We start from the raw sequence: 60,948 nt of genomic DNA, 5'->3' as shown, positions 1-60,948 counted from the left end.
TTATGACTTAATATCACATGATTAAGACTTAGTATCTCATAATTATGACTTACTAATATATATTTTCCAAGTGGTGGAAATAGGCTTTAATACTATTGTAATAATACTGAGTTTTTCTCCTTCAATAATCACTTTGTAACTTTGCTGAGACATTAATCCAAGTGGGCACCACTCGACTGACTAATTATAGTCAATGTTTAACTATAGCTAAAGTTGTTAATAACAGCAGGAGTACATAGCTGACACATGGCAACACCCAAAATGGCCTTACACTGACATCTAGTGGACACACATACAAGCTACAACACGAAAACTTGCATTTTAGATTATGAACATGTTGGGGCGTTTTTTTTTTAAGTCTAAATGAGCTTAGAGTCAAAGTGAATTCATTCTGAGATAAATAAAGGCTTCTTCTGGCATAAAAGACAATTCAAAACTATTGTGTGCAATCATTAACACCTTTAATATATTGAGCATGAACATACTGACTCAAACATTCATACAGTTAGAAGCAAAAAAAAAATATTGAGGGCAAATCCACAAGATAAAATAAGATCATAATAACAGGAGGTTATATATATACATACATATATATATATGTATGCTGTGCAGACAATGTACAAAATGATATTTGTGAGTCAGGTTAAGCCAATATGATAGTAAAATACACATTATATGACAATACATACTGTCTTTTTTGAAAAATAAAGAAGACAAATACAGATATTTATATACAGGTACACAAAGATACTGCATTTTGGAGCCTTGAATTTTCAAAAAAAGGAAGTACAATGGCATTTTTTTTTTTTTTTTTTTTAGTCTAGAAGCAAGCAATATATATACATATATATGTATGATGTTTGTATTTCTATACGCAAATACTTGGTGAGAAACAGGCTCTGACTGACGGTTTAACAGAGAGGAGAGAGTGTGTCTCAATTCAATCAGAGTTCATCTCCATTCGGCCTACGTGTGAGTCAGTGTCCTGCTGACTCACTGCTGACGATGATGATTTACAACTACTTTGGCTCAGTTTTCGCGGAAATGTGTCTCTCCACTCTCCAGTAGTTTGACAGTTGCTGTGGCGTCCATTGTGGTCAACGTGTCAGTATCGAACAAATTTGGTGGGTCGTTGTGTTTCGAGACATTCCGTAAATACGGGAGAGTTTTTCTTAAAGCAAATTTCATTTAAAAAAACTTCAATGTGTGCCTACTTTTGTGCATTTTTTGGTTATTTTTTGCGATACATCTGTCACATTTCTACCAATATCTGTCAATCCTTTTATAGTTTATGGATATAACTTTTTTTTTTTACACATAATTTTCTTTTATAATGAAATACCTGTTTTATGACACTAGTTTGAGCCCAAAAAATGACGCACGAGTGCACGAAACTGAGCCAAAGCCACAAAACACCAACTCAATCCGCCTCTTCTACTTCCACTGCACTTAAGGCTTTACTACGTTACACAGAAGGCTTTGCAAAGGCCATCAGAGATGGATGGCGCTAACTGACAACTTCTAACTTGTAAATAAGGCTCCAGTCCAACATCCAAGTTGTAAAATACCAAGTTTGATGACAGGACAAAGAAAATGGGGGAAAAAAAATTGACAAGAAGCTTTCGGAAAACAACAATTTCCAGGTTTACGCACAATTTTCAACGCCAAACAATATTTACAATCACAGTACTTCCTATTCTAGTTTTTTCCTATGTAAGAACAATTATTTTTGGTTGTAAATCGCCACAAACCATTTTCCAGAACAGTTAGTGTCCCTTTGGTATCCTTATAAAGCGTCACAAAATGGCTTTATTTTTTGGGGGGTGGTTTGTTTACGCCAAGTATTCCAAAATTGTCATAATTTGTTGTTATTTGACAAAAGTGACTTGTTTAGAAGAAGTGCTGAGTCGTGTTTTTTAAAAGATCAACAATCAAAATAAGAGCTTGTTAAAAAAAGGCACTTGAAGATTTCACCTCGCCTCGTGCGTGTATGATTTCGTTCAGTGAAGTGGTGATTTTGCCATGGATTCCCTCATTTTAAAATACACGTATACAATAGCTGCCTTCGACTGTTTTACTTCTGCGTTTCGATGCCACACATAAACCACAAGACAGAGAGAGCGAGAGAGAGGAAAGATGAAAATTGAGTTAAATTAGTGTGAAATTCAAGTCAAAAAAGAAACAAACAAATAAAATAAAATAAAAAAATCTTAGATTAGGCAGTGAGTAATTCTGCTTTGACACATGTCAAATTATTTTTAAATAAAATATTATTAAAATAGATGAGTTACTACTTATTTAAGTTGCTTTCCATTGAAATAAGCCATGATAACGACTTTTATCATGCAATATAATTCAGTTTTTTAAGAGCATCCGTATATTTGGGCTAAATTTGTCATCATTAGTGTCATTTTATGTGAATATTGTTGACTACGCTTTGGCATCACTTTCTAGGGAATAGTGCAATTCATCTTAATTAAAATAGGAACTGGGCATAGTGACATTAAGGCAATTAAGGGCGGGTTTAACTTTGGTTTTCGGTCACGTATCAAACACCAGTTCCCACCACGACACTATTTTATGTTTGTTTTTTTTGTTTTTTTTAAGTCCCTTTAAAGTTTCAAACAGGTGAGTCAGTTTTAAGGCACCGTCTGAAGTGTTTTTTCTTCTGCAAAACAACAGGAAAACAACAACAACGCAGAAATATTAAGGAGAGGAAAAGTGAAAGAAGAAACAAAGCTGGCTCAGTGAAAAAAAAAGCAGCTGGTCTTACACATCACCTGTTAGAAGAATAATCTATGATTTGTGTGTGTGTTTCTTTCTCTTTCTTTACTGTATATACCCTGTCTGCAAAGCAAATCAAAGAGTTGAAATGAACTTAATCAAGATGCATTTTCAAAAAGGACAAAACAGCAAAAACTAAAAATAACACACATTTTCATCCTTCTCAAAGTAGAAAAAAAACAAGGGATTTTTCAAAGGCGTAGGTGCATTTAAGACGGCAGAGGATTAACAGGACGTTTTCTTTCTCTTCACTTTCGTCCAGGTAAATCAGTCTAGGAGCAAAGTTCTGGGTCGTCTTCTCCTCTGTGTCGAAGATAGTGGTGTGACAGGAGGAAAAACACTATCTTTAGTCCAATTAAACACGGATCCCCCATTTTAATGTGGCTTGTCCGAGGCCACTGTTCAAAAATCAATGACAACAAAATTCAAAGGTCAATCCGTGAGTTCATTGTTGTTCTCCATTTTGGACAAATTGCTGAGAACTAGAAGTGGGAAGATACAGAAGAAATCATACATCCAACTTTGCCAAAAGTAAAAAAAAAAAAAAAAGAAAAGAAAAGAAGAAGATTTCCTTTCTTCCTCTTCAGACTTCTCTTCCTCGACCTCAAACCAGCTACCCAGAAGCAAACTTGAGGAGAGACATCCTATTTCTCTCCTCACCCTTTTCTGGGCCACAGTTTCCTCTCTTCAGTCTATTCCATTTCATGTTTAGAGACGGGAGTCTTTCCTCGACACTGCAGTTCATCTGCCCGGGTTCCTACTTGTTCTCTGAGTAGTATGCATTCTTATAGGGCAGCGTGGGGGAGGAGACACCTCTGTTCCCGATGACTGGATGGTTGTTGACCTGCGGGAAAGAAACACATGCATAGTATTTTAGTCTATTAATACAACTAGATATTTGAACTTTGGCTTGACATCAAAACGGCATCATGACACGTCCTCATTCCCTTTAGCATGTGGACGTCTATTAACTTATGCACCGAGGTGAGGGAAATTCATCGGATGTCGCTGAAACAAAGTCAGATATCAGAGGCTTGGCGTGACATGCATCTCATTTTCTTCCTGTTTTTCCACGATCTCTCTTGTATGCCTCATTCCGCCTTTGGACGTTAAAATGACTGTTCCTTGCGTGTGTTGCCAGATGTGTATGACGGTTTACGAGACACAAACCTGGTGTGTAATAAGAGTTAGAACATGATGGAGTGTTGGCACATGAGAGACCACCACGATGTCAAGCATGGATGTAGCCAGTGTGTTGTCGAACACATACCAAAAAACAGAACGATAACACTGCAGCCTTTGCATTTTGCAAACTGTGTTCAAAGAACCTCATGCTCAGGTCTGGGACTGTTGACATACAGAGTTTACACGCCCATGATGCAAATTTTTCCTCCGGCCATGACTTATTTGCTCGATTGCGTTCTTCTTACCTGTGTCTGTTGACTAAAGTTGAGGAACTGCTGCTGTTGCACCAGCAGGTCATTGAGGTCGAGACCTGTGGTCATTTGGCATGACAGAGGTGACTCATCAGGGGTCGGTAGCGCCGTCACCCCCAGCACAGAGCCTCCTACTCCTACTCCTACTCCTCCTCCTCCTCCTCCTCCTCCTCCAAGAAGACCCTGATAGACACAGGCGGGCTTGGAGAGGATCTGATTGCTGCCGGCCGGCTTCATCTGCTTGCAGGGCGCTGGCTGACCGTGGTGCGCTCTGTTTACAGGCACAGACGTGGAGGCGTTTCTAAACATACAACTGCTAGAAGGTGCCAGATGTGACGGCTCCAAGTCAAACGGCAGACTTGAAGTCTCAGGAGTCCTGAACATTGGCCTGCCATTTACGGCGGTTTGGGGCACGTGGACGGGCGGAGGATTGTTTGGAAGCGCTGATATTTGGTTGAGGCAAGCGCCCATCTGTTGGCACCCGTTTGTTATAAGCTGCTGCTCCTCCAGCAGCCAGGGCTGCATCTGAATGTCCTTGTTTTGTGTCTGAAGTGTGTCATGACCCTGCAAACAGCTCGATGGAAGATGATCTGCAATAAAACCGGATTCTTTTGAAATATTCTGGGTGTATGTTTGTACAAAGTTGTGCACTTGGTTTGAGCCGGGCATGGAGGAGCTCCACTGCTCGCCCTGAAAGTTAAACGCGGGATTTAACTTTCTGTTTTCTTTTTGTTGGTCCAGGAGGCCGACCTGTGGGTTGAACATCTGCCCGTGGTTCTGAGTTTGGTTAGAGTGAAGCTGATTGGTGTGCTTGAACGCCCCGGGACTGTTTCCCTTGGCAGCGACCGGTAATGTCCTCAAGTCATTCTGCGTTTGAGCGCAAGAATCTGCCAAGGAGGAGCTGAAGGTCAGTGGAGCACCAATGTGGCCAGGACCAACTGAATTAGGAAGCTGAGAGGCAATCTGCTGAAAGGTAGGGCCTTTTAGTCCTGAAGAACTGACTTGAGGAAGATCCATGTGAGTGAGTTTCATTGTCTCCAGGACTGGCATTGGATGTCCAGTCATCACCTGCCCACTGTTTGCCATCAGCTGATTCTGAGGCTGTAGAGGCCAGCTGAAGTCCTGCTCTGCACTCTGCACAGGATCTTGGCTTTGGAGGTCCAAAGTGGAGAGGGAGGCTGGGACAATATCATCCAGCGGATTTGCCAGCTTGAGCCCAACTTCCTTCTGGAGCTGTTCCTCTACGTAGGACAGGATGTCGTTGCTGAGAATGTCGTTGAGGTCTTCGCTCACGTCGGTTGTGTTGGTGCTCATCCTCAGCAGCGTGCTCTCCCAGCTCTTGAGTTCGTCAGGCTCAACGTCCAGGCTGTCGATGATGTTGTTGTCCCCGAGGATCTGCTGCAGGGTCTCCATCATGTCGTGAACTATGGCCTCCGACTTAAGCAGACTTGGCACGGGCTTGGGTGCAGTGTTCTGCCAGATGTCTCCGGGGACACTGAGTGTGGCGTGGCTGTCCTTGAAGGCGACATCATTGAGGGAGGTGATTGTGGTGCTGCTCTGCTCACAGTAGATGGACTGGTCCTGGCTCAGCATGCATCCCAGGATGGAGTCACGGCTGACGAATGAGCAGTCCAATTTCCTCTGCTTCGGGTCGGAGCACTGGTCGGGGCTGTCGACGATCGGGGTCATGTCATACAGCAGCGCCTCCCCAGCTGCAACGTTGAACGGCAGCTGCAGACGTCTGCGGCTCAGGTGCTCTTCTCCTTCTTCATTTCTGTAACGAAAAAGCACAAGAAGAGGACTTTTTTTTCTGAGTCCAGCGTCTCACAGAGCTGAAAAGCACCCTCCCCGCTCTTTGGTTCTGAACTTACGTCAAAGCTTTATGCCGGGCCACAATGAAGTCTGGCTTCCCTCCTTTAAAGACCAATCTAGCGAGGGCTTGGACCCAGACCCACGCCCCATTTTTTGTCAGCAGCCTGAAGACGGTGAAACCGCTGTCTCCTGTTTTCATCACTGACAATGACACAAAAACAGTCATACATTTACTGTATATTCATTTTTCCCTTGGTCTAAAAATGGTCTACAGCTGCTTTATCTTAAAAAAGAAACCACACTGAGGGACATTTGTTTTCCTTAGGTACTCACTTTTTAAGTGGTTGTCAGCACAGTGCATCATGTCTGCAGCATGGATGAAATGGTAACCTGTACCTCTTGTGCAGAGCTCTGTTTCGTTGTAGCCTAAAACAACCTTCCCTCTGTGGGAAAAGAAACAAAACATTTATTTTAAATGATTTAAGTCGATGTATCTTTGGCTGACGCTGAGCTTTTCCTTGAGTTCTTAGGTTACGGGCCTGACCTGGTATCGATACCCATGGGTGTAAAGTCCAGCTTGTGCTTGGTCTGGAAAATGAGCATCTTGGTGCGAATCTCGACGATGGACGGCGGCTGCAGCGGTATGGCGATTGAGAACAGAGCGAGCTGGGGAGGAGCCTGCGCCCCGTCCTCGACCATCTGGCTCTGGCCGTGGAGGAGCTTCAGGCGGCCGTGGAAGTTCAGCGCCTGAACACAGACACACAAGTTCAGTCATAAACACAAATGAACAAGTGTATTTATGCCGTGCATGCAATACAACACTGTCGCTTTTATTTTGAAAAGCCTGGAGTTTTTATTATTTACATATGGATGCACGTATCTGCGTCTGTCTGCACAGCTGGCCCCCTATAAATGTCGACTCACATTAAAAAAACAAGAAAAGTTGATTCTGAATGCCGCGTTTTCAACGAGAAATTGACTGCTAAATGTTTATTTACAGAAGTCGAAGGTAAAAGTTCAGGAGTTATCATTATCTCCCTCCCCGTTTATTATCTTATTATCTAGTCTAGTATCTAGTCATTTGATCTTTTCAATAGAGTCAGTTAGTTATAATTGAATAAAATCTGCATGTTCCTTCATGGTTATTGTGTGTGTATTGTGTTTACACCAAAACAATACAATTTACTGCTTTTTTTATTAAAAAAGAGATAAAATAAATTAATATTGAGCAGAATTAATTCAGCCCATTGGCCTGGCCCTCAACAATATTTTATGTTTCTCATGTTTGGCCCCAGACTTTATCACTACCACGTTGGCATTTAAGCTAGCGGACTTTATCTCTAAGGCTTTAGTATTTAAGCTAGCGGACTTTATCTCTAACACTTTGGTATTTAAGCTAGCGGACTTTATCTCTAACACTTTGGTATTTAAGCTAGCGGACTTTATCTCTAACACTTTGGTATTTAAGCTAGCGGACTTTATCTCTAACACGTTAGCATTTAAGATAGCGGACTTTATCTCTAACGCTTTGGTATTTAAACTAGCTGACTTTATCGCTAACGTGTAAGCATTTAACCTAGCAGACTATAACACTAACGCGTTAGCAGTTCAGCTAGCGGACTTTATCTCTAACGTGTTGGCATTTAAGATAGCGGACTTTATCTCTAACACTTTAGTATTTAAGCTAGCGGACTTCATCTTCACAAACATCACAATGTGAAAACATGAGGGTTGAATATCACTTATTCATATACCAGAATAGTTTCAGCTTTTTAAACAAATGTGGCCCTTTACAGTGAACAAATCTCCCGGTGTGTGTTTGTGTGTGGGGGGAAAAAGCGTTGTTTGGGAGTGTGTTACCAGGAAGCCGGAGGAGTTGTCAAGCAGGCAGCGGAATCGACAACAGAAGTTTCTCTCTAGAAAAGAAGAATTTTCTGGAGGGATGGCCTGAGGATCATAGGGCATCAAGCCGCTGCTGATTTCTCCAGAACTCAGCTCACCTGCTGAAATAATAAAAATATTCACCATCAAGGTTTTTAAACAAAGGCTTTCTGAAGGTCAGCTGAAAAGGTGTCTGGACTTACTGGGACTTGCTGGAGCACCGTTGGACTTGCAGAATTTGGGCTTGAGGGCAAAGTGAAGCTGTTGCCTGAACAGAGTCCGGTCGTCTGTGTGGATCAACTCAAACACACTCTGATGGATGACGTCCGACTGGAAACAGGAGGAAAAAAAACGTAAATAACGACACTGTTTCCATGGTGTTTAAAAATCGAAACCTAAATCAACAAATATACCGGAACAGCCTCCATAAAAGCTGTTGGATAATAGTTTATAGCTGTGCATACATAATAACACAACAAATATTGAATTAAGTTACTGTTTACACTGCTTTCTTCGTGTGGTGTGTTCAGATGTGCCTGCTAGACAAACGTGCAAAGGATAATTTATTCAAATAAAAGTCATTAGAAATGTTACACTCTATTCTTTGATTAAGTTTGAATGAAATTCAAATATTCCAGACTTTAACCAGACTCTGAGTTCTAAAATTCACTCCTGTCTTCACTCGTGTGAACAAGATCGTAGCTAAGATGAAATACTGGGTTCACCGCCTGCATGTTTTGGCACATATTGTTTAAGACTGGCCTTTCTCCAGCTCAGCCTTCGTTTGGGTGGCAAGCTCCATCCCTCCCCATGTTTGTTCTGGCGATCCGCGTTCGTGGGTGCGATGATGCAAGTGTACACACACACAGGCAGCGTGAACAATGCTCGGGTGGATGAGTGCCACTGACTTAAGGCTGGGAACACAGAGACGCCGTTGTGCTCAAGGACCAAGGTGCTGAGCGAACCACACCTCACGGCTTAGTTCTGTTTCTCAACCGTTGACAAACAAAGCAATCACAAAGCCCGCCTTTGTTCGGCGGGCGCTGAAAAATGGCCTCTCTGGGGCTTTTGTCGAGCTCAAAACAACCCTGATGTCAGAATGTATGAGCATGAGAGGTTTGTGAAATTCTGCTTCTGTCCACAGCAGGGAAGTTCGTTTCACAGTTCACTTCCTTAAGACTAAAACAAACGATGAAAAATACACACGGCCGTCCACAAATCGGCTTCAAACGCAAGCTTCGCAAGCGTTTCCCCTCCGATTCATATTCAGTGTTATCTCTGGCGTGATCTCACTTGTGTGTTTTTCAACCTTCTTTCTTCTTGTTTGGCTGCTTTATAAATAAAGTTTATATTAGAGACAAACAGTAAATGCAGCTGCTAAATCTTTTTTTACCAGCCTCTAAGACTTTGCCGATGAGAATCCTCATTCCAGACTACATCATGAAAAAAGCTCTGTGTGTGTGTGTGTTTGCTTTTTAACCCTCGACTGCAGATATTTTTAAACCCGGATCAAACAGATGTGTTTATAAATGCACAGCCAACAAAGCAGTTCACTTTTGCACACACACACACACACACACACACACACACACATGCATGCACAACAAGTAATACTATTCTTATACATTAGAACCTCAAAATGCTCCTTAAAGTGTGCACGTGTGTGTCTGTTTGTGTGTTTTTGTCGTCCGGTGTTGATATCTCTGAAGGACTATCAGAGGATGTCGGAGTGTCCTTGTTTTTAAGCCACGGGCGGCGTTATGACATGTTTACAGATAAGAATCCAGTGCACAAATATGAACCGAAACGTTTCATGAGGGACGCGGGAGTTCACCGGGTCAACCAAGTGGAAACAGACAAGTTATTTCTGTGCACACAGACTCCGCTTCACGTTCACATTGATTTTATCAGGTCAGAAGCAGATGATGTCTGCTTTAAACTTTCCTAATTATCTCCAACATTAGCTGGCTTAGCAAGAAAAAAAAACGTGTGGTTGCAGTCTGTAGTTTATTATCAGCCTTTCTCTTGGACAGTTTCACATTATCGTTTATTGCATGATATATTTCCATGTTTTTTTGTTATTTTTTAGTGTATCTGACAATTCCATTTGTTCATTTTGACCTGCACAGTCCATGAGAAGCATCGTGATGCTTTTTACTCCACAAATAAACGTAAGCATAAACTTCTGCACCAACCGAAAACATTATTTTTTACCTGGTGGAAGCCGAGGAACTCCTGAATGGTGGGCGACGTGTAGAAGATGTAACCTTCGGCCGTGATCACCAGCACGAAGCCATTCAGCGCCTGAAAAACCAAACAGATATACTTTATATGTTGCTGTTTAGTAGTCAATTCTCTGCGCTTGCCGCAGCCACAACCACGCTATAGACGCTGGCTGGCGCTCATTGAATCCAAAACACATGTATTTTGGTTTCATCTGACCAAAGAATGTGCTGCCAGCATCTGCTCGGCTTCTTTTCGTGCTCTTTGGCAAGGTTTAATTGTGCATTTTCGTGCAGTGCTGACAGGTTTTCCTCTGTTATTGGTAGCGCGGCTGTGCCTGTTGCCTCCAAGCTCTGCTACAGCTGTGTTCACCTCACAGTCTCACAGTCTCTTATTTGTTTCCCACATTGGACACGCGGTGATCTGACGTGTTACCTGGAGCAACAGGTCTCCCTCGGAGAAGCCCACTCCATCGATGGACGTCACACGGGAGGAGAAGGGCGAGGAGGAGGAGAAGGGCGAGGAGGAGGAGGAGGAGGAGGAGGAGGAGGAGGAGGAGGAGGACGTGGTCGTGGAGGATGGAGCCAGCGTTTTCTGGACGTTTCCCCCGAACATCAGGCTGCTGTCGGCAGCCCAGTTGGAGCCGTTCTGGGGTTTTGCCATGGTGACTGAGAGAGGGAAGAACAAAATTCACCCGTTACACATTTATTTGACTTGTTGTTCATTTTGACTTTTGCACAATTGCCCTAAACCAAGAAAAACAGGAAGTGAAAGTAATTTCAGACACAACTTTCACATGTCTACCACCTTATGTACTTTCCGCACTCATCACATTTTCTCCAAAACACCAGTTCAAGAACACGGTGAGAAAGAGGAACCACACACATCTCCGCCTCCTACTATCAGGGTGGAGCCGCCTTGACACTTCCTGTCGTCTAACAACTTTTCACTCAGCTCATCGTCCTTCTCTTCCTCTTCCTCCTCAAGCAAGCACTTCTTATCTTCACTGCTGCACTTTGAGAGAGCAGCAGTGAAGCGACAAATAAATAGATGGCCCAAAAAAGCGCCAAAAATATCCTCTCAAGAGAGGAAATCAGCTGGGATGATGATGGATCAGAGAGACAGGGATGTTTGTGGAGTAAATTTTGAATGAAACCAACATTTTCCCTCATATATTGCATCTTTCATGTAATGTTTTGGGTCCTTTTGTTACTTTTTCCAGGTAAAAACTTGTGTTTTTCATTTAATCGCCTGATTTGCACAGGGTTCACGGGGTAAACAGTCCGTATAAGGTGACTGCATCATGGAAAGGAGTGACCTGGGGAATATTTTTAGTTTTTATTATACTTTTTATTATATTTTTCCAGCTGTAGACAACAGGAACAACATTCAAAACTATAAAAATGTATTAAATTCATGTGATCTGAACGAGGATAAGTGGAAGAGAATATATACTTCTTGGAGAAAGCATCGACCATCTTACCTGACAACTATTTTTATAAGTTTTTATAAATTTGTGGATTAATAGACGGGGGATCGTGAAAAACATCAATTACAATGAGGAGTGACGGTTTTAGAGGCTCGAGTTTTATGAGTTCAAGATTTAGACTCCGTAGTTTCACACACACACACACACACAGAGTGGATGGAGGCTGGCTCAGCCCAGGCTAAACAAGGATAACAGGCAGAGCCACAAAATTACCCGTTAGCCTTGGTGTGTGTTTTTCCCCCCTCTGATTTTTTTTTTTTTCCTGTGGCCTGAGCACAGCAGGGTGCCAGGGATTTTGGGAAGAACGAGGCTCATGTACAGCGGTCAGTGACGGAGCCTGGATCGATCTGGATCGAGCTGGTTCTATAAAAAGTAAGAGTTTTAGGTTGTACAGACCTTGGAAATTAAACAAGCAATTAAAACCAGACAAAATTTTGCTGGTGACACAACCGGGATTTTTATAAATATTTCCTTACACCAATATGTTTTCCATCATTTTTGAGTCTAAGGATGCTTTAAAACGCCAAGAAAACAATTGAAAAGCACAAAAACTGGATTTTTAGACCTATTTCTCACAGTTTTTCCCTCTTAATTTGTGCCGAAAAAATATTGTGACCATCCTATAAAAATAGTTCATCTGGTTCCACCACCACTAAGCTTTTAATTTCTTTTTTATTTTTTTACTTGTGGCTTTTCCTTGTAACTTTGGGATGCTGAAGGCATTTTGTTGCATTGACAACGATGAGTCAGACTTGAGCGGAGTTTGGGCTTTTAAAAAAAACAGACAAAAATGAACGCAGTTAAAAAAAAGGACAATGACAAAGATGTAAAAACCACAAAAACAATGCTTTTCCAACGGTTTGGTAAAAACATTCCTCCAAGTTCGTGTGGTGACTTCACTTTAAAGTGCGTAAAATCTGCTGTCACAATATGATCGCTGGCATATGAAATAGTGGAAAAAGTGTGTTTTATTATTAATAAATAAATAAAAACCGCGATGTCTGACAATGAAAGCTTTTATTTCACGTGTCAGGGTCCGGCCCACTTTCACAGCAACAACAACACATGGCACAGATCCAGTCAGGAAGACACACACTTCACCTTTGTCTTGCACTGACTATTATTAAGAGCCTCACAACCTCACGTGAACTCGACATGCTGCACATCCTGAGGTGTTTTTACACAGTTACTACTCGGCTCTGCTCTACTCTACACGCTCTGGTATTAGTCACGTCGTTTTCCATGACGTCATAGTTCATCCTCAACGTGGGCGGAGTCGTCCAAAGGACGGCTGCGCGAAACTGCTGTGACGAGCCGAGCCGAGTAGTGCTAGAACTGTATCATGGAAAAGCGCCATGAGAGAATTCTGTCTGTTATAATTTCTTGAAATGTCTGGCACAAATAAATATATAATCAGTATTGGTCGACACTCGAGGTTGCGTTATCGGCATCGGTATCAGATATGTAAAAAAACGATAATGTGCCATTCCTATTAAGAAAAGAAGGATATTAAGCACATAAATCTCCAAAATGTGAAGAAAAAAAACTGCCAACTGCTTCTTTCAAAGATAAATCCAAGGGAAAGACAGTTTGACATGAAAGGGATAATCTGCCATCTTTGGGAAATCCCCTTATTCACAACAAAAGCTTTAATACTATTCCCCACAATGTCAAACTACTCACTTTTTTTGACACCCCAATAACCACATAAACTGGTTACTATGATCAAATAACACCGTACATAGACTTTGGACATGCTCAGCGAAAGAGAACCACTTTGGTTTCAGAATTATTAAAGCACTAAATTAGTCAGAAAATTTGAGTCTGGTACAAAGAAAAGTGGTGGAACAACTAAACCAGATGGGTTGGTTTAACACATTAAAAGCACAAAGGAGGGAAATGTAGAGCTGTGGTTGGAACTGGGCACAGAGTCCATCCAGCACGGCGGCTGCCCGAGGAACATCAGGTGGTAAAACGTTTCAAAAAGACTAACGTTTACAGAACGTTTGCTATCAAAGGATGTGGAGGGAAATGCAAATGCTGTGGGTGTTTGACCCACATTACCAGCTAAACTATACGGGGACCCAAAAGACACACACACATCAAATCATCATAAAAAATATGACGGGAACACATAATCGCGAGTTTTGGAACTGTTGGTTTTTAGAAAAAAAAGAAGAAAAAAAAAAACATCAAAGAGCCAAGAGAAGATAGTCTGGTTTTCCAAAAAAGAAAGTCAAGAGGCACATAAATTAAGCGGTTAAGCAGACAGAAAACCAAAAAAACAACGGCAGTATTTTCTTTTTTATTACACTAAGATGCCCTCGTGCACTGATTTACACCACTGTCTGTTTTATTTAGTTTGATTAACGGCGCTGTAGCAGTGCATACCACTCGCATTCCCAGCGCTGCTTCTTTTCTCTGGTTGCACACATGTTGGCGGGCGGCCAACCCCGAAATCTCAGACCTCAGAAACTTCTGTTACTGAAGCTGCGACGGGGAGTTAAAGGTCCAGTGAGGAGGATATTACAGACAGGCTGCATTTACCGTCCCATAAATATGTTTGTGTGACGCTTTAAAATGAAATTCATTTGGTTTTCAAAGCGTTTAATGTGTATTTTAGGCAGAGGCCGCCATTTTGTGCCAGCACAGATAGAGAGTTTCAGAGTTTCTTTGTGTCTCATTGCTCGTTTCCTGTTGCTCTGAATTGCATTAAGATATCTTTTTAACATCTTATCTTAAGCCCACTAGCACACTAATGGATAATTGGCCAGAGTTCAGTTGACTGCATGGGAAAAGGTTGACTCCGTCTTTTTCTCATTAATGTGTGTTAAGATCTTTAGTCAATGAATAAAATTAAATATAACATGAAGGAGAAAGCAACAAATGTATGTACATGTATATTATTATTAATACACAGTCATTTAAAACTCCATAGATGACCTTAATTCATCAAATTATAACCAGCATGTCAGTTTTTTTTAGTATATGATATTATGTGTTATTAAGTGTTGATTCTGGTGCATCTACAGTAGTTTTTTTTTTTTTTTTTTATGAATGTGAACTGTCATCCACAACAAAAGACATTAATCAGGACAATAATTGGTCGATTGGTTATGGATTATGAGGTCTAACTGAGCTGTGAGCTTGTGTCAAACCTGGCCTCTTTTAACCCGACCACATTTGTCCTCACAAGTAGTGTATTTTTCCGTAAATGACATCTAAGACATGATTATTAATCGATTACTAAATATACCGCCGACTGTTTTGATAATCGATTCAAAAGCCGTTTATCCTTTATTTACTCGTAACAGATACGTCTAATATTAGTCACAGACACACACAAAAGGGGAATGTTTGAGCGATGTGCTCACAAATAATGATCGTTAATCTGCCCGGTAATTAACCAAAAACACAACAGGCTCTTCAGATACTGTGCAGCGAGCTGTGTCAACACATGCCAGCTAAAGTAACAGCTTCATGTTAAAACAGACGTCTTCTCATTTTTAATCCCATGCTCCTTTTGCTCTCCCTCACCGTCTCCTCTCCTCTCGGGGAGTTTTCCCCCCCTCGTGTCCTGCCAAGTGTTTTACGGCTCCCACAGCGTGCACGCGCGGTGCTCAGCCTTTCATCTGATTTATGAAGCCACGCAACTGTGCCAATCGATTTCACGCAATCTCACATTTCACTGATTCAGAATGCTGAATCCTCCTTTTCTTTTCTTTTCGCAGGCCAGGCCTTACAGCGAGACTTCACAGACCTGGTGAAGGTGCACACTGTCAGGCACTTTCCAAATGTTTATTTAGCTCTTTCCCAACAATGCCGTGACTCATATCAGCAGCTCTGTGAAGATTTCCACCCATGGGAGCATCGTTAGTGATACAGTTATGATTAAGTGTGAACTACAACAAAAGACAAGCACTGCTAAGGGCAGTAATAACAATAATATTAAGTAACAATGACAAAACAACCGTCACACTTTTTGTTTGTAGACGTACAGAATAGTGGCTCCTGACAATCTGAACATTCAAAAGGTTAGAAAAAGGCATATTTAAGGGAACTTAAGTCGCAATTACGATGGTTAAACCATCAGTAGGAATTCCATGTTATGGAGTTACAAGGAATTTGTGTTAACGCCATTTATGTTTTATACTCTTTGTTTATCCCTAAATGTACAAGTGCTTATGCTTGTATATCAAACAGTCGAGTATGACTTACATGAGCAGGAGTTTGATTCATTACCTCGGTCTGTCTGACTGATGCGGTGCACAGCCGTGCAATCACCTGGCACAGCGATGTGCAGTGACACCTGGTCTGACATCGCTTCTGTAACCCGACCGCACACACACACACACACATTCATTCGTAATGCAAGAACCGGCGGACAAAGAATTGTCGTACAGCGAATCATCTTACGGGGGAATATAATATCCGACACCTGACGACTACATTTAAACAACCGCCGCGTGATATAAAAGTGACATTGACAGAGTCATGAAATGTGTCAAACGTCCAAACAGAAACTGGGCTCTTTGTTGACTAAATGATACACTTTCGCACAGTTTGCACGACTGCACAATAATTGTGTCAATACGCGACATTGGTTTATATGCATAAACAAACAACATGTGGTGTGTGCGTGTGGGTTGTCACCAAATATTGAGTTAAGATATAGATTACCCAAAACTAGACACAAGAATTTCCAATAGTGTATGTCTTTGTCTTTAGTTTCACAGTTGCCTTTCTGTGGTTTTGGTGTAAGTGTGTGAAGGGGGGGGGGGGGTTATGTACAGGCATGCCCAGAGTGAGGGAACATTGACGCACACGAACATACACTCATAGCCGGAGGCGATCTGGTTTAGTGGTTCAGCATTTCAGTACGAGATATTTTAGTACGCAGACGAAACCCGGTGAGAAAGAAGTTTGATTAATGAAGCGGAGGAAACAAAAGGGATATAGTGAGCGAGTTATAAATAGAGACAGCGTGCCAGACACACAAAAAGGCAGACAAAAGAAACAAACACGTTCAAGACGAAAGCTACAATATGTCTGTCAAGAAAACAACAACAGCTAAACTTAAGCGGTCCGGCGTAGGTGCCTTGAGGGACTCCCAGGCTCTGCTTTCTGTCCTAGTTAAAAACAAAACAAACATTACCCACTACATTTATCCCCCGGAAACCCTTAATGCAGAGGTTTTAACAGGGAACAGCTGACTTTCACCAACTGCCAGAGTGCTCGTAAAATAGGAGAAACCCCCAAAACGACCACAACTCCTCCATCTCCTCCTCCTCCTCCTCCGCTCCTGTGACTTCACATCGAAGACGAGAGGCCCTGAAGCTCTAAGTCGTCCCCTCTCTGGCTTCATTTGGAGGCTGTGCGCTGATCAAAAAGCTTGTAGCGCTGACAGAGAACGGCACTGCCAACGCTCAGATGGTTCGATAGTAACATCACGGGGGCTGTAAACGGCCTAAAATGCCTCTACAGCACTTGTGTTTATATGTGTAGGTGTTTGGCTGTGTTTGGTCTTGCTCGTGCCTTCCCTTAAACCAACGGAGGATTACCCGATGATGAAAAAAGTAATCATTCATTTCCATTGTGTTCTTTTAGATCACAATCTTGACAAGGGAACGTTTATATAAATGCCCTTTCTTCTGGGTATGGCACACCAAAAAAGTGCACTGGTTGAACCCATAATCAAACCCACAGTACATGAAATCATTTAAGGCTGGCCCAAACCTTCAACCCACTTCACCCCCTCCCATCTTTTCGCCCTCTTTCTATCATATTTGCGAACCCCCCCACCCCCGATTCTCTCCATCTCCCTACACCCACTCTGAAGCACTTTGTGGTTTCTCTCTACTTTGAAACCCAAGAGCTGAATGGAGTCATTGTTCTTCATTGCTTTGGACCGCAGGATGAAGGAGGGGGTGGCGGGGAGGGGGGGGTGACAGGAGATCAGCATCACAGACACTCATGCTCTCTCTCTCTCTCTCCTCCTTTCACTCCCAGTAGTGCTCGCTCTCCCTCGCTGCAGGTTTGGGCATGATACGGCGAGAGGACTTGTGCAAAAAGCACAGAAAAGGCCTTGTCTGGTGTGGAAGAGGAGAAGGGTTTCAGATTCACTGTTCCCTCCGAGTGCTTCTCCATGTGGTCCGCGGCTCTAAATCATCCCTGTGTGATTCTAACATGTATCATCTGCTGTCTGATGTGTAGTTTCCTGTTGTTTTGGCTGCACTTTGATCAATGACATTTCTCGGAGCACAAACCACCATGTAATCCGCAACCAGAAAAGAAAAAAAATAATAATAATTTAATTAGATTATTTGCCCTGAATTGAATTTACAACAACATATTTTGAAATATTTGTAAATCAACACATGTACAACATGAGTTTCTTTTATTTGTAGAGGAATTAAAAACAATACTTTTACAAAAACAGGTGAATTCTGTCATTGATTTATGGAAGTTTACAGTAGTATTTGCAAGGGTTTGCTTACAGTATGTTCGTCTGTTTTAAATTTTTTTGCATTACTTGTGTTACTCTTCTGTCACGAGACACCTTGAGACTTTTCCTTAACTCCAGTTTATCACGGAAATGATTCGCAGGTGAACTTTAACTCTACAGGTGTAGGTTTCATGTGGCAATAATATACTCTGATGCAAGGTTTGAGGCTTAAAGCTCCAAAATGATGCACTGTTTTTTACCAATAAAGTGAAATCACTGGAACAAATCTCCCTAAAACTGATCAATCGACTCAAGCTGCTCTAAGACTCTAATGTTTCTCATCTCACTCTGGTTCCTTTTCTCCGTGGTTTTCGTAACCTCGCAACTTCCTGACAACCACAAAATATTACCAAACTCACGGTTGCAGCGTCCCACTTTCCCCCTTCTGTTCACGTTAAATAACTACCTCGTTTTATCCCAGAGTCGTCTGTCAAATGTGTCATAATTAGTGTATAAACGCAAGGTCTGGAGTCCACGGCTGTCACCAGACTGCGGGGTTAAGATTAACATTGATATCTTCAGGCTGTGTAGTAACTTTCAGCGCTGCAGGTCTGAAACTGACTGATGACTCCTGCTGTCAGTGGTTTCCTGGAATCATTTGCCTCACACACACACACACACACACACACCCAGAGGCCTCTTCCTCTAGCCTTGTGGGGACAGTTGTTAGTGTCATAAACTGCGCAGCCCCTATCGCCAACCTTGACAGTTTTAATAAACAGCAGATGGTTAATTGTTGCTAAATTACAGAAACACGTAGTTTCAATTTTCAAAAGTCATGTCAGCCAAATAAAAAAAAAAAGTGTGTCGCTCTGTTGTTGAAGCCTGCCCCACATTAGCGGATAATTTCCCCGATTTCAGGCCCCAATCTGGGTCTCCCGACAAACGCGGGTGCCTTCCAATTTTAGGCTGATTTGAAGAGATTATCTGGCTCGCACCTTTTTTTTAGTGCAAATCTACCAGGAAGAAACAGCCGAGGATTATGTTTGAGCTGAAAAAGGCTGAAATTGTCCAGAAAATGATTATGTGTGAGGGAAATAAGAGTAGAAGAGGAATCTATGGAATAGAAGTCCAACAGAATAAAAGAAAACATGTTATTATGACATTTGTATGATGTACATCCATCACGATATCAAATAAATGACTTCCCTTCTGACATTCAACAGAAAAGTGTTTGTTTTCATATGGAATGACATAAAGTTCACGATGAAAAGTATATTTATGAGGCTAAATGAATGTATAGATATCAACAAGAGACAAAAGTAACTCAACCACACACACACACACAGGGAATTACATATTCAGTCAGATTTGTAATGTATGTGACACAACATCCTCCAAAAAGGTCACAAGCCCACACACACACACAACTCCAACACAAACCCAAACACACAGCCCTACGACCCTCAAACCCTTGACCTTCTCGTCCTACAACAATGCCGACCTCTGACCTCCTCGCAGGCTGGGATAAAGCTGAGTCTGGAGGAGACGTCTCAACGTTTACATTCCTCCGTCTGAACAGCAGGTCACGACCTACCACACCCTCTCTCTCACACACACACACACAGGTTTGCTCAGCTATTCTTCTGAGGACACTAAGCATTGACTTCCATTCATTTAAACAAAGCCTTATCCCTAAATTAACCGCAATTCACATCTCGGCCCTAAACTAAACCAGTTCCTCAGGTTCTGGGCTCCATGAGGACTACTGGTCCTGATATGGTCGGTGTTTATGCCAGAAGTACACACACACACACACACACACACACGGATCATACCAATCACTCAGTAAATGGAGGGTAACTTGACAAGAACAGAGGGAATTTAGAAAATAAATTCCCAGCAACTTCCACGATCAGAGCACATGGTAAACATTATCAATAATGAAATAATAGTTGCAGTACCCGCGTGGTTCTTTGGCTTTATTTTGCCCCCTACAAATAATTGAAAAGGTTGAGATTATCTATTTCCATTTTCAGTTTAACCTCGTCTTCCCTGCTCGAAAATGACATGCTCAAACTAAATAGAGTGTATCTCTGCAATTACAAGCTTTATGTGACTTATCCTGGAATCAAAATAAAGATAACACTTGTGAGATTCCACCAGAAGTGTCAGTGTCACTGTAGATGCCGCTGTGTCAGAGCAAATCCAGATGGAACCCAGGATTAATGAAGGATTTTTTTTTTCCTCCCTCGCCTAAAAAAATATTGAATTTTAAAGTAAATATCACCTTTAAAAATATGCAGTAGGAGCTTAAAAACTCAGGGAAGTCATGTAACAACACGTGGACATTAGCTGTGCGAGGTCTGATGCTGCTGAAGTGAAGCAGAGTAAAATAACAGAGGTTTAATTTAGGTTTTTTGTTCTGTTTACCTAACACGCTGATACTGCGGTGCTACTATTCAATGTTTACACCGTCACGGTGTTTTCGGCTCCTGCTGGTTTGATCGCCTGGTGTTTTAACTGTGTTTGGTGAACATAAGAATGGTTTTTATGAGATTCTAGTCGAGTTTCTGACCTTTCTGTACCGGGGGTGTCACGGGTAGAAGAGTTTAAGAGATCAGATTATTTCAAACATTTGTTCAGGTAACAATTTTGGCCTCACAGAGCAAAAGGGAGTGAACACGGGAGCTGGCAACACAAGACTGTAGTTTCTCTGTGGAAATGGGAAGAAGAAGAAGCGGAGAGAGAGAAAGGTTTGTGCTTCAATGACTGCCGACATGGAAATAAAACACACTACCGAAGACTTCTATGGTTATGGAGAACTTTGAGGCCCCAAACCTTTTGGGATCTAATCAACTTTTCACTTTCAGTGAGCGAGTTTCTGGCAAAAGCAGAGAATCGAGATCAAAAAGAAAGAAAGGTTGGAAGGTCTGATGGTCAGTACAGTAGTTTGTGAGGAACAACTGATGGAAATACGGCTAATTTACTGTAGCTGTTGCTCACACACACACACACACACACACACACACACAGCCTTGCGTGCGAACTTTCAACCTCCGGCATCCTGAGCTGAAAAAAGGAGAGGAAGGAGGCCGGCGGAGGAAAAGACAAGGAGAGAGAGAAAACATTCAGCATGATTATTGTGTGAACAAGTGTGTGCACACACACACACACACACACACACACATACACAGGCATACACACATACAGGCAAACGCACACACACACACAGTGTACTGCCAAAGCTCTGATATGCCTTTTCTGGCTTTTAAAGGTTTCGCATGATTACACGTTCTCCAATTTGGAGCTGCAAAATGTCATTATACAGTAGATACTGATGAGATGGGGGTGGGGGGGGCGGAGGTTGACAAGGGGTGAGGAAGACGGGTGAGAGCCAGGGGGGGAGGACACACATTGAGATGAGTGAAGAGACAGCAGGAGAAGGAAGGGAGATAGTAGAAGGATAATAATGGAAACAAGAGTGAAGTCCAGTCAGTACGGTGGGGTGGAGGGGAGGAAGGTGAAGGTGTGTGTGTGTGTGTGTGTGTGTGTGGTGGAGGTGGAGGTGGTGGGGTGGGGCGGGGGGGTGTTGAGTAACAGCCAGTAATCTGTAATGGGGTTTGAAACATAATGTAGCTCCGGTGCTCTTATCGCTGTCGTGCCATGGACCCATTGAGGACAGGAAACCAAGCCCCCCCCCCCCCCCCCCCCCACACACACCCCCACCTCTCCCAACACACACACACACACACACTAACACACACATAGAGTAATCACACTGAAAGTATAGGAGAAACATTTATCTTCATTGTGCACCAAACCTGGTTTTGAAGAGGTGTGAATAGAGAATTATAAATATCGTGTTTTCTCTTATGAACAAAGTCAAAATTAAGGCTGTTTACTTTCTCAAACCCAGAAGAATTACACCCTCCACAGAGGCAAATGATTTCTGTATATAATAATAATAATAATAATAATAATAATAATAATATTAATAATAAGCTCATGTCCAGAGTTTGCAGGCTCAATGAACCTCCATTCATTTACTACCGACAGCAATTCATCTTGATCCAGAAACATGACAAGTTCAAGTGTTACCAGAGGAGGTTCTGAGATTTCTATTATTGCCGCTGGCAGCCGCAGTTGCTGTTAATCCACGGAATCCTCATTAGCTCACGTTTAATTTATTGCTTTAGTGAACGCAGAGGTTTAAACAGTGTGAGAGTGAGTGTTTAACGTCACTGATAAATGCATTTTTAATGTTAAAACGAAGCCGCCGACTCGAGTCTGTTACCAACGAGTCAGTTAACAGATTTGCTCAGTCAGTGAACAATCCGGTAAATAATCCGATCAGTCAATCTGAAATAATCCAGTCAGTCGGCGAAGCAGTCGCTCAGTTTCTGGCAGACGCTGAGCACTGGCCCTGTGTCTGGTTGTAACCCTCAGCGCTGACTGACAGGCGCTCTCAGCACCAGACAATCTCGGCACGCCGCCAGTGGAGTTGCGTGTCAAGAGTTTATTTAGACAAGAGAGGGGGAGGGAGGGAGGGAGGAAGAGAGAGGTGAGGTGAGGGAGGGAAGGGGGGGGGGGGTGTTAAGATGTTCTGCTAAAACCTTAGGGAAGAAAGTGAAGAGGTCTCACTCCTCTGCCAGAACAAGAGCAGCGAACGAAAAGTTAAAAACCAAACAGCCTAGAAGCACATCAGACCGTCTGCATGGTCCGGAAGAGGACGCTGAGAGAAGCAGCTTGCCCTTAGATCCACTTTGAATCCATTAGATAAATAAGACGGAGACGTTATTTGTTGTTTTGCTGTAAAAATACAAGCTGCAGTAGCCAAATATCGGTCTGGTGACATATCGTAGAAATCAGAGAAAGCTACGTTCAGAGATGCTCCATCCACGTTAAATACATACATTGCACTTTTTTAACGTTTTGTTTTCTTAACTTAGACAGATATCGTGATGTATCGCCATATGATTGTATGGATTATTTATCGCAGAATCTTTTGTATCGTGATGTTATTGACGCCGTGGTCCGTGTATCGCGTATCTTATCGATACAACTATTCACTTAAAAACGTGGTCATTCACACTCTTACGTTGCGTGATCTTTGTGACAATTTGTCCATGGCCAAAAAATATCTACTTAAAACTGAATAAAAGTCACACCTTTTACTAACATGGGTGGGTGGGGTTTGTGACCTGTACCGCAGCCAGCCACCAGGGGGCGTGAGACCCTTTTCACATACCATTGAAGCGTTTGCTGATAAAAGTGTGGCTGATCGAGACTAACCTTGTATAAACAGTGTGTGTCTGCATGCATCAACATGCACACAATGCACATACACTCACACACACACACACACACACACACACACCCAGAAAATGACAGATGTGTACTGTTACTAGCAGAGGTATGTGTGTGTGAGTGTGAGTGTTTGTACTTTACGTGGAAACATGTATCAGTTTGATCAGAAGAGTTGGCTGCATATGTGTGTGTGTGTGATCATGTTTGACTGATAGGTTTCCTCTGCCAAACACTCCTTTTTTCTTCTACTTTCACTCATTTATCTCCTTGTTCTCTCTCTCTCACTTCTTTTTTCACTCGTTTCTTATTACTCTCGCACACCCTCCCTCCCTCCCTCCTCGCCCTGTTTCCTTCTTCTCTGACCATCAAAGCAATAGCAAAATCAAAGAAATGTGTATTCAGTCAAGGATTCAGTGCAATTAATGAATTCACTCCACTGCAGCGCTGATGAACATTATTTGATTGCTTAAAGCCACGGGTTCTCAAACTGTGGTGTGTGTACCACCAGTGGTAAGCAGGCTTAGACTCGAGCCGGGTGGGAGAGATCTTAATCGCTCTCTGTTGTGCACTTAAAATTAGCTGAAAAGTTAAGGTATTAGCCTCTGTTTTGTTTTGTTTGAATTAGAGCTGAAACAATTCATCGATTATTAATCGATCACAAAATGAATCGACAACTATTTTGATAATCGATTCATCGGTTTGAAGCTTTTTTTCATGATTAAAACAAAATTTTCAAATGTTTTCGCTTCTTAAATGTGAATATTTTCTTCATTTCTTTGCGCTGGATAACAAAGAAATCACTCAAAGTGAATCATTTTGGTTTGTGGACAAAACAAGACATTTCAGAACCAGGTTAGACAAACGCAGATCAACATTTTATATGGTTTTCTGGAGGTTAACCGATTAATCGAGAAAAATAACCGACAGATGAATCGATTCTCAAAATAATCGTTAGTTGCAGCTCTAGTTTAAATGTCTTTGAGAAGGCTCCACTGTGTCATTAATGCCGTGGTACTTGGTATAAAAAGTTTGAGAAGCACTGGCTTAAATGAATCATTCATCAAAGGGGTTGGACATAGAGATTTTATCCTCAAAAACTACAATACCCATGAACCTTAGCGGCCGGTCGTCGATACAAAAAAAAAGCAGAGAATTAGAGCATCTAAATGTTTATAATACATACATACATACATACACATATACATAATTCCAAAAAGTCAAAACTCAAAGGCTGACACCGATTCATCCGCATAATGAAATAAGCTCACATTAAAATGAAAAGGTTTTCCTGGTATCTGTGACTCTTTGTGTCATTTGTAAAAAAAAAAGAAATGAAAAAAAAGAGAAAGAAAGTGAATCAGAGGAAAACCCGGCCGACCTCATGAGCTTCCTGCCTCAGCTCAGCGGTGGGTGGTGGAGCTTCCAGAACTACGATGCTGACGACGCCACCACAATTCCACCTCCTGCCCTCAGTTTGTAACCCCAGCTTCTATTATTCACCTCCTGGAGTGTCGAGCAGTGCCCGGGGGCTTGGATTACGCATTGATTTATTCAGATTTAGAAGGCGCACAAACATTCTTATACATAAATCAATCAGAATATATAAACAAGACAGTTGATATACGCAAAGCTTGTACGTCAGACTTAAAAGCGACCATCGCTCTTTCTTGATTTTAGTTCTATTTAGATGGTAACTTGGTAGCTTTTCGCCAAAATTTGAATTTCCATGTCTCGCAGGTACAATGTGCGAGACATGGTTTGGCGACACGAAAGCCTGTGCCTTTAAAACCCTCGAGTCCGTCTCTCTTCATCGGCGGTGCCACAAGGCGGAAGTGGTGGCACTGTGGTGAAACACACACACTCACACACACAGAATACATCTAAGTTATGGTTCAATATTTCCACTGAGGCGGAACAATGTGAGTCAGAGACTGAGGTCAAACACTTTCCCCCCCCTCGTTCAGCTTTGATGAAGTGAAGACAAAAATACCATCATCAGTAACGTGTCACAACTTATAATAAGTCATTTTAAACGGTTTATAGTGTATTTTAAAACGACAAATGACCCGGCAGGTCTGAAGTGAATTTATGGCTCTTTAAAATCAATTTCACCCACAGTGAGTGAAGGAAAATTCAAGGGTTTCTTAGCAGCGCAGATCCCAGACAAGTTTCAGACACAAGTGTGAAGTGAAAACCATCAGCAGATAGATTAAAGATCAATGTGTGTGTGTGTGTGTGTGTGTTCTCCTCGCAGCTGCCCACACGATCAAATCCAGACTGCACATCTGCACAGCTGTGGATGACATGGAAATCTAATACACGCGGTCAATATTAGTGTTTTATTAAAATACGAGATACCGTGCACCACCTCACAGCTGCATGGGAAAAACATGTTTGCACCTTTAATATGATAATGTTTTCTCCACTGACTCGTGTCATCCTCGGGCCTCTGAGCGCAAAACGAGTCATTTTCAGCTTTAGTGGAGCATGCTGCGACGGATGTAGCTTTAGGACAAACAAAGTGTTGCCGGTGAGTAATCTTAATCTTACCTTAATCTTACTCACAGCAGGTTTTCAATTACATCTGTAAATTGTCGCTCCTAAATGATAAAAAATGTATTTTTCCTGTTACTACCTCGAAACGTTAAGATTCTTTAGGCGATAAGTGATAAAAAGGGTGGCCTTTTATTTCCCATTCCACATTCCAAACACAAAAGGCACCAAATGTGGCATTTGAGAGAGAGTTGAGATTTAGGATTCAAGAACTTTGACAAATACTGATTTACAGTGTAGTTTAAGACTAAACTGCCCCTTTTTTCTGCTGACCAGTGAATATTTTGTCATTTTAATGGTCCTTGTGTGAATTCTAAGACACACAAACCCCTTCACGACCATGGCCTTGTTTAGACCGCAGCACAAATCGGATTTGTGAGCATATACCCGATCAGAATCTTGTTCTAATCTCTTCCACATGGATTTCTATAGTTACAGGGAAAACAAATAGTCTAAACAAAATTAACAAAAAGGACGACAGAAATCTGTGCCCGTTTGGAAGAGCGACGGAGCCGCTACGTGGCGCAATCGGAGTCGGTGGAATCCCAGGAAAATATTGCTGTGTCAGTGAAATAGCGCTGCTGAATCTCGGCTCCATGCTTCTTTTTTATGTGCGCTCCTGCCTTTCCGTACCGTCTATTTTAGGTTATTTAACATTTATTGAAGAGTGAACTGATTCAGAATAGTTCACATCCGAATCGCGATGCATCTAAGAATCGCTTTCGAAAACCATCTCCGTACCAGACTGCCAAAAAAAAAAAAAGAAAATCAAACTAGATAAGCATCTGGATATGCTTTAAAATCAGATTTGGGCTGCAGTCTAAACAAGGCCTAATTCTAATCCTAACCCTAAAATCTGTCCTCACAAAAATAGGTTTGTAAATAAATAAATACACACTCACACGAGCTGCAGTGCATGTGAGGACACTCTCACACTGTTCCAGTGTAACACACACGTGAATGCAGACAAACAGGCCGGGCGGGTTCATTCAAACACGTCTGCAGAAATGTTACCCACGTCCAAATAACAGGACGTAGTGACTGTAACTGATACTCTTCATGTTGCTGATGTTGTGACTCTGACTCACTGAGCAGTGACAGAACAGGTCAAGTACAGTGTATCGCTCAAAATGCTTCGATTCTTCGCTTCATGGTTTGGTTGAAAACCAGAAAGCGAAAGTCACAATCTGGCATTGAGCAAGGCAACAATTATGTTGGGAGGAAAAAAATACTCATTAAAGTCTTACCTGTGGCAGAGGAGCACAGCGAGGTCATCAGACATGAAAGAGAGGAAAGAAAAGGGCGTCGTTAGTGGAGAAATCACAATTTATCTCAAGAGAATTCCAGTTCCTCGAAAGAGCCGGAATTTCCCCGAAGCTCTGGGAAATCTGAAAGTCAGTTTCAGTTTGATTTGACTGTTAAATAAAATAAATTCTCTTTCATCCTGGGATGAAGCTCTGGAGACAAAAGTGATACTTCCTCCCTGTATAATCTGCACATCAGAAAACCTGGGAACAAGCGGACATTATTAGGAAGTGTCGCTCTTCCCGCTGGAAAAAGCAGGTGTCTGTAATCCTGCGCCTCATTTATAGAAAAAAAACTCACGAGTGCCTCATTTACGTGACGCTGACGAAAAGCAGATGACTCCAGGGGGAGAGACCGGAGTATAGCACGGTTTAAAGTCGGCGTTTTTTTCCACTCGCGTTGTGGTGAAAGCAGATTTCAGATTACATTTTTGAAAACATACATAAAATACACAAAATCTGTCCATTTTAAGTGGAAAGTATGGAGCGGAGTGAACTCCCTGAACCCACAGTTTAAGAAAAGACACCTTTTCTGCCAAAGACTTCAAAGAAACACTAGAATTCCTCCCCCTGAAGCTTTTCACTCAGATGACAAAATGAGATGTTTTCTTAAATTAATATTGCGCAACAGACACACTGCGGATTCCTTTTCCCTTTTTCCTAAATAGATTTATAGGGTTTTGGAACGAAGCTCGTCCAACGTAAACTTTGGCTCGGCCTCGCCGCGGCGCTCTCCCAACCTAAACAGTCCAAAGTGGGACCAGAGGAGAACCGCTCCGTCCGCAGAGGCTGAGTGGCAGAAAACCTCTGGATGGCATCAGCGCAGGATTAGGCTTAGGAAATCACAAGCCAAGCGTGACCCTGTGCCGGCTCTGGCAGTAAACACTGGCGGTCGCAGCGTTTTGGACAGGGACGGCAATCGGAACGTTGCAGGGAAGCTTGTTTTCCGTCAGCGAGTCACAGTCGCTCGGTGGTTTTCGCCGCATGACTGCACGCATTGGGCCAAACCAGCGTCACTGTCCCTACGTCAGGGACGGACCACAGTGGAAAGAAGTCGCCCGCACGACTTCACTGTGGCATCGTCCACTGCATGTGATTCATTAGAGCTGTCAAAAGTGGCCAAACAGATGCCAGTTTTGTGGCTCCGGCGCACCGTGCTCCAAAATAAATTCAGTTTACATCACGAGAAACAACCCGAACCACCACGACAGCTCGTTTTTCAGATTGCTCAACTGCAGCTGTTCCGTTGTGTTGCTTTTGTTTGCTGGACGGCCTGAAAACCTTACAGTCCTTTTACCCCGGGATATTAATATTCTGCAAAGATTAACAGGCCAATAAAGTCGTTCTCTCTGTTTTGATAGGGAGCATATGTCGATTCACTGGTGAGGGAGAACGGGACTGACCGGTTTATCCGCGTACAGCTCGGCCAATAACAGCGCGTGAAACAATTCGCTTGATGTTGTTTTATTGCTGAAAACACTTCTGCTCCCAAGCTGATGTGAAGAAAGCAGCTGTTGACGATGTGAGACTAGATTAGATTAGAATTAGAGGTTGTGTTCACACGGATTTTGTAAAAAAAATCATTGGCTGGATTCGTGGAGGAAAAGTCAGCGTTGTTGTTGTTTCAGTACGGGCAAAGTCTGCCGACTTGTTTATGTTTCCTGTAAACCAGTGGTTCTCAAACTATGCTACGTGAACCGCCAGTGGCACGCGAGCTTCCTCTGGTTGTACTTGGTATAAAAGGTTGGAGAAATACTACTCAAACTAATGGTAATAGCTTTGTAACTGATTAATGACTTAATAAAGAAGGTAATAGCGTCCAATTCCTAATGCCGTTTCCAGCGTGGTAATAACAATGTAACAATGTGGTAATAAGGAGATAATATGAGAGTAATAACCATGAAGAAGTAGTCCTGAGAGGTAAGATGGTGTCGGACCGTTAAGAGCTTTAAAAACCAACAATAACATTTTAAAATCAATCCAAACAGTGGAGATTGTTATAATTATTATTATTATTTTATTACTAGAAAGTCACACTGTAACTGTGATGTTAAGGAATTAATTGCATTGCTGCCATTAAAGGTCTTGGGTATTAAGTAGAAAAAGTCCTTTACAGTTTTGTTGATTGATTATTTTCTTTTTACTGCAGCCAACGAAGCGTAACGACAAGTCCCGCCCTGACTGTTTGAGTGGCAGGTGATTGAAGAGCAGGATAACGTGTTCCTCCTCCTCCTCCTCCTCCTCCCGTCTCCTGTTGTCCCTCCCTGCAGTTTGTCTCTCAGCTGTTACTCTCTGCTACTTTCACTGCTTGTGCGTTCACTCATTCATGTGAATGAATTCACCCTCTGGCCGTGTTTTCCTTCAGCCACACTGACAGTTCTTTTCTCGCTCTCTCTCTTGTATCTTTTCTCCCAGAATCCTGTTTGATGCACTCAACAGGAAGTTGTAATTATGGAAACTTGGTGGAAATCGTTTTTGACAACTGAATAATCAAAGTATCAAATATTTGCTCTCTGTAACTACACGATTTTGTGGGTTTTCTAACACAAAAAAGTCACTTTATTTATTATTTATTTTTATACAAACCAATCAGTTTTGTGCTATTTCCTGAACTTAATAATAGGCTTAAAAGAAGCTAATGAATACAAAAAAACAAACCGAAGCAGCCCTAGTTCTCTCAAACAACCAAAACGACTGTAAAGAAATTGTCACACATTTTTGTGACTTCATTTCTGTTGTACGTAATAATAAATTACATTAGTAATCCAGTTAATACGGTCCAGATGGGCATTTTATTTGAGTAATATGGCTAAAACACCATGTTTCCTCTTAAAATTAAACCCTTTTCTGTGGGAGATTTCTCATTGTTTACGGCTGTTAAAGAAAAACGGTCCCACTTTCTCAATCATGCCAAATCAGTTTCTTGTATCTTTGCTGGAAATGCATGATTTCATACATGAAATATGAACCATGTGTCAGTTTTCTTTAGTTTTTTTGGACGATAGCTGTCCACGCATGAGCCAAAAAAATCCAATATGAGACATTGGATCTGTTGCCCTGAGCCGGGGGAATCTCTCACCCTCCCCGTCCAGCACCACGGGGGGGGGAGGTAAAGGGGGGGGTGACAGGTTTTATTTCTCGATCCCTACAGACTCTGAAAAACACGTGGCTAAAAATATGGCTGCCGCCGAGCGTCACACACATGGCCGCTGATCACTTCAAGAGCTCCGTCAGCTGCTGCTACATGAAGCCCAACAGGAAACACATGATAAGCTACCTTTAAACAGTTGGGAGGTGGGGGGGGGGGGGTAATGTGTGTGTGTAATTGCCCTGCAGCTTGTGTGCATGTACACAGCTGCACTGGAGACACTTTATTGTTGGTAAAGTTAAGGTCACTTTGACTAATTCATGATTGAGTCCAGACTTTCTTTTTTTTCCCCTAATCTGTCGCAACAAATATCCACCTGTTGTGGGTTTGTTATCTGTGTGAGAGCCTGCAAATACAGATTCTCTGCTAATTCAAAGCACGAGAGGTGTCCTCACGCAAAAGATATCTCATCTTTGTTCGAACTCTCCTCTGCCGCCCCCATTTGCCCTTTCCCCCCAACCTGCCTAGGCAGAGGCTGCACATCTGACAGTTCTGTTTTTTTCTGCCATCTTCTTGCTCATTGTGTAAACTGTTGGGTTTCTGCCTTATTATGTCAACTGAATTGATTGCAAATAAAAGGGAAGCAAAAGTGTTTGTCAAAAATACAAAATGGGGGGGGCACAACAGAGCTCTGAAAAACAACAACAAAACAAAGATATCTGCATACCCAGTTCAACTGCAGGTGCAGGACAGTTACAGTATAAGAGGTGTCCTCACACAAAAGACTTTGTCCCCCAACTCTCCTCTGCCGCCCCCCTTTTTTCCTTTCCCCCCAACCTGCCTAGGCATATGCAAACTGAATTGACTGCCAGTAAAAGGGAAGCAAAAGTTTTTAGGGGACACAGTTCAACTGCAGGTGCAGGACAGTTAGCGCCACTCCCTCGCTGATTCGCTTAAGTCAAATCAACATCAGTTAGCAGACGGACTAATAAAGGTGTAACTGAGCTTTTTTTGTGTATTTTAACCATAAAAGGGCCAGAAAATGTCCTGTGAGTTAAGTGCTTTTGTCCACTATTCCCAGGATAACTTTCAAAATCTAGCAGTTATTTACAATTTACTGCATGTTAAAGATAGTGTCTTAACAATTGATGGTATAAACGGTATAAAACATGATTTAAAATAACCTAAACAAAAACAAGCCACAAAAATGGAAACTACTGTACGTGCAGACGTTTTTCCCAAATCTCTCCTCTCTGGTGACAAAGACGCCGATGCCACCCGGTGAAATCACTGTAATAACCCCACGTTGGCTTTGACGTGCAACTGCTCCGCTTTTACAAAAACTGTTGGAATTTTTCCTGGAGCACAAACTGTTGTGTAATTACGATAATGCAAATTGTGCTTAAACAGATTAAAAACTTGACCTGCAGGGCCGTGAAAGGGTTACAGCCGCCCTCCGCGGTGCGTAGTGTGATTACTCAACCGCAGCCCATTGTTTTGGTGTTTGGGCCCCAACGGCGAGGACAGCCAGTTTGTCGACATGTCTGAACCAGCTGCGAGGAGGCGCTGGCTCCTCTTTCATCTGCGGGATTTAAGTATGTAAACAATAGACGCTGCACGCTGCAAACAATCACCTGAGGAGGAAAAATCTACCCATGTGTAACGACACAAACAGACGTTCATGGTTCAATTCCTGCAGCGATCGACGTGTTTTTCGTTAATGACCGTCTTACAATGATACTTAACACGGTACAGAATAACAACATGACCTGAAATGACATCTAAGTACTACTTCTACTTCCCCCACTATGCATTTATCATTCATTCATTCATTCATTCATCATCTACTATGAGCTTAAATTGTTCTTTAGAGACAAACAATCATTTACACTCGCAGCTAAATAGAAATAATACACATATGTACATGAAATAATATAAATAATGAGTTCCTAATAATATTATTTGTTTAATTAACACAAATTGAAGCCATATAAATAAATAAATCCCCCAAATGATGTAGTTTATCATGATAAGGAATCAAAATAGTCACATATCTTTGATTGTGTTTGTTTGTTCTTTACTGAACTCACACAATTTTTTTGGTATGTACTGCAAAACAAAACTGTTCTAGTCGTTCTTTTACTGACACTGTGTTTTTTGTTTTTATGCCTGTGTTTTCATCTACAATAGCTGATACCATCGAAGTGACAAACTGTTCTCGGGAACAAGGATTACAATCATTTTTTTTGCCAAGATTTTCCCTTATTTTTTTTGGCTTAAAATTCATGTGAACTCTGTGTAAACACTGAAATATGTCAACAACACCTCGAACAATCACACAGAGAGAGAGAAAGCGAGCGCACGGAGGGAGTTATGTCTTAGTTTCCCGCTTGAATATGTGGATTTACGTCCTATAGACGTATAAACGGACACACGTTTGTCACCAGTGGACAGAGGTCGACAATAACGCGACCTCATCTGTAACAAAATCTTGTTATTTTGCGACTGCTGAAACGAAACAGCATCCAAAACCAAAAGCTGAAGCTGTAATGTCCATAAAAAACGATTTCGAGAGAGAGAGATTCAGAGCTGGCGCTCATTTATAGACCATGACACAGCAGTCCTATTCATTGACACGGTGGCTAATATAAACCAGTGACAGTGCAGCTGAGAAATGTCAGGCAGACATCGCGACGGATTCCTGAGCAGAATGTCACCGGCGATGTTAATCAGAAACTGTGAAAACATTTAGAACATTTTTGCAACTAAAACTGAGAAGTGAAAACAGATCGAGTTGAAAGTAAAACTACCGAGTGGAGGTATGAGCACCGCAGGCCGCGCACGCTGAAACTGTACCATGTCAATTGTCTCGGTGTGGAAATTTCACAAGACAAGTTTTTCTTTGTGTGCGTGTGTGTGTGTGTGTGTGTGTGTGTGGAGATAAAAGCGACGCTGGGCCATCTCGCCGTGTTCCTACACACCTCTACGCCCTGAAGGGACAGTTCCATTTCATTGCTCTCTTTTCATTTAGTTCCTGGCCTCCGATCACAGACGATCGTAAGACACGATGAGGAAAAACTGTTGCAAGACTGACACAAAAAAAGGAAAAGAGAGAGAAGAGGAGAGGAGAGGAGTAAAAGAAAAGTTCAGATGGTGACAAACTCTCCTCTTCACTTTAAACCATCTCGTCTCCCCTTTTTGCGGCACACATCCCTATCAATTACACAACTTTGATTTTCCGAGATTAAAAATATTCCCAGAAGCGACCACAGGGACAGCTGGGAAAGATGGAGGGGGTGAGGAGGAGGAGAGGGAGGAGGGGATTTGTCAGAGATCTGTTCCAACAAGCTTTTTTTTTCTTTCTTTTTTTCTACATGCTTTCACGTGTCTCCCAAGAAAAGACGAGAAGCATAAAATAAACAGACGAGGCGGCACAATAAGTGACGCACGTCAACGTAAACAGCTGATTGCTGTCATCTGTGTGTCCGTCGCTCACATACATACACTTACTCGTGTGACTTTTAACTCGCTTCGACGTGTTTATGACGTCGCACGCAGCGCCGAGAACCTTGTCAGACACTAAATTTAACAAACATCTGGAAGCGATGTACGTACGCAATTACAATTTTCAGGGAACCCTGTGTGAATGCAGCACAGATGCAGCGTCCTGCTGTCTCCAAACCAAAACTGACTAAATGTTTAATTTCTCTGTCTTTGTTTTCGCACCAAGTCAACAGTTAGGAGGGGTTTTTATTGGCCGGAATCTTCTTTTAATAAAACCTATTTTGTTTGGTTTTCATAGGCTTGGGAATAAACTTTTTTTATTTATGTCGGCCATCGTGTTACTATGGCAACCTGAATGGACAAAGCAGCCCGTAGTCTGCTAACATGCTTGGAGAGAGGGGAGGAGAGCGTGTCGGAGCATCGGAGGTCGCCAACGCTTACACACTGGCTCTTTAAAACCAATAATTACAAATAGACAGTGACTTTCCTGCGGCAACAAACAAGACAAGTGCTTGTAAAAATAAATAAACGTGACCATACTTGGCTGGTATCCGCTTTGTCTCAGCGAGCAAGAGTTTCATTTTGAACTGGAGACGAATGGTAACTGGAGGTATCATGTTGTGTGGAGCAGCAGCTCAGGTTCCGTGCCACACCAAACTGTCTTTTGGCAGCTCCTCGATTCCTCAATGACCCACACATACTGTAGTTGCCTGGCTGCCTATGTAAGCTCTCATTCATGAGGAGAGAGAGAGAGAGAGGCTGCCAGTAATTTTCCACCATAAATATCTAACCAAACTGACTCCCCTGTCATTAAAACAACAGCGACGCTGCAGCTCCAGGCGTGCAGCGTGTGCAGCGTGTGCAGCGTGTGCAGGGGGGCGGGGGGGTTCCCGGTCTGTCGATTCACGCCTGTTACATTCGTCAGGATGCGTTGGGGAGAGCGTGGCGGCGCAGGTGCAACAGGTGGAGGTGGACAGATTGACAAAAGCTTACAAATGAGGTTAAAACATCAAATGAATGAGGCTACGACGCGGCCATTGATTTCTGCACATGGCCGTGGTTGGGATTTATGGCTGTGGAGAGACCGAGCTCAAAAGAACCCAAGCACAAAGCGGAAAAACAGGTGGCGAAGCTCCGGCAGCTGCTGGTTTCCTCTTCTAACTAAAGAGTGAAACGCCAGAATCGCAGACAGCGACGTGGACCTGCCCTTACTTAACAATACGATAAGTTTATCATAAATTATCTGCGCAATCTCGCTGAGGGTGATAATCTGGTGAGCACTGTTGCCTTACAGGTTCCCCTTAACGTGTGGGATTGGCTCCAGTGACCTGTGACCCCTCACGTGGAGCAGAAAGTGTTTAGTCTTAGAAATGGGGGGGGGGGGGGGGGAAACTCCCCAAATACAGAGCATTTAGAGCAAAAATGCAGCTGAAGAGCCTGTGTAGACAAGTCGGTGACTCCCAAACCATTTCAGCTCGTTATCAACGGAAATGCACAACATGTGTCTGCACACATTTGGAGGCCAACACTGCAAAAAAAAGTGTCCAATATTCACCAAGAAAACTCTTAAAAAACTGTTTTTTTGATGCCGCATATCCCTTTAATCATATTTTGATCCCTTACATTTATCTTGAGACCCCCTATTGGCTCTCGACTACTATGTTGGAAACCTTTGGCCTAACTTAATTCTATGTTATCCAGTTCCAGTTAAATTTAGTGACAACAGCTGCTGGAGAGGAGGATTTAAAGAGAGCAAAAGCTTTTAGACGATGTGCAGTCGACAGTAAAAGCCAATGTGACTTATTTAAGGGTTAAGTTTGCTTTCCACGAGCTCATCTGCTAATTAACCCCCTTTTTTTTAATCTCATTTGCTTTCAGTGCATCGCAGATATTATTGCAAAACATGGATTTGGACCTGGCAATCGTGTGGTTCAGAGGTGAACAGCTTGCACGGGAACGCACCTGTTTATTAGCTCGACTCTGGCTCGGATGTTGCAGCTATAAAAGATGACATATGACGGCATGCTTCTCATGCAAAGCAAAACAATGATCGCTTAAATAGCTTCAAGATGCAGCAGCGAAAGGCAAGAGAAATACATCAATATTGCCTAAAAGTTGTTTTTTCTGCCATTATTTCAAAGACGATGCAAATGCAGTGATTTGTGGTCCACAGTGCTTAATCCCATTAGATGAAATCCGGCACTTTTAATTAAAAGCAGAGAGGCATTCTGACAACACTGTGAACATGTGTACTGACTAAGAAGCTTTCTCTCCCAGAGTGATGTATCATAAAAAAAAAAAAAGATAAACAGGCTTGATAGCATGTTCCCCCGTTACTGCGAAACACTGGCAATTGTGTTAATTACCGCGCGTGACTGAAGCTCCTCTTTCTGTAAAAGGACGTCCATCAACAGCTCGGCCATTATGCAACGAAAGGAGGCGCTCATTTCAAGTGACACATTTAGGTCGATGAAGGGGAAGTGGAGTCAGGAAGCAGCTTGTTCCTCCTGAGGAAAATGAGATCATGAGAGTACAGCGACTCTATTCTCACTCTGGAATGGTCTGAACCGGCAAACGCTCTTCAAAAATGGTTCTGGAGTCTTCCATGAGGAGGAGGCCACTATTGGAGGCAACACCACTGGCTGCAAAAAGAGCTCCGTTTGAACAGATTATGCAAAAACCAACTTCTCATTTGACTTAAAAAGTCATTTTCTTGAGGAGACACAAGGGATGGGGCAAACTGGAGGCAGATGATCTGCTGTGGAGACCCCTGAAGGACCTGGTATACTTCCATGCGGACCCCCAACGTACATGGTGCAGGCTGAGATTTCAGCCCAGATTTTGAAACCACGAGCATGTGCAAACGGAAGCGTTAAGCCCCGCCCACTAAGCAGAAAAAAACACTTCGACAACAGAAGAAGAAGAAGAAGAAGAAGCCGCCAAGGATAGTCAGCTGAGCCTTGACCTGGCGACCCATGAACCGGCACCCCGACCCCCATGCCTTCCAGCTGACGAGCTGCTCGAACCAGACGCGTCTCTTCTTCTTCTTTGGCAAGAATGCGGCCTATTCCCTGCGTCCAGTGTTGTACCGCCACTCAATGGTGAAGTCAGATACTACAGGACCCTGACGAGTATGCCAGGGTCCGCGGTATGCGACGCGCACTTCGGCACACGCGGCATGTGCTCGGAAGTATACCAGGGCCCTTAAAAGGAGATAGGAGTACATTTTCAGTAAAATAGACAGCTGGTGTCGTCCAATAGGAGCCTGGTTTGAGGATTGTGATTTTGGAGTCTTCAAATCAGGTGCAGTGGTTGTCAAGCACCACCGGAGAAAAGATTGAGCTCTTGAAGTGATACCATTATCGCCAACGTTAAAACACAGCGGTATAAATGGGCAAAAGTCGGCTACAGACTTTTCACACTGGTTAGATGAAGATGGAGCGAGTTATTGTGTTGTTTGTTTCATTTTCTACGCACTCGGGCTGAAAACTCCGCTCGTCCACTCCAAGCAAAGTCGCTCTTTTGACTGCTGAACAACAGGAATGGAATGGGAAATACAAAGTCTTTTACATGTACTCTGCATGAGGTTTCATGGTATTCATTAAATGGGTACACTGTGTCGCCCTGATATGATGTCGTTTGTTGGCGTCCACACTCTGTGGTGCAAACGCACTCCAAAAAAAACCAAGGCTTCCACTTCCAAACTTGGCAAACTGCGCGGCACTTAAGCACTTGGAGAAAAAACACCATAATGCAAATTAGACTTTTCATCCCGAGGCTCCAACATGACAGAAGCGATCGGAAATTCTCCAAATGTTGTCAATCGAGAGGCCTGTCAGCGACGATCGCTGCTCCAAGATTTTGTCATTAATTTATGTGTTTGGTGAAAGTCGCCCTTTGTGCGTTTAATGTGAAGACAGAAAACTGTGCTAAGTGTAATCATTCAAGCTGTGTGTGTCCTACAGAATATGCTTAACCACACACAGGAGGTTTTGGAAGCGTAAAGAGGAGCCGTTCATCAATTAAATGCACTTTAAATGTAATAAAACCCTGAAATTCCAGTACCTACAATGTGGACGTTGTTGTCTCTGTTCCGAATCGCAGAAATCCGTGACTACATTCACGAGGGACGAGGAACCTGCTGATCTCTAGTCCAGAAAATCACTTGGCTGGTGCATTTTATTTATAGGCTGTTGTGGTGAAGATTGAAATCAGCTGCTGTCGTGCTTAATTAGGAGGAAATCCTGCAGACCTTTGGCGATGAGAGAGCGCAACGCTGACCTGAAAGGCTTCGTTTGTCTTTTTAAACTTTTTTCTAATGGCATGCAAGCAACCCTCTTGCTTGATCTTTGTTCGAGTGCTATACTTTAATTAGGACGTCTCGTTTTTTGTTCCTGTGTGAATTGCAACTGAAATTCAAGATAGAGAAACCACAAGCCCGACAAGCACACGGTGTCCTGTACTTAAAATAACAACGCCTGTCTTCAGTGCTCGTCCGAGCTCTGTAAAACTCTCTCTCTCTCCGACCCCCAGGCTGTGGCTGGATCAGAGGTTAGCAGACACCTTTCTCTCTACCGCGACTTTGCCCCAGGCGCTTCCTCCCGCCCCGACTTCCTCTGACAAACATAACTTCCTGTAAGACACAGGAGGACAGATTAGTCAACGTGTTTTACAGGTTTCCCCCGCTTAACTGACAAGCATGTGATGCCGCGTAGGGTTCCAGGCACCGATCAATCTGGACTCATTTGCTCCACACGCCTGCTTTTTATTAAACATGGTCTATGGCGCTCCTGCTGTTTTATCTACTTTTCTTCTTTGTAATTCTGCCATCGTATTATTATTGTTTATTCGGACTTCATGTGTCTCTCTGTAAACCACTGTGTGTGCAGAATGTGCGGCGAATATTAAAAAAAACAACGACTTTTTGTTCAGTCAGTTCAGGTCAAATCTGCCCCCGAAGCTGCATAAGGAAGACCTTAATGTGAACTTTATCCACCTAACACGTGTCAACGTGTGTCCATGTGTCACTTTAACTGTCTCAGCCTGTGTTGACAATTTATGACGACCTTGTCCTTGTCATATACAAACAAATGCCTGTTTCCTTCCAGGTTAAAAAAACCACATCTCTCTCTGTGTGTGTGTGTGTGTGTGTGTGCCGCTCAGTTGTTTGTATGAGGTTTGTGGGGATAGTTGAGCAAGGCGACGATGCAAATCGGCAATTGAGCGAACAACAGGAAACGAGACCCGACTGCAAATGAAGAACAAAAGGATTCTACTACTAATTCTGCTCCATTATCTCCTGCAGCAATGAACCGGTAGATAAAATAAAAGGCATTTCTGACAGGCAGGTGTTTTACCGAGTTTTACTGACTTAGCATTTAGTCATCGGTGGCAGGCGGCGGAGATGAAAGGGAAAAAAAGCTTGTTTGATTGTTTGCCAGTCTTATGATTGTTCGCCGCGTGAGGAATAAAAAGCTCAGCACAGGAACAACAGCGTGGCACGAAAACAAAAGCACACCTAAGATAGGACGGTACACAAGCTTATTTATTCCTGGAGGCACTTATTTCGGTTAATTTCTCTTGTTTAAGCTGAATTCAAGTGTAAAGTCTGACGTCACATCACGCTTCAGATTTTTCCCGTGGCAAAAAAAGAGAGAAAACGTCAGAAGCTGCAGTCACTGCTCACTGAGGATGGAGAGGTCTGCATTATTTTCAAGATTATTCGAGTAATTTGGTTCTCGAATGTCACAAAGCAAAATGATTCGGTTTTAATGATTTCTTTGTTTTATGGAGCAAAGAAATGAAGAAAATATTCACATTTAAGAAGCTGAAACAATCAGAAATCTTGTTTTAATCATGAAAAAAGCTTCAAACCGATGAATCGGTGATCAAAATATCAGGATAAATTAAAAAAAACTCAAAATATTGATTGGAAAATCAGACAGATTGTTTTAATTATTAAAAAAAACTAAATAATTGATTATCAAAACATCAAAATCAATGAAATATTGCAGCCCCGCATGAGTGCTTTCTCTAGTTCATTATAAAAGGAATCTGATTATTCTTCTTATATACATAAAATATGTCCAATAGAATTCCAATAAGCAGTGACACTTATATACTTGTATTTAAAGACTAATAAAAGCATCCGTCTAGCTTAGCATTACAGCTCCTGACAGAGAGAGAGAAGAAAAACAGAGACAGGAGGGAGACGGGAAACGGAAAGCACTTCATAAAAGACATGGAATAAATCCCATGTAACAAGCCAGAGTTTACATTACAAAAAGATAAATAAATAAAACAGCCAAAATTGATTGCAACAGTGACTCACACGCGCGCTACACAAACGCACACAAAAGGTCTTCCCCAGAAGCCTGGACAGGTTCCTACACGACCATGCCTGTGTTTTGACTGCGATCCACCATCAAGATCTGGTCTGCAGCTCTGATGCTATCACGCTGGACACACCAGAGGCATCCCAGGTCTCCAATCCAGACCCTCTCCAGGACCAGGACCACATATTATTATTCATTATTCTTTCTGTTTGTCAGACTCCATCTTTTACGCCAACACCAATATTGACGTTAGAGCTGAAACAATTAATCGACAGCTAATTTGATAATCGATAATCGGTTTGAAGTTTTTGTTCATGACTAAAACAAGATTTCTGATTGTTTAAGCTTCTTAAATGTGAATATGTTCTTCATTTCTTTGCTCTGGATAACAAAGAACTCATTAAAAGTGGATCATTTTGGTTTGTGGACAAAACATGACATTTGAGAACATCATCATTTCCAGGATTGACAAAGGTTTTCTGATATTTTCGATGAATCGATTATGAAAATAATCGTTAGTTGCAGGTCTAAATAAAAATAACCTTTATTTGTCTCCTCCTTGACCAAAATCCCAGTTGTGCAGCAGCAGCAGAGCTTCAGTTTGCCTCATCACGGGCAAACGCTGCTCAGCCTGGCATCTGTTTCCTGACGGCGGTTACCCCAGCTCAGGACGACTGCCAAAATCTGCATGTGAATCTGCAGTGGGACTTCACCCTTGTGTTTTAAGAGTGAAGTGCTGATGTGTTATTTTTGTGTGTCTGTCTGTGTGTGTGTGAGATAGACACATGTCACTGTGCAATGTCGTTGTTCGGCAACAACCACAACAGTCGACGCCAACACCGGTTTTTGTCCGTCAACGCCTCGGCTCGGTCTGCCAGTCACAGAGCAGGGGGAAAAAAGAAAGCGGTGGTGGGGGGGAGGAGGAGGAGGAGGAGGAGGAGGAGGAGGCAGTGCCGGGAAAATGTGGTCAAAATCAAAGCTTGACACTCAAGATTCTTCCATGTAACGCATTAAAACTGTTGTACTTGCAGCCAAGAAAACATTTTACAAGTGTTTCTTCTACAGGTGAAATAAATCGACTCTGAGTGGAGATTGTTTTGATAGCTGCCGGTCAGGAGTCTACTCTTCCTCCTCAGCAAATACACACATGACGGGTCGGTCGGGCTGGAGGTTCTGAGGAAGTCTCAAGAGTCAGATAGAGGAAGCTCGGCATCCTCAAGCAGGTACGACGACCTGCTGGGAATCCCGAAAACTGCCCTCTGGAAACACATCTGGAAAATACATGGAGGAGGAAGAAGAAGAGGAGGAGGAGGAGGAGGGAAGAGACACACACACACACACAGAACAAGGAAATACTGAATGTGAAACAAAGAAAGAAAGAGTGAAAAAAAAGTGTGTGTACATACATGCATACATGCCCCCCCCCCCCTCCCTCCCCCAAGGGGCCCAAGCAGAGGAGGGAAGTTCAGCAGAGCTATAATAAGACCACATATAATAAGACCACAAATTATGGCTCAGCAAAAGCCAGAGCTCTCCTGCGCCGGGGCCTCATCATCGGACTTCTCTTCTAAATAAAATCCAAACACACAAATCCACTCTGGAAAAATGTTGCAACCTCAAACTCAAGCACTCTGGCCGTGGAGAGGAGGAGGAGAGGAACCTTCATACTGAAACTAAACAACTCCTTTAGGGGGGCAAATATTTGCCTGACATGCACAAAAAAAAGATCCCTCATTGGTTTTCTTTGACTTGAAACGTTACCTACTCATTTGGGTCTTATTGTGGTCATTTTTTTTTGCATGTCTTGGGGACAGTTTTGTGTCTTTTGTCACTGCAGGCAACGTTGTGTGTCTGCAGTTGTTTTGCATCCCTTTGGTGTCTCCGTGCGGCCATTTTGTGTCCCTTTGTAGTGCATTTTTGTGGTCTTCTGATTAACTTTTCAACCTGAAATGTAAACAGTCTCTTCTAACAAAGGTCTTTTTCAGCAGAGTTCCCCCGCTGGCATAGAGGAGCTTTCTGTGTCGTATATGAACAATATCACAGCGAATATATACACGTTGGAGAAAGATGAGTCAGGTGACCTGAAGCACGTAAGGTCATAAATAGATAAACATTTAGGGGGAAAAGTACATTATCTCTTTAGTTTACACAGCCAATAATAACGTTCACAGTCAAAGGGAAGCAAAGAAAGAGTCCCAGAAGGAGAGAGTGAAATAAAGCAAGCAGCTACAGAGACATGGGCACGAGCTGTGGGGATAAAAGACAGAGCCGTGTCTCAACAAGAGGGAGGTCTGGTTCAGACAGTGTTCATACTTTATGAACAATGCCGGCGTTGTGAGCAGCAGCCATGGGATCAAACCTCCGGGCGTTTCCCAGTGGCTTCCCAGCTCGATCCTGCGGCTCGGCCCCCACCCCGGGGGCGACAGACACGGGACGGGGTGGACGGACACAGAGCGATTCCTTTCTCAGCCACATCCTGCTGCACCGATGTGTCCGCCTGGACCTTCCCATGAGCCTTTACACTCCCGGGTCTCCTTTGTCCGCTGCGGCATGCTGGGAAATTCACCCTCAGACAGACGCTGACTGTTTTACGACGAGGGATTTACCAGGACTTTACCAGACACTCTGTGAATGTCATCATTTCGGTTTCAGCAGACACATGAGGTCACTCCTCTTGCTCTTTAGTCTGAGGACTAAAATGACCCACAATGCAACAGAAATAGAGGTTGTTTTTTTTCAGACAGTGACTGTGCGGGAATTAGATTTGTGTCAATATTTTTCAAACAACACTTCTAAAGAAACCGTTAAATATCGATTTAATCATACAAAAACATTGTATTTTACTGTTTGAAAACACATTTGTTCTTTGCGTCGTGGTTTTTTGTTTGCAATCTGACAATGGGTGGGGCCTAGGAAGCTGTCTGCTGATTGGCTACTGAGTGTTGGAGTGACAGCTCGATTGACCGGAAGTAGTCACAGGCTTGTAATCGCTGTCCGCCTAGAACTTATAATTGTAAGTAACTAAACGTTTGTCAGTGTTTAAACGTTAGATACTGTCAGATGTTGTCGGATGTCGACGGGGTTCACTCGGGGAACGAGCTCCCGACGGCGGGTTACCGCGGCGGCAAGGTTTTGCAAGAATGGCACGCAGTGGCAGCTTTGCAACCTTTCAACCTTTTTCAAATTAAGAGAAGAAGCAGAAGAAGAACTTTGAACTGTGATAAAGAACGACCGGTGCTTTTCCATTATACACTTCTAGCACTACTCCACCTTTCCATCAGGGATAGTACAACGTGAGCCAAATCACAACCCGTCTGCACTCATTGGTCCACGGTAATAACCGCCACTTTCTGGCACCAGGACGTACGCCTTCGGTAACAAACATTGTTTGATTTAAGTGACGCGTTCAGGGTGCGGTCTTCATTTGCTATACTCTGACTTAACTAATTACTATTACATTATCTTTAAATTTATGTTCTCTTGATTGGTTTTAATTGCTATTGTCATAGTTGGAATTATTTTGGCTCTGGCACAGAAGGAAGACATCACTATTGTTCATACTACCTTTAAAGCGTAGACAAGCTCGGGTGTTTTCCTAAGCCGGGGGAAATCTTTTTTTTAATTGCGATGTGTCCGAGGCTGCGCTGACTTTAATCCGGTGACGTCTCATCCATACACGCGTGGACAGCACCACCTTATCATGTGTTTACATCATTGACTCCGCATTAAATGAATGACAATATTAGCCAGATTAATATTGACAATTAAAACATGTCAATATGTTTTGGTGCCACAGTGTTTGCAGTGCTGTGTCATGAAAAGCGTCGCCGCTGTGACACGTAGAGGTCCCATTGTCCTCATTGAAGACACCTCGTTCATTTCTCCCTTATTACAGTGGAGGCAGAAAGGCTTTGGCGGATGACACAGGTTTCCTCTGTCTTGGAGGTCTTGTGGTTCTTCCCAGTGAATAAACTAATTGAGAAAGTCCAGCTGCCGTTAAAATTAGGACCGAGGCCACACACACACACACACACACACACAGCGGCTGTGGAGAGTTCACCCAGCAGCAAACAAAGGAGATCCTCACATCCCTGCTTTGGGAAGCAGTTCAGATACTGTGATTTAGTTCTCGGGGCAATTAAGGCTGTGAATCATCTGCATTTTTTGGGGTGTTGTCTTGTTGGAAACTTGGAAAAACTGGAGCTACGTCCTGTCCTCTTCCTGCCTGAGTGGGAACATGCTTTTACTTTTAACAATGTAAACGAAATGTCAGCAAATGATCGAAAACCACTACTTTCCCGATGAATCGAGTACTCGAAAATAATAACAAACTTCGTTCAAGTGATCATAAAATGCAGCATTGCAAGTTACACTCATTTAGTTGCGGTAATCTCTGGTCAGTCAGACAAAGACAAAGGCTGAACTGATGCACTGAGCCTAAATTACATGAAATTAAATTAAATGACATTACATTTAGACAGACAAGGCAAGTCTACATCTCTGGAGCGACTGGAGCAGCTGCTTTGTATCAGGATTACTGTTACCTTTAAAGATCGCCTCGTAAACTCAAATGTTATTGTCTCGTCTCTCGTTTTAATCGTATACTTCATTTTATTTTCACTCCGTGTCCTTTTTGCTTTAATGTTGCGGCGTCCTCTTCACTTTTGATGTCTACATACTTTCTATATATAATTATCTTCATTTGTTTTTTTCCGGTAAACCGCCGCAGCTCCACTTGTGTGTGGGTTTTAATGTGTTTTATAAATAAAAAACGAGCTGAAAAACACTGATAATGGGAGGACTGATTGCGAGGGATATAAAACAGGAATGATGAAAGATCCCGGGGCAGCCGAGCAGCCCGGAGGAGTCCATTAGGACGCGGACAATGACAAGCGAACCTGTAATTACATAAAAGCTCAAAAGCAACAGTAACGAGGACGGCTTAATACCTTCAAAAGCCACAGATACCGATAATAACAAGAGCCACAATGCACCTTAAATGAATGTCTCATGTTTGCACTAAACATTAACTTTAAAAGAAGCCTTTGAAGGAGCAGGAAAGAAGAAAAATGTGGTGACGGTGAGAGTATGAATGGATAAAGCCTTGAGTTGTCCTGCCGTACAAAAAATCCCCCCCCCACACACTCACACACACACACACCACCCCTGCTGTAGGAGGCGGAGGAGTCGAGGAGCAAAAGGGGCCCCGGGGTGCTGCAGGGGCCGCCACAGGAAACGGGTGGGGCTTATTGGGAGGGGAGTGTGACGGATCGGTGGCCAGGAAATGGGGTGGAGGAAGCAGTGTTTGTATGTGTGTGTGTTGTATATGCGATTATGAATATGTTCAGGTCTCATATATGTCTTTATTTTTTGCTCACAGGCATGGCAGTGAAAAGACAAGAACTCCTCGTCGGGTCTAATTGAACGATCTGTTCTCAACCTGTCAACTGATAATCGCTGCAATAAATAAGCTACGGTGTGTGTGTGTGTGTGTGTGTGTGAGAGAGAGAGTGTGTGTTGCAATCTGAGACAAAAAAATGAGTCGTCACTGGGCCAAGCAGTTATCAATGAAATTACTCCACTCTGTCATTTGCTGAATGATAATTGGATGGAATTGTATAAACACTGTGTCTGGGAACAATGTTTCTACATGGATTTACCAGTGAGAGTAAAAATTAGACGATGAGTGCGGTTTGGATTAATTGTAATTCATCACGGTTTTGATGGTACGACACTTTGGAAAACTCAACTCCCAGCTCTAATCTCATTTTCAAAATAAAAGCGCTGCTGTAGCACCTGGCCTTACACCGACACTGACAAGAGCCGTCCTTCTAAAAGGCAACCAGACTCCCAGTGTATTTGTTTAGCCGACACTTTAGGTGACGGACGCCGCCAAATAATTGATTGTTCCAAAGCAACGGCAGCTCTGGTGTCTCGTTTCCACTGGCAACAAAGAGACAGAGGCAGAGTGGAAATCTCGATTTTGTTTGTAGACGAGACCGCGTTCTACACACATCAAAGAGACGAGGAGTTGAGACCACAACCTGCCTACAGGGGGGTTGATGGGGCCGTTAGTCAGTGCTGATGATGAGTTTGAGTGATTTTTGCAGCTTCAGCTCATTTTCAAGCCAATACGATGACTGCAGCAGTTTATTATTCCCGTACAGCAGCAGACATCTCTACTGGCTCTGTTTGCTTAGTTACTTTGTTTTCCAGAGTCAAAAGCACAAATAATCTACTGTTCACTTGAGGAGCAAGAGACGAGCAGGTGGACATCGTGGAGCATTTGGCAGATAAAGAGCCAAATAAACATCTCGGGAGGTCACAGAGACACAAAGATGGAGTCAAAACAGACTTTTATTTCAAAACATGACTCCAAACAAATGAATAATATCAATAAAATCGTGAGAATGGCTATTAAAGCCTCCCAGAGCAACATGTTTTAACTCCACGTCGCTCTCTTTTTAACCGACAATAAACAGAGAAGCTGTCAACTGACCAATCATTTATCATCAGACGTAAAAGAAAAAAAAAAAAGTCTTAAAAAAATGTGTCCCCTCTGGGGGATTTGTGCAAACACACACTGAGAACATCCATGTGTGCAGAGCATTAGCATTCTTTAACCTACAGTGCAGAACAGGTGCACACTGATATGTTTACACACACACACACACACACACACACGTGTTCCTGTCACACTCTCACACTCGATACCTTTGAATAGGAAGGACTTGATTACACAAGCCCAATTCCTTTCCTCTCCTTTAAAACCAAGAGGACTTTCAGAGTCCGAGGAGACAGTGTTTGACAGTGTGTGTGGTCACAGCGCGGGTTTAGCTTGGCTCGGTTACACGTCGTCAGGTTTGACCGCCGAGCTTTTGATGAAGCAGTGGTGCGTGTGATCACATTCCTCGAACAGCTGGAGAGGGGCTCGAGTCATCGCGGAATATTTCACGTAGCAAATCATGCGAATGGTGGTGTGAAGTGAACTCACTGAGTAGCATTTTGCACAATTGTGGTCCTCGACGCGAGAACCAGGTTTTAACCCTCTTACAGCAGCAGTGTAGAATGTCATGACCTCAATTTTCATGATGCAAGGCTCAGTGGGTTATTGTGCTTTCGGGGTAAAGTCCCCACTGGGATTTTATGAACAAGCATGGCGCCTGTGTGTGTGTGTGTGTGTGTGTGTGTGTGTGCGTGTGTGTGTGTGTGTACAGATCATCTCCCCGGCAACATGTATACCAGTGAAATGCTTTTCTTTTCACTTCACACCTCCTGTTGCTGTGGCTTCAAATACAGGGCAAGCGACGGTGAATTTCACAGCACTGCACTGATATAACCTCCACGGGCTAATGACACCGCCACACACACACACACACACACACACTGTCCATACTGAAAATTAGGGACCTCGTCTTTCACGCCGTCTCCCATCATTGCTGCTATTTTCAAAAGAGGTCAGAGAACAATGTGAGGAAGCCCAGTGGAAACGGGAATAACCTCCCATGTGCTTCAAGCCTCTCTCTCTTTTCACAGAAATACGGCAGAATTAGATATATATATATATATATATATATATATATATATATATATATATATATATATATACATACGTACATATATAGATGTATATGTATATATATATATATATGAAAAACATTTGAAAAACACTTATTCTATAACCTTCCACATCCTTTTATGACAAAACTTGATTTATAACATAGGAGTTACCCTAAATCAGCCATTTTACTGTCATTTCAGCCCGTAGAACATTTTAAAATTTGAGCTAAAACACATACAGGATGTCTAACAGCATCGTGTTCTCTTGTTTATGACAGTTAATGGAACTAAAACTTGGTTTAAAAGAAGCTTAGGATCAACACTTTTCACTAAAGCACACTGTTTGGTCTGTCGCGTACATCTCTGTGGTGGGAAAACATCTCCCGACAGAGTGTCCGTCACTCTTAACGGTCATACGTTCCGTTTTCCGACAGCACAACAATGTAAACAAAAATACAGACGATGCATCCCATGCACTTCCAGCAGATAAAACATCCTCTTGCACGCACTCACCATTGAAGAAGCTCTTGACCTTCAGGTAGCCGACGCTGAGGCGCAGCACGGACAGCTTGTCCAGCCGCGTCCTGACCTCTTCCGTGAAGGGCAGCAGGCTGGTGAGCTTGTCCAGCTCGCCATTGAGCCGGTCCCGGTGCCGCTTGGACGGGTTGGACTTAATGCCATCGGGAGGTGAAGGTTTGGGGCTGCGGATACAGAAGCAGAGTAAACATTAGAATTCAGGAGGTTATTTTAGGAACAAGTGAACAGAGGACAAAAATATAGGACTGAGGGACTTAAAAACCACATAAACAAGTTCAGTTTTGTTCTGTGTGCCTCCTTGAAATAGAAGCTGGAATAAACTGAAACAACGCGTAAATAAAACACAACACACCATTTATCCACTTCACCAAAACATAACACACATTTGTGCCAGTTAAAAATAAATTCCATTTTTTCCTAACAATGAGTCCAGATTCTCAATTTTCCGAAATAAAAACACACAATAAAGTGTATTTTTGCCTCATCCATCATCTTCATCTGCACGAAAGAAACAAACAACAACATATAATCAGACCACACAGGCCCGGGTTATTTTAATCCCAGACTATCCTCACTCTCCAGAGGCAGCAGAGCTGTAGAGCTAGTGTCGCCGTGGGTAACCAGGTGAGCAGCCTGATGTGACCTGCTGCACGTCTTACTTATCACCTGTGTGCAACGGCTCCGCTCTGCCGACGCGGCGCTTTGCGAGTGAAACAAGACTTCCAGCGACGAGAGTGTCTCTATTTGTCTCCATTAGACTGCAGCCGGAGATTTATGGGCTGTTGAAGTGCTCGGTGCACTCCGTTTACAAACTCGCTGAGGCAGAGGAAATGGATGGTTTCCTTCCTAAATCAGATTTATACCATTTAAAAAAAGGTCACGTGTATTTACACTAAGCACGAAACTGAAAGTTTCTGACACACGGGATCATCAGTATTGACCAAACATGAGGGTAACCATGGAAACTAATAGGACAACACACTTACTCTCTCAATTATTAGTTTTCTCTTGATGTAAATAAACTGACAATTATCAATATTACTGTTACAATTAGTTGGCGAAAACAGATTAGATTAGATGAAAATGTCTTGTCAGTATCGGTAATTATCTTTCTCTAAATTCCAGATAATTAAGGACTGGGTTTAGTTCCTCCAGTCAGAGTAAATGAAAGCAGTCGAATGTGGTTTCAAAACTTCCTCATGAGGAAGAAAACAATGAGCGCTTGTTTGACAGAGGATGGTTTGTGCCGTGCAGAAAACACACACGGAGCCTCTGTTCCGCCGCCACTGAAGAAACTCATATCACAACATACGTTCTAATTGAATTATTGCCCAGTCCTGGATACAATCAACAATAGTGTTAAGCAGCGTCTTTGTCACCACACAGGAGAGAGTTGGAGAGTTTTTGTTTATTCTTCGTTCTAAATTGTTAATACGCCATTCAAACATGCAGTAACTTGTTAATAAGTGCCTGATATTGAAAGTTATTCTGGTAAAATGAGCAAAAGAACATTGTCTGGCCCTTTAATGGTTAAAATAAGCAAAAGAAAAAGTCCAGACAGACATTTTGAGGCTTTAGGGTGTTAAAGGGGTTAAAATACAGGATTCTTACACCTTTTCCCGAGGTCAAAATCAATGCTTTTCCAGCACCTTACAGCAGTAATGTTACAGCACTGGAAATTTAGGTTTGCCATCGAAGGAGAAATATAAAACCAGAGATTTCAGCTTTTATATCAAACAACTGAAGCAAAAGTGCAGGAACAGAAAGACTTTTGCGTCAGTCGTCTAAAACCCTCAGTCTTTCCCCCGTGGTCATTTTGGTTCCGCTGTCAGCTCTGGTTGCATCTCTCTCTTTAAATTGGCAGAAGACATGTTTCCTCTAGACTCCCTGAGCCCGTCCCCCAGAAGAAACCATGCCAGACGTCCAAGCCGTGACATAAACTCCACCGTGTTTCACAGAGGAGCTCGTGTACACCTTAATCTTTGTTTCCTCAGGCCATTAAACTTTGCACATTGTCTCTTGTACTTTGTGGCTAATTCCAATCTGGCCGGTTTGTATCGTGTAAAGGGAGGAAGAGGCAGGATGTGGCGCTTGTAGTTTTGATAGCTTTTCCTGAATCGTGGGCAAAAACCATTTGAAATTCAAGCACGTTCAAGTATTTAAAGCACACTTAACAAAAAATATAAGATAAAATAAATAAAGTCTGATCGCTGAGGCGTTGGCAGCAGGTCTGTATCTGTATCTGTAAATGAACTCTGGTGACCACGGCTCAACCCAGCAGCTTCTCCGCTCTAACTCAAACCAGACTTTGACTTCACACAAGGGCTTTTCTTTCTTTTTTTCTCTCTCTCTCTCTCCAGAGAAGGTGAGAAAGTGTGGTGCACCTTGACCAAGATGAGACGAAGCTGCTCACTGGTCAGGTCGGTTTAAGGGTGTTTTTTTCCACTTTCCCACAGTCTGAGCGACACAGGAGGAAATGGGGACTTTTTTTCTTTTTTTTTAACTTGTCAGTCACTATCCTCACAAACTGGTGACTTCTCAAGTCAATCGAGTTCATCAGAAAGCTGATACAAGGAAGCAAGCCAGTATTTTATGGTGATTTTATCAGTGAGTCACACCGCTGAAACTGACAGATACGAGTCATCTTGATTTCTGCTTTTCTTGTTTTGGTCCTCCTCCTCCTCCTCCTCCTCCTCCTCCAGAATACACCCCATAACTAACATATAGTGCAGTTTTTCATTCAAACCAGCACCACTGTCACAGCAATGCTGGACCTAAAAATCCCCTATTTTCATTATATTTTACGTGTGTGACATGTTCTGATGGATTTTTGAGTCATCACTACTTTGTTTGAAAAGGACATAAATTCTGCTCGTCAACACTAACGCAGCGTTTTAGAGCCAAAAAAAAAGGAGGTTCAGAGAAAAACTAGACTTCACAATTTAACAGTGGGCTTTTCCACTTTTGTGTCTTAGTGGCTGAAAATTGAATCGCTTTCCTGTCCAAACAATAAAAAAAGAAGTCTATTTTTGATAGTTCCATCTAAATTAAAAAAATGTAAATCACCTTAATTAATATCTTTAACTTCTCCTTATGCTTTGTACAATTTAGGTTAAATTGAACGCTTGAATGCCATTAAAGCCTACTAGTACATTCAATGTTGTGAGTGTAACACACATGTTTGAGTTTATTAAGCAGTGACCATTAAACCGGATGGACTTGAAAACTTGCACTTTGATATTTCATCAAAAAATATTCAGCCCTACCTTCAACATGAGATCAAACTTAAAGTAGTAGTTTTTTGCCCGATGTGATGAAATTAGCGACAGGTGTCATATCGCATTCACAAAGATAAGAGACAGGTGTCAGGCACTTTACCTTTGACCACCACCACATTCTATATCTGTCCTACAGATGAGCATCTCTAGCAATAATTCTGATGGATTATTCAATGACTTTATTGGTCCAATATTCAGATATTCTAAACTCTAAACAGTGCATGAGAGTGAGTGAAAGTAAGGCAGGGTTCACAGTGTATTGAGCTTAGAGGTGCATTCAAGGAACCTGTAAAATAATCACACATGTAATAGCAGATAAACCACAAATGAAGTCGTTGGAGTAGAAAGAATCTTTCTTCACGCAGTCATTGACAAACATATTTTCAGTTCTGTGTTTTAACCAATCTAGTCCAAAATCCGCCTGCACAGCTAGCACCGCAGACAGAATCCAGTTTGCTTCTGTCGCTGCATTTGTTTGACTTCTCCGTCAAGGAAACGTCGAGCAGTGTGTCTGAAATGGATATGCAATGTACAGTAAATAGCTGAGGGCTTATTTGCCAATGTCAGCTTATGCCTTGAGAGTAAGAGAAGACTTCCTGTGCTAAATTTAGATGATTTAGAGGGAGGGAGAGAGAGAGAGAGAGAGATTCACCGGCCGGTCAGGAAGATTAATCCGTTGCACAGGTGAATTGTTCCAACACAAGAAGGGAAAATATCATGTCTCATGGGGGGAGGAAAAAGTCAACTTCTCCCCTTTAAATATTACCACCATTGCAGAAAACTAACATTAGTGTGTTCATTCCTTGGGGCAAAAGTCTTTAAAGGGGGGAAGCATGTGAATGCAACGCCTGAACTGTAACTGCAACATAAATGTGTAAAATACGGACACTTGCCCTGGCAAAGGCCTCCCCCCCCCCCTCCTTTAAATAAGACATCTGCTTCCAATAATACTCCAGAACACGACATATCTGAAATCGAGGAGCGATGACTATCGCCGCATTCCTGACGGCTCAACTCCCTGCAAGAACAATGAGTGGCCAGTGTTGTTGCTTCTCACTTTATCTACTAAATCTCTCCTGGAAGGGGCGTGCACATGCGAGCATGTGTATATGTGTGGGAGAGAGAGAGAGAGACAGAGAGAGAGTGAGAGTGAGTGTGTGGACTTGTGTTGGATTTGAAGAAACACTCCCCTGCGTTCACACAAAGGCACTTTGTCTTGGCCGGGGAAACAACACCTTGGCGGAACAAAAGAAACTAAATACGACTTTGGCATCTGCCCCCTGCTCTGAGTTACGATACAGGAAAAAAATACAAGCACCAACGGCAGCCGGCTCCGAAAGTCCATAACAAAGACAATGCGCTGCGTGTATAGAGGTGATCAAAAGCTTGCACACACATCAAATAAGCCCTTTAAAAACATGTCTTTATGGCGTTCATGTTTATATAAAGCACTTTATTAGTTTAAAGTACAGGGACGGGTTATTACCATTTAATACATAATATAGACGTGACAGTTTGGTTTATGCATCATCGTACGGGGGCTTTAGTTGCATTATAGAGAAAGTATAGAGCTGTACACGGTTTTCCTTTAATTACCTATTCTGTACGCCACAATATCAAATACCATCAAATGCTTTAGCGCATAGAAAAATGAACACATGCATGTGTGGGATTCATAAACAACAACAACACAATGCCATGTGGGAACCCGGCACAGCCCCCCGCGGCTACAGCGAACTACAGTGAGGTTGCTTCACAGCGCAGTTGCCGTGGCGACACCATCTGTTGTTCATACAGTCCACCTGAACCAGCTGAAAAACTTTGTACACGGTCGACGGCGGTGTCCCGTGTAGCCGGCCGTGACGATGTGAAACACTGCACACGACACGAGACTCAGGAGAGCATTTGTGTGATATTAGAATATTAGTATAAGAGTGTAAGGTACTGCATGATTATGGTACATGCAAAACACACACACTTGGGCTTCTGTAGAAACATGGTGGCATGAGATAACTGCACGCCGCAGTTTAGGTTGGTTTTCCACTACAAAATAGTACCTACTCAACGTGGGCGGAGTCATCACTGCACGAAACTTACACGCAACACACACACAAACGAGTGACTTGTAAAGCTGTTCATTGTTCAGTACTAAATAAGTGCTAAACGATCTAAATACACCAGACTCCTCTGTTAAATATTGAGATTTTAGACATTTCCCTGGTAATTGTTGGAGATTAAGCCACGTTTTCTTAGGATCGTTAAGTCTTTTTAACTGATCTACAGTTCGGCATTGTTCGGCTTGATTCCTGTGACGGCACTCTGACCAATCAGTGGCCGGCAGTCTGGCGGCGTCACGCGTAGTATCGCCTCAGCTCGCTTGGAACCTACTACTAAAAAAAAAGTACCAGGTATTTTGCGAGTGGAAACGCAAAATAACCGTGCCGAGGCGAGGCGTGGCGAGGCGAGGCGCGCTAGCGGAAACACGCCATAAGAACTCCCTTTCACACCAAGTACCACCTGAGAAGATATGCATCACCACCAACGTTAAAATACAGTGGTGTAAAACAGTGGGCAGATTTATTCTCAATAAAAATAATCTGCTCTCTCATCATCCTCCTCTTCCTCACACATACTTCACACACACTGGTATAGTGAGATTAGATTAGGACTGAGCGAGACCTAAGGTGACCTTGGACACGTGCCACAGTTTGAGAACCATGGCACTACTTTGGCACTGGATTGTGACAAGACACAAACGCTTACAAAATAAAACAATAAATCAAACCAACAACTGAACACAGTGATATGATATCACTGTGTTCCAGTGTCATTATATCCAGGAAGTGAAAGTTGGGTGGCGCCGCGGGGGCCTCGAGACGCAGCGGCGTGACTTCTGCTGGGCGTCACATCCAAAGCGACAGACAGACAGACAGACAGACAGAGAGACAGACAGAGCTCAGCCCAGTCTCTTTCATTAGCGCTGTCACACAGATATCATCTGGCACTTGAATGCATCTGCAGGCAAAAAAAAGGAAAACCACTGCACATAAACACCCGCACATGTGTCCGCGTGCCACAGTTCACTGCCAGAGCAGAGCAGAGCCCGACAGAGGACCATTGTCCACTCGACTGTTTCTCTTCATCGCATTGTTCTTGAACTTTGAGACACCTTTGATGTCCCACCATCAAAAAAAAGAGTATAAAAAAAAGAGAACAAAAATTCATCTTTTCAGTGACACACACAGTATGAAATCATCATCACCTCAGAGTGTACGACAGTATGATTTATGTGTTTATACTGCGTGTTTATGCGTTGCCAAATGTGAACAGAATATCCACACCAGGGCTGCGGCGATTAATCTGGGTTTTTAATCAATTACTAAACTAATTTGCAGCTATTATAAAAAAAGTGGTTTGATCAGCTGGACTGTTTCTGTAATAATTAAAACAAGCTCTCTGAGTGAATGTGACTATTTTATGGGTTTTTTTTGCTCCATGGAACAAAAAAATAAAACATTAAATCTTATTAAATTTGTTTTATGGCAAATGACTGATTATGAAAATAGTCATTAGTTGCAGCCCTACATTGTGTGAATCTGTGGTTATTAAAGTGCCAACATGTCCAAATGTGGACTGGGACTAATCCAGATCTGTTTCCCAGGATCAATATTGGCAGTTTAAGATCCTCCGAGAGTCGTAATTTAGCGTTCAAGTGGCATTTTCTCCGTTGACCACAGTGACGCCGAGGACTTTTATTGGAGTTTGTGTCGCACATATGTTCTGGTCATGTACTGCAGCCATCAGATCGACTTGTGCTTATTTATGAGCTGGAAAAAAAAAACACCACTTAGACTTGTCTTTCCTTCCTCGCAGACATGACCCAAGAAATTAAATGTTCTGGTTTCCAAGTGCAGTGTCAACAAAAAGGTAAAGTGCCTCGGGGACGGCTGCTGTAACACCGCCTCCAGTCCTGACTGTGAGTCTTTCACACACACACACACACACTCATACCACTAACACCCCCCCCCCCCCCCCCCCAACAGAAGAAGAGATAGAGAAAGCAATAGAAACTTCTAGTTTTCCTTAAAAAACCAAAGTGAGCGAACATGGCAGACTTACGTAACTGTTCGCGTGACACAGAACTATGTTAATTTGAGTCGAGGGAGGGAGGGAGAAAAACAACCCCCCGAAAACACACACACACACACACACAGAAGGAAAGACAGGAAAAAGTATGTTGTGGCAGTCAGAGGAGGAGGAGAAAAAAAACAGTGCGAGTCTCAGATTACGCCATCCTCCCTCCCTCCCTCGTGGAAACATTGCGTGAGAGCGCTCTTGCTCCGTGTCCTGATTATGATTAATGCAGGTAGTACCACACACACACACACACACTGCAACCACGGTTCTGGCAAAGGTTCTGCCATGGTTCCCTGCTTTAGCTTTGTGGTTCTGTGTGGAGCAGTTAACACACACACACACTGTCTGAGTTTGTTAAAAGTTTGAAATCACAAAGTGGTAAAGAAATCACAGTGAGTTGGAGGAGGAGGAGGAGGACGGTGTGGCTGCTCGGAGTTTTCACACTCAGGGATTACACTATTTCACCACGGCCTCTTTACAGCAAATGGAAATCCTTGTAGTAAACAATTTATGCTCGAGTTCTTTAAAAAAACAACCTCTAAAAAAGGTTCTCTACGGCTCCTCGGGGAGTCTAAGCGCTTTCCAAAAACCTAGCAACAAAGACACTAGGTAAATAAAAGGTTTTATTTAGTTTACTGCAGCAGAAGACGTACTGATGCAACTGAGAACATCTCCACTCCAGTCTAAAAGTGATGAAGATGATGAAGAAGGAACCGCGGTTGATGCCGTCTGCTGCGGATGATGCTTTTCGAGAAGGTTCCTCACAAAGAAACTAAAGTACAGTACGAAAAAAAACCAAAAAACTCTGTGAATTGTTATTCTTCACGGATGTGTCCAAGCTTAATGACAGAACATTTAGCATCATTGAAGATCTAAGAAGATCTAAGAAGATCTAAGAAGACCAAGCCAGCAGTGTCCTTTGCAATCGGCCTGAAAGTGTTCTCATAAAGGTCTAGTGTGTACGAAACGCAATATAATACTGATAATTACGCTTCAATTTGGGTGTAATCATCTTTAAAATTAGAAACGTTTACCGGCCAACTTTCTACTACTCATGTGCACATTTTTATGAAACCCATAAGCTATTATAGGTTCTCCGACATGTTCCAACATCCGATGTTTGGAAAGAGAGAAAGAAGGTGGTGTCAGCTGGGTGCAACCTGCATCCTCACCACTAGGTTTTCTCTATTACGAAGCACTGTGAGTGTTAGGAACCCCTTGACTGGTCAGTGCTGGTCAGATCTTCAAGAAGAACCACAAACTGTTTCCAATCAAACCAATTCATCCAAAAAAAAAGTCCATAAAAGAGTTCTCTGGCCCCGAAGGCCCTTCAGGGGACTGAGAAAGGAAACAAGATGCCATACACATGTTTACTTAAATCACAAGTAGAGCCATGAGGTGGTTCTGTGGTGATATTACAGATGTTCCCACCTAGGGAGCAGAGTCAAGATTCTTCACAGGAGAGCTTATTGAAAATAGTTTCTGGAGCATTCTGGAGAGCAAATCAGTGTGAGAAACCCAGCTGCCTCACATGGTATAATATAAAGATTTGAACAGAACTGAAGCCATTTATTGAAAAAACAAAAAACAACTTATAAAAAGCACAACTTATACACCTACTCACCCAGACTGTAATGCATAGTGACTGAGTGCAGTCTGGAGGTGTTTACACAGCTGTAACCACCTTAAAAACTAAACCTCTCTTGCATGTTTCAACCGTATGAATAAAAACAGCACGTTAGAATGAAGAAATGATGAATGAAAGAATGAAAGGTGGCTGTTAATTATTACCAAAATATAAATTTATAATATCCCATAATACCATAATAATAATAATACTGTCAGGGGAGTACAATGGAGTCATTGTAAGCCTCAGTCACAATGAGAGCACATAGGTGTGTTTGTTTTATGAACTCTGAAGGAAAATGTGTCAGTGTGTGAACTTACATTTTCTGCACCGGCTTCTTCCGTTTCTTCACAGCGTAAAGCGTCGTGCTCGGCAGCATGGTGAACTCTGCGTACACACTGGATTATTCCCGGCTTGGTTGCTCACAATAACAAGTCCAAGTCCAGCAGCGTCCGGAAGACTCAAATCCCTAGTGTTGTATGAGGAGAACACAGAGCAGGGGAAACGTAGACTCAAAGCCCTCTTCTTTCCCCCCCGCCCCCCGCCTCAGCCTCGCTGTCTGCGCCCGACGTAGAAGACCACTTTTGTTTTCTTACGCTTACGTTAAAAAGCGCGCGTCACATGTTCACAAAGTCACGGAACTTTGTCGTACGCGTACGTCCGTAAACGTCGCCATTCGTTACCGTTAAAACGGAGGTGGAAAAGTCGCTGTGTGCGAGTCGTCTGCCTGCCGTCACCTCCGTAGTGATCTGACAGAATTGCTGCTCCCGTCTCAGTTTGGCATCGCGTGCACTCGCACGCGCACGTGGTGCGTACTCGTGTGTGATTGTGTGTGTGTCACTGTAAGTACAAATATTTAAGGTCGTCCACTGTGCTCGCACTCTCAGGCCGACGCGAATGAGTGGGAAACGGCAACACAGCAAGGAAGACCTTAAGAGCACTGTTTTTAACATATCCTGTAAATATTATCATATATTTATTATACGGAAGAGGATTAGGGCCACATGTAAAAAAAATAACAATATAATATTTAAGAAAGAAAACAAACTAACAACATTTATGTCATTTATCTCAGAATTCAGACTTTTATCTCAGAATGCAGACTCTTCTCAGGAATTCTGACCTTTTTTTTCTCAGAATTCTGCCTTTTTTTCTCAGGAATTGTGACTTTAATCTCAGAATTCTGACTTTTTTTCAGGAATTCAAATAAAATAGATGGATAGATAGATAGATAGATAGATAGATGGAGGTGTGTCTGGATCACCGCCGCCAACCACAATCTCACCATTTCTTCACTGGCCGAGTGTTTCAGCAACATTGTCTGCAGCTAATCCAATAATCACAGGAGCCAAAGGAACATTATTTAAACAGCTTTACCTGCTCCGTCTCCTCTGCCTTTTTTGCAGCATGTCGTGGCCCCACACAGGGCCTCGTGTCATTCATTTGCGCTGTCAGTTTTTCAATGGAACGACGTTATCGGGGAGGGGGGGGCCCTTCCCTGCCTTTATACTTTATCAGGCTTATTTTAGAAAGGGCTGTCCAACACACAGCTTGTGAAACTTCAGCGCTGTTTATGTAGCTCTGAAATAGCTGGTGGTCGAGCCAACATGTGGGGTCACGCTGCTAGTTTGTCTTATTTTTGCTTGTCATGGTGAAAAAGGGGGAAATGATTCGACTGCCCCTGCTTCACCCGCTGCATCCACAGGTGAAGGTTCAGTTTCTTTCCCCTGTTGCTCAACTCCTGCTTGTACTGGCACATGTTTGTAGTTACAACATGGATTGGCCAAGGTGCATGAACATATTTATTAAATGTTTCGGCCTCTTAGTGGTGAGTCAACGTGTCCTCCCACGCTCTGTCACACTGAGGTAAACAGGGTTGTATCAAAGTCATGAAAATGAAGGATTCTTGTATTGTTCATTGTGCTCCGCGCAGGGGGGGGGGGGGGGGGGGGGGAGACGGTATAACATAGGGTGAGGGACTTGCTGCAGCACGCCATGGACCAAAGTTTCCTCTTCTTTTTCTTTTTTAAAAAAAGTGAGGGCTTCATTGATTTCATCATACTCTGTTTGTTATTCAACATCTGTCATCGGACATAAAATAATCTGGAATTTATTGGCTGTGACTCTCGATGTCATCCAGCTCCAGATTGTGTAATGTGCTACTGACGTCCAAGATCGCAGTTTTGAATACAAACTGTCATGCATCGGGAACCTTGTGGAGGGGGAAACAAAAACAGAACAAAGACGGTGACATGAAACTCGAGCCAGTCGTTGTTTTGTTGTCTTATGATTTGAAAAATCTATTTCAGGCTTCTGCTTTTTTTATTTTTTTTTGCCCATGAAAGTAAAAACCTTGTTTTCCACATTAAGGTTGATCCGTGCAGGTGAGGCTCCGCAAAATCACATTCTTGTTTCATCATGAGACAAGAGGACAATGACACACAAGAGCAAGTTCTTTTTGCAGGTCAAGAGAAATCCAAGAGGACGCACATCTCTGACAGAACCACACTCTGTGTTTGAACATCTGCCTTGACCTGTTGGGGTAGGAGGGAGGAGATAAAGGAGGGGAAAGGGAAGGGGGTTAGTGAAGGAGAGGTGGGTGACACAGAAGAATGGAAAGTGCAGAAGAAGATAGAGGAGGGATAGAGAGCAGGAGCTTGTCCAGCATCAATTATCTTCATCATCTCATCCAGGGTGTGTGACATCATGCCACTTGGTTCCCTCTCCTCATGTGACCCTCAGTAAAGGACAAACCGTAAACCATTCAAAGCTGCTTGTTTCTTTTAAAAAGAGGGGGAACAAGCTCTTTTAGGTCCTGCAACATTTCTGTTGGGTGGGTGGTGCAACAGGACACAACACAACATGCAAACATAAAGCTGTCAATCTAAATTAGTGAACATACTGGTTGTACCATTGTTATCACTGAAGCTATTTCAAAATGTTCTGAGGACACGTCATCGCCTAACACAAATGTTACTTTAAATATGTTGTATACTGTTCAAATTTCTAATTTAACACACACAATCTGGTGTTCATGTACAACTACAGTGATCTTTTTAACTAAAACCGTGTTTTTCTTCATTTTAAATTGTTAATACACTATTTTAACATGCATTAAAATTGTAAATTACTGCCAGATATTGAAGGTTATTCTGGAAAAAAATGGGCCATAGCACATTTTCTGGCCCTTTTATGGGTAAAATGAGCAAAAACAAAAAGTCCAGACACACATTTTGTGGCTTAGGTGTTACATACACTGGACCTTTAACATCTGGTCCCTACAAAGCAAATGAAATCATGATAATATATGAAATAAAGTTAAAAAATGTTCCTCAAGGTGTCACAAAAATTAGGAAACAAACCACTGAAGAACTTTATTCACATAGATTTGTGCTTCTCATTTGCTCGATTGCTTTGTGTAACACTTCCAGGTTGGCTGCGATGGAAGCGCTGATGGGGAGGGGGGGGGGGGACTCTTGGCATCCATGTAACCATGGCAGAACGTTGTGTTTCCCCACTAAACACGGCAGTTAAAATTCAACAGCTATCTGCAATATGCCACCCTCTGGCCCTATTAAAATGCAACCGTTGTTGAAAATACACCCTATTTTAATACAGCTTGGCTCGGCCGCTCGCTCATTCTTC

At 42.7% G+C, this 60,948-nt stretch overlaps 1 protein-coding gene across 2 annotated transcripts; it reads right to left on the bottom strand.

The window, feature by feature from the left end:
- Positions 1 to 452: 452 nt before the first annotated feature.
- Positions 453 to 58,065, bottom strand: LOC131445997 (aryl hydrocarbon receptor-like). Of its 2 annotated transcripts, none has more exons than XM_058616866.1 (11): positions 57,624 to 58,065; positions 48,238 to 48,425; positions 10,572 to 10,804; positions 10,128 to 10,217; positions 8,117 to 8,243; positions 7,893 to 8,032; positions 6,577 to 6,779; positions 6,366 to 6,475; positions 6,092 to 6,233; positions 4,215 to 5,994; positions 453 to 3,628 (listed from the first exon to the last, which is right to left on the bottom strand). In XM_058616866.1, exons 1-11 carry the CDS (start codon positions 57,680 to 57,682, stop codon positions 3,542 to 3,544), a joined length of 3,159 nt encoding a protein of 1,052 aa, XP_058472849.1. In that variant the 5' UTR covers positions 57,683 to 58,065; the 3' UTR covers positions 453 to 3,541. The 2 variants fall into 2 exon arrangements, with proteins under 2 accessions (XP_058472849.1, XP_058472838.1); XM_058616855.1 differs by having other exon boundaries at positions 7,893 to 8,035; positions 57,624 to 58,063.
- Between the last annotated feature and the right edge of the window lie 2,883 nt (positions 58,066 to 60,948).

The sequence above is a fragment of the Solea solea genome, chromosome 2 (assembly GCF_958295425.1).
Source record: "Solea solea chromosome 2, fSolSol10.1, whole genome shotgun sequence".
NCBI classification, from domain to species: domain Eukaryota; kingdom Metazoa; phylum Chordata; class Actinopteri; order Pleuronectiformes; family Soleidae; genus Solea; species Solea solea.
Note: the sequence above shows the minus strand (reverse complement) of the source record. Positions and strands in the feature narration are given on the sequence as shown.

Excerpts from the sequence above, each read along its gene's own strand:
- LOC131445997 (XM_058616855.1), bottom strand. The coding sequence starts at position 57,682 with ATGCTGCCGAGCACGACGCTTTACGCTGTGAAGAAACGGAAGAAGCCG. Across the intron at positions 48,426-57,623 it reads AAGAAGCCGGTGCAGAAAAT|CCCCAAACCTTCACCTCCCG; the intron begins GTAAGTTCACAC and ends CTGTATCCGCAG. Across the intron at positions 6,780-7,892 it reads ACAACTCCTCCGGCTTCCTG|GCGCTGAACTTCCACGGCCG; the intron begins GTAACACACTCC and ends GTCTGTGTTCAG.